General features: G+C 46.9%; 1 protein-coding gene and 1 long non-coding RNA gene across 2 annotated transcripts; both read right to left on the bottom strand.

Moving 5' to 3' along the window:
- Nucleotides 1-20961: 20961 nt before the first annotated feature.
- On the bottom strand, nucleotides 20962-22130 carry LOC124659667. Its single transcript, XR_006989665.1, has 2 exons — nucleotides 22013-22130; nucleotides 20962-21487 (listed from the first exon to the last, which is right to left on the bottom strand). It is a non-coding gene; the product is annotated as an uncharacterized LOC124659667 (long non-coding RNA).
- A 23239-nt stretch (nucleotides 22131-45369) lies between these two features.
- Nucleotides 45370-46692, bottom strand: LOC124665474 (bZIP transcription factor 44-like). The gene has a single exon (XM_047202884.1). It carries the CDS (start codon nucleotides 46042-46044, stop codon nucleotides 45613-45615), a length of 432 nt encoding a protein of 143 aa, XP_047058840.1. The 5' UTR covers nucleotides 46045-46692; the 3' UTR covers nucleotides 45370-45612.
- Between the last annotated feature and the right edge of the window lie 25397 nt (nucleotides 46693-72089).

Genomic DNA, 72089 nt, shown 5'->3' with positions numbered 1-72089 from the left:
TCCCACACAAGGATGAACTTATTGAAACAAAACAAAAACAAACAGACGCTCCAAGTAAAGTACATAAGATGTGACCGAATAAAAATATAGTTTCAAGAGAAGAAACACGATAAATTGTTGATGAAGAAGGGGATGCCTTGGGCATCCCCAAGCTTAGATGCTTGAGTCTTCTTGAAATATGCAGGGATGAACCACAGGGGCATCCCCAAGCTTAGACTCTTCACTCTTCTTGATCATAGTATATCATCCTCCTCTCTTGACCCTTGAAAACTTCCTCCACACCAAACTCGAAACAAACTCATTAGAGGGTTAGTGCATAATCAAAAATTCACATGTTCAGAGGTAAAACAATCATTCTTAACACTTCGGACATTGCCCAAAGCTTACGAAAGTTAATGGAACAAAGAAATCTATTCAACATAGCAAAAGAGGCAATGCAAAATAAAAGGCGGAATCTGTCAAAAGCGAACAATCCGTAAAGACGAATTTTCCAGAGGCACTTAACTTGCTCAGATGAAAAAGCTCAAATTGAATGGAAGTTGCGTACATATCACGTGGATCACGCACGTAAATTGGCAGATTTTTCTGAGTTACCTACGAGAGAACCCTGCCCAAATTCGTGACGGAAGAAATCTGTTTCTGCGCAGTAATCCAAATCTAGTATCAACCTTGCTATCAAAGACTTTACTTGGCACAACAATGCAATAAAATAAAGATAAGGAGAGGTTGCTACAGTAGTAACAACTTCCAAGACTCAAATATAAAACAAAAGTGTTGTAGTAAAATAAAGACATGGGTTATCTTCCAAGAAGTGTTTTCTTTATAGCCATAAAGATGGGCTCGATAATTTTAATGATGCACTCGCAAAAAATAAGAGTTGAAGCAAAAGAGAGCATCAAGAAGCAAATTCAAAGCACATTTAAGCCTAACCCACTTCCTATGAAAAGGAATCTTGTACACAAAAAAATAATGAAGAACAAAGTGACAAGCATAGGAAGATAAAACACGAGTAACTTCAAGATTCTCAACATAAAGAGGGGAAACTTAATATTATTAAGATGCATATTACCATGTTTCCCTCTCTCATAATAATTTTCAGTAGCATCATTGATGAAATCCACAATATACCCATTACTTAAAACATTCTTATCATGGTTCATATGCATAAAAGTATCATTAATTTTGGCATAAGAAGAGTTCTTCTCATTAATAGTAATTGGAGCAAGATTATTATCAAGAATTTGAACATGGTAAACAAGTTGCATACTAAGGGAATTGTTTTTGGCAATCCAATCATAACTATGACAAGTTTCATAAGGATAGTTATAACCTATATCATAGCATTATTTATAATAATCATCAAAGATTGGAGGCACAGTGTCATCATAAGAAATAGAATAGTTATCTTTCACAGTATGTTCATCTGTGACCATACCATCATTGTTACTAGAAGGAGATGTATCAAACATATAATGATCAGTAGCAAAGGATTTTCAAACACCTCATCCCCAAGCTTAGAGCTTTCTATATCATTATGGTAAGAAGCATGGATAGTACTGATACTATGGCAATTATTAACATTATTATTTTCAGAATAAGTTTCCCAGAGATTTGCAATATCAAAAGTAGTGTGCTCTTTCAAATCATGATCACTAATGTAGGTAAAGGGCATAGGAAGATCATTGTACTCAGATTCATTATCATAATAATCATCAGGAGCAACATACTTACGGTTACCTATCGTTATCTCATACACGCGGGGATATGCTGTTACCTCTTTATTTTTATTCCCTTCTTCTTCTTCTTCGTTCCTTCTTCTTCTTCTTCTTCTCCTTCTCCTTCTCCTCGTTCCCTTCTTTAGGAGGGAGAGGCTTGATGAGACGCTTCTCCACATAACCTCGCTTTATTTCCGTAAACAATAGAAGAAACTTGGGAGGATTCCTCCTTTTCATTAATAAGTTTGAAACACACGAATGGTCCTGTCATATTTTGGCAAAGTGTCATCTTCTAAAATATTTTGTATGTAAGTACTTGTATGGCAATTATTAATGCAATAAGAAAGACACCCTTGCAGGACATCATCAATATCAAGATCACTCATATGTAACAAAGAGATTTTTCTTTATAACTCTTCACACCACAAAAATAAAGTAAGTTCATCATGCTGATTAGGAGTAATTTCATCATTACAATACAAATTTGCAGCACTCATGGGGTGCGAATTATCATTGGAGGAGCATTGAAAATTAAAATGACCCGCTCTATGGCAAAGTTCACAAATAAAAGGATAGAGGGCACAAACTTTTTTACCAAGATCATCTAGAGCCCTAGACCACTTTCTAGTTTTTTCATTAATATGATGGATACAATATTCATCTTCGATTTGATTAATTCCACAAGGTCTATGCATTCCACAAAAATTAACATGCTTATAGGAAATAGCATTCTTAGGAGTTTGAGCATGTTTATTGCAATCATTAACAACAATTTCATCCTTCATACAAGCCTCTTTAAAAGGTTCATGATACTTATCAAAATTCTTCCTATGAAATTCAAAATGAGAGGCAAAAGCTTTATAATGATTTGCAGCAACTTGAGAGTCAAGACCATAGGTAGCACTCATATTTCGAAATTTACCAGTATCCATAAAAGTTTCAATGCATTCATAATCATAATTTATACCTGACTCTCTACCTTTGTCGTTTTCCCAATCTTCAGCGTTCTCCTCAATCCGATCAAGAAGGTCCCTTTTAAAATCTTCTTTGTTGCACGTGAATGATCCAGAACAAGTAGTATCCAGCAAGGTTTTATCTTGAAAAGAAAGTCTTGCATAGAAATTATCAAAGATGATATTACCAGGAAGCTCATGAATGGGGCATTTGAGCATTAAAGACTTCAATCTTCCCCATGCTTGGGCAATACTCTCTCCATCATGAGGCCAGAAATTATATATGCGGTTCCGGTCTTTGTGAATTTCACTTGGAGGATAGAATTTAGAGTAAAATAGAGGCACAATATCCTTCCAATCAAGAGAGTTCCCATTCTTCAGCAATTTATACCAATGCGCCGCTTTACCAGACAGCGATATAGAGAATAGTTTCTTCCTAACTTCATCCATAGAGATACCTGCACACTTGAATAACCCGCATAATTCATGCAAAAACAGTAAATGATCTCCAGGATGGATAGTTCCATCCCCTTCATAGCGCTTATCCATAACACGTTCAATAATTTTCATAGGGATTTTATATGGAATACTTTCAGTAGGTGAATTTAAAATATCACAAGCATCATTAGAGTTATCGCATATGGGAGATAAAGTATTATCAGAGCAAAGTTTCTCCCCTAAAGATGGGAAGCTAAAAAGATCACAAAAACTAGCTTCCCCAAGCTTAGACTTCTCCATAGCATTAGCGGTAATTGCATTCATACTAATAACATTGCTACTATCATGCAAATAAGGTTCCATAGGTTTTTTAATTTTCGCATCAAACAATTCTAACTTAGGAAAAAGATTAAAAAGCTCACCAATTTTTTTGTTGTTTTCCATTATGCCTAACTAGTGAAAATAAAAACAAGAAACAGAAAGATGCAATTGCAGAATCTAAAGGAGATAGCTTCGAGCACTCACACACCGGCAACAGTGCTAGAAAATAGCTTAGTAGTCAGAGGATGTGAATACCTTTTACCTTACCTCCCCGGCAATGGCGCCAGAAAATAGCTTGATGTCTACGGGTGCTTCTATTCTTGTAGACAGTGCTGGGCCTCCAAGAGCAGAGGTTTGTAGAACAGCAGCAAGTTTTCCCTTAAGTGGATCACCCAAGGTTTATCGAACTCAGGGAGGAAGAGGTCAAAGATATCCCTCTCAAGCAACCGTGCAATCACGATACAAGAAGTCTCTTGTGTCCCCAACACACCTAATACACTTGTCAGATGTATAGGTGCACTAGTTCGGCGAAGAGATAGTAAAACACAGGTGGTATAGATGGTGGTAATATTGCAGGAAGTAAAGATGTAGTAAAACAGTAAACAAGCGGTGCCAGAAAATAGCTTGCTGGCGTGGGAAGCAATTCTTTGTGGTGGAAACAAGGCCTAGGGATCCTACTTTCACTAGTGGACACTCTCAACATTGATCACATAATAAATAAGTTCTCTTCCTTTGTGCTACATATACTCTTGTTTGATAATGAACACCATTCATTGCGTAGGGCTACAAGAGCACCTCAATGCCGGAGTTAACAAGCTCCACAACATTCGATATTCATGTTTAAGTAACCTTAGAGCATAATAGATCTTTGCAATCTAAACCGAGTACTAACATAGCATACACACTCGTCACCTTTACACTATGAAGGGGGAATAAATCACATCAATACTATCATAGTAATAATTAACTCCATAACCTACAAAAGATTATGATCATAGCCTACGCCAAGAACTACACGATGCACACACTGTCACCATTACACCATGCAGGAGGAATAGACTACTTCAATAACATCACAAGAGTAGCACATAGACTAATAGAGATACAAAGCTCATCATATGGATCTCAATCATGCAAAGCAATTCATGAGATCATTGTATTGGGGTACGAGAGAGAGATTAACCACATAGCTACCGGTAGAGCCCTCAGCCCCGGTGGAGAACTACTCCCTCCTCATCATAGGAGACAGCAGCGGCGATGAAGATGGCGGTGGTGTCGATGGAGATGCCTTCCGGGGCACTTCCCCGTCCCGGCGGCGTGCTGGAACAAGAGACTCCTGTCCCCGAATCTTGGCTTCGCGATGGCGGAGGCTCTGGAACTTTTCTCGTATCGTGGCTTATATGTTTAGGGTTTTCGCGACGGAGGCTTTAAGTAGGCGAAGAGGCGGAGTCGGAGGAGTCCTGGTGCAGCCACACCATAGGGGGGCGCCCCCCCCCTTGGCCGCGCCTCCTTGTGGGGTGGGGCCCCCCTGGCTCCCTTCTGGCGCCTCTCTGGCTCTCTGGAAGCTTCCGCGAAATATAAGACCCTGGGCGTTGATTTCGTCCAATTCCGAGAATATTTCCTTACTAGGATTTCTGAAACCAAAAACAGCAGAAAACAGGAACTGGCACTTCGGCATCTCGTTAATAGGTTAGTTCTGGAAAATGCATCAAAACGATATAAAGTGTGAACAAAACATGTAGTTATTGTCATAAAACTAGCATGGAACATAAGAAATTATGGATACGTTTGAGACGTATTAGGGACGCCCTAGGGCAGCGAGGCGGGCCCGTCGCTGGGGGACGGCTGCCACAACGACCACGGCGGTGGAGGTGGCGAGGCCGGGGGCGGGGCGGGCACGCCCTGGGCGGGGGAAAATGCCGGCGCGGCCGAGTAGGCGTTGAGGGCCGGCGGCAGCGGCGGCGTGGTCATCCCCTGAGTGCCAATTAGGTACAGGCGGATGCCCTGGACCGCCGTGGCGAGGTCGCGGATGGCCGCCGAGACCTCCTGCTGCGAGAGAAGGGGAGCGACGTCGGAGGGCACTGCCATGGACGCCGCGGCTCCCGTGGAGGGCGGCGGCTGCGAGAGCGGCGGAGCGGGAGGCGGCGGGGCGGGCGGCGCGGCGGTGGTGGTGGTGGCCGGCGAAGACGACATGACCGAACGAGGACAATCTGATACCAAATTGGTAGAACCAGCTAGTCTACCCGGTCTAGGGCGGAGATTGTATGGGAAGGAAGGGGCGGTGTGCGTGCGGAGGCGAGGGCGCCGTTGTGCGGCTGGGCAAAAGCGGCGGCGGAAGGCGGAGGCGGCGGCTAGGGTTTGGGACTCCGACTCCTTGAGGAGTCGGCAACAAATATGTTTATTGTTTGATTGATTCTGGTTGATTACAACTTGCTTATATAAGAGAAATCTGCTAATTGGACTAAGCCCCTAATCTGCTAATTGGGCTAAGCCCCTAACTAAGCCTAGCTGGTGGATCCCTCCGGTGGTAGACCAAACCGGTCATAACACAGCAACGGCAAGGTTAGTCACACATCTTGATCTGCATGAATAGCTCGCATCGGCTCAAGCACGTCTGGCAAGGTGCGAATATGGCGCAGCTCCGTTGCTATCATCTGGTGAGTAGAGACGTTGAGCCTTTGGTGAGGAGATGGACGGGGGCTATATACACAACGCAAGGAGAGAGAGGGGGAAATAAATTCATTGATTTTATTTGGAAATTAGTGGAGAAGATGAAGAGGAAGGGAACATAGTTGTTTTCCTATATGCGGTTGTTTATGGCAGAAATAGTGAGGGAGGGGAAGAGATAGCACCATCACGAAGATTGATTGATCGAGAGGATGAAATATTAATGGTTGTCGCCCGTAGGTGCTTGGTGGCCGCAAAATTGAAAATTGTTGTAGAGAAGAAACATAGTGGTGGGCCGGTTTCTTCCATCAGACGAGCATCAAATAGGATTCAGTTATGGGCTGCATGTGGAATCAAGTAGTGGGATGTACTGTTGGCATGCACCGGTCAAAACATACATACGAAGGCTGTAACGGAAACTGAAAATGGGAAACAGAACATGAGGGATTGTTGAACTGGCATACACCTTGAGGTGTCATAGCTGCATGTCAAGAGAAATGGAGGTAGTGGGAATTCCTATTTAGAGATAGAAGATACATATACTCGTAAGAATAGAGTTGTGCTTCACCTCTTGGACATGCCTGTTACTAGATAAGGATTGGCATGATGTACAGCTGTGTTTTGGACATGCCTGTTACTAGAGGGGGATTCCTACGCGCTTTGTTGCGCCCGTTTTGTACAGCTGTGTTTTTGTAGTTTGTGCGTGTCAGGCTTGGTCTAAATCTGTGGCAATGCACTTACAAACTGGTGCGGAGGCCGCACACCTTTGCATCTAATTAGACTCAATAATCACGTTTTCTGTATGATTCGGTGTTGTGTCATTTAGTTTGTTAGAAAGAATCAACAAAAACTTTTCTAGCATGTTGGAGCTCAAAAGGTGATAGTAACACCAACTTTTATTTTTAATTTTGATGATAGCACCATTCACAGGGGTAGGTCAAATGTTCTTTAGACTTCCCTCGCAGATATCCTGAAAAGATCAAATGGCAGATAAAGGCATAATGAGTACACATATATTTCTCTTTGTGGTCTTACAAGAAAACAGTAATTTGTCTGCCAATAATAGAACGAATACTCCAGGAAATATTGGATACAAATCAGATATCTAGTGGCTCCAATACTAAGTAGAGAGTGAATCTAGCCTCCATGTGCGTGTTGCACCCCCGACATCGCGCCATAGACACCTGCGTCCAGATTCGGGGGCAGATCCATTTGAAGTTCCAGTAGTACGTTTACATGGAGTGATTAGGCAAGGCCGATGCAGGCGAGGTACGGGCTTACGCTGCGCACGCTGCCATCCTGTACGAAGGAAACAGTGCATTTATTGGTTCTTTGCAGGCACATCGCAACTTGGTTGCTACTGACTCCACAGATTCATCGGGTTGCGCGTGCGGGCAACTATTCGAATGCATGCGAAAGTGATGCCATGGTGCGGAACTTTCGCTGGATCGCACGTAATTTGTTTCTGGCTATTTCGTGTGACGCATATAACCGGCCCAAACCCCCGGCGGAGAAAGGACCAGACCAGACGTTAATGTTGGGCAGATGATTAGCATTCGTGGGAGATCGGCTTCGGCGTGAGGTACGGTAGAAACCGTAAGAACAACACATACGCCACCACAAGCTCACATTTCAAGACCACAATGGCCATTGGGCTCACAATTTAAGACGACATAGTCGTACCTCTACGGACATGCATATACTTATTAAGCGCTATCATAACATCACAGTCATCACATAAATGTGGTGGCAAGAGGCTTATTGAGCGCTATCATAACATCACAGTCATCACGTAAATGTGGTGGCAGATCTGCTTCGGCCTAGACTGGCACTACGTTGCGGCAGCACAGGCCTGACGACACTCGGTGATGGGTCATTCCGCGGCCTAAACTAATTCCACCGGAACGTGACTCTTGTTGTTTTTGATAGCCATCATCTTGCTCAGATATCTAGCCCTTACGTATCTTCAACGGGGAGACGCCAAAATCGACAGACGGTGTTTATATCTGCCGGTTTGCGGACACGAAAATGGTTATTTTTTTACCGCGCGTCCGTTTGCGTCTGGGTGTGCCTCCAGCCACCCGACGCATATTATTTTTCCAACAATTTTTTCATTCAACTGAAGAGCATAATTTGCATATGAAATAAAGAAAAACAAGAAGGAACAAAGACTAAAATGAAAACGGCTAGGCCCCTAGACTACATGTCGCCCCTCGGGGCGGTTGACGACTCGGCCCCGCCGTTACCTCCCTCCCTCCTCCGCTTCTTCGTCGCCCGCCGTTCCATCCGACGCGCGATCGCCGTAGCTCAGTAGGCTTGGATAACATCGTCGACGCTATCCTCGTTCTCGCCGTCAAACTCCTCGGTGTCGGAGTTGTCAGTCGGGGCAGGTGGAGTCAGAGATGGAGACGGAGGTAGAGGCGGATTAGCGTGTCCGCCGCCCGCGCTGCTCATCGTGAAGGTTGTGCGGTGGCTAGGGTTGAGGAGGGGATGAGGTAGCCGAGCGTACGCCCCTCTTTATATACACTGGAGGAAGCCGATGGGCGTGACACGCTTGGCAACGCCATTAGTTTCCTTGGTAGAGGTGGGCGGCGGCCGCACGCCACGCGAGGTGTCGCCATTAACGTGGCATAGACTGCCGAAGCGATGCATCGTCGCCAGTACTGGCGCACTTGAGAAGACGCATCGACCTAGGTCGCTTCCAGACGGGCCCATGGGAGATACGAGCGGTCATGCGGCGCGATCGCCAAGACGCATCAGAAACGCATATTTGGGCCATGTTTGCGTTTCAGCGGACAGCTCGGTCACTATGCATCGGGCCGCTGTGCCTGGGTGCAGACACATTTTTCGACTGTGTGGTTGTAAACGGTCGCTCGGTCTACGTTGCACAAATATTATGACGAGGTTTTACTTTTGTTTTTTGAGTGGAATGAGGAGGTTTTACTTGATAAATCTAAAGGTATAATTGCTGCACTCCCATGGGGCTTGACAGAGCATCCATGTTACGCACGTCGCTGGCACGGGTTGGGCCGCTGGCCTCGCTAGCCTTCCAGCGATTGGGCCACGCATCGTACAGCGGTTGGACACGAAGTCGTGCGAAGAGAGACATGAGAAAAGTAAGACAAAACGAGTGCCCAGGCCGAACCCTATCCCAAGGACACATTGCATGTCACCGTATGACATGCGGCCTAAATTCAAATTTAAATATTGCGAAAAATATGAAAAAAATCATACATGTTCACAGCACATATTAAGATAACCCCTGAAAATTTCAGATCAAAATTCGAAACATACATCGAGAAACAAAAAAGAGAAACTCAGATGTGAATAGTCTACACAGAAACTCAAATTTAAATTTGGAACTATTCATGACAGATTTCTCTTTTTTGTTTCTCGATGTATGTTTCAAATTTTGATCTAAAATTTTTAGGGGTTATCTTAATATGTGCTGTGAATATGCATGATTTTTTTCAGATTTTTGGCAATGTTTAAATTTGGATTTAGACCGCATGTCACACGGTGACATGCAAAAGGTGCATGTCACCAGATCTGTATCCCTATCCCAATCCGGATAGAGATCAGGTGACATGCACCTTTCGCATATCACCGTGTGACATGCGGTCTAAATCCAAATTTAAACATTGCGAAAAAATTTGAAAAAATCATGCATGTTCACAACACATATTAAGATAACCCCTAAAAATTTCAGATCAAAATTCGAAACATACATCAAGAAACAAAAAAGAGAAATCTGTTCCCAAATTCAAATCTGAGTTTCTCTGTACACTATTCACATCCGAGTTTCTCTTTTTTGTTTCTCGATGTATGTTTCGAATTTTGATCTGAAATTTTGAGGGGTTATCTTAATATGTGCTGTGAACATGTATAATTTTTTTCAAATTTTTTCGCAATGTTTAAATTTGAATTTAGACCGCATGTCACCGTGTGACATGCAAAAGGTGCATGTCACCTGATCTGTGTCCTCCCAATCCTCCCCAATCCCGCAACCGCCGCTTCCCCAGTTCCTGCAGCCGCCTCCTCGCTCCCTGCCACCGCCTCCTCAGCATCAACCGTCGCCTCACTCCCCGCCGCCACCTCCCCAGCCGCAGTCGTCGCCTCGCTCCCCGCCGCCGGTCTCCTCTCCGGCGAGTGTTGTGGGCCGCGTCCTCCCCCTCATCAAGGCCAAGGACGAGCGGTGGGGGTTGGTGCTGAACCACAAGGGCCTCGTCGTGGCGGGCTCGGCTCTGGCACGGCCATGCCGTGTTCATCGGCTCCGGCGAGGCAGGGGACGTGGGCGTCGGCCACGGCCACGGCCGTTCTCGATGGCTTGCTGGCCATGACGGGATCCAAGAGGACATGGCTGGCACGGCCGCCATCTCCTCGGTGTTCATCGGCTCCGTCGATGCAGGGACTTGGGCATCGGCCGTCCTCGGCGGCACGCTGGCCGGCGGCGGTGAACACGTGGAGCCGCTCTTTGAGTTATACCACAAGATTCAGGAGGACATCGAGGCCAACCTCTCTGAACCGCCATCCTCACCATCAAGAATATGTCCACCTACAGGTCTGTAGCACACCCCTCTACGTATCAGCACAATTTTCCTCATGTTTTTTGAAGAGGATTATTGTTTTCTGTTTTTGGTTCCCAAAGTCCTCCTCTGAAAACAGATCCGCACTATGTAAGGTCATGCATCTAGGTAAACCATCATGTTCCTATTTATATGTTTCCATTAATAATCATCATGTCTAAAAAGTTCCCTAGATTTAACCTCGCTGAACATGACATTTTGGTTTGCAGATTCTGTATTGTAAGGACCTCCTCTTCATGTATTATTCAATGTCGAGCTCGACAAAGTGTAGAATTGAACTGTTGCATATGTGTCTATGAAATCTGCAGCTGGTACATCAATTTTACTTGGCATAAAGATTTCAGATTGCTGCAGATTGTTCCCTCTTTATTTTTCTGCCTTTTGCTTTATATACTGAAGCTTTGGGTATTTTTATAATCGTAGGTCGAATTTGTTGACGTTTTGTTTGACCTTTTGCAGGCTATCAGGTAAGTATCCTCCCCACAAAAAGAAACATGTAGCTATTTGATATATGGAAGAAAGCACATTACGAGCTCCCCTTTTTTTACAAACCTTTCTTAATAGAAATAGTTAAGGAAATTGGTTAATCATAGTTTATTAGTTGAACCGATTAAGATGATTTGTTAAAACAATGTCCAAGCATAGATGAATCATCCTCCGTTGATCATGGCCTTTAACCTTGCTTCTGTAATGTGACAAGCTACGATTGTCCATAGTGAGATAGCTGCCTCTTTCTTAGTAGTTGCCTAGATATTTTAATTAATTACATGAAGCCAACTTTGCTTTGTTTCCCCATAAATATAGCTGATGTATCCATCTATTTGATTTTTTGCATTTTTTTAATCTTTTGGTTCAGGAGAGATAGGAAAATATCAGAATTGAGTTGGTTCCTGAAGTAAATTAGCCAGCGGGCCTCACCCCGCGTTCCGGAAGTAGTTGATAGTAGTTTCAAACTTGCTCAGATAGTATTTTCTTGAGATTTAGGATGTACCTTTTGAGTCTCAGTTATCAAATGAATGATTTATTTATTTTACTACTGGTAAGGAATGATAACTTTGGCCTATTAAAATTTTGAAGTGTTCACCATAGATTTCTAAATTCATTCATGCTGGCATAATTTATTATGTTTCTAACTATGAACACTAATTATTCTCTGGTTTCGTCTTTACCCGTGAACGATATAACAAGACATGTTGATTCCTATGTTTTGCATCTATACCACTCTGTTTACAGTAACATTGAAAAATTGTTGGTATCCCTTTCCTATGGAAATTATTGTAGTGGTGGTGGAGTGTCTGCTGCTGCAAAAATTGCAGTTTATTCAAAGGAACTGAAGCAAGTCTTTACAGATGTGGGAGAATCCTTGAGGATTTGATGCACAAGGTCTTCTACGGAACGCAAAGAAGAGTATACAATGACTTACAGGTCTGGATAGCAAGATATAGATAGCCTTTTCTCTTTTTTGCCTCTTTTTTTGCATTACTACATACTATCTTTCATTAATTTGTTTGTGCATTTCACTATTAGCCTATGGTTCATTGAAATTACTTATTTTTGGTTTATTGCTATAGCCTGCAGGTGTATTTTATGGCTACCAACTTGCATCCAGATTCCTGAACTGAATGCAGTAGCCTGTTTGGTTGGTGTCTTGTGTGTGATACGCCTGACCTGTAGACTTCCTGGGAACTGCATGTGTGTTGTTGCTGAATTTTACATGGCCACAACTTGATTGCTCTAATGCTGCATGCTCCCACGTGAGCTTCATTATTATCAAGCTGAGTTAGGATTTCGTCAACCGTAAGTATTAACATTGAAGTGAAGAATTGGCTGTACCAAAGCATGTTTAGAACCCTGCATCATTGTTGTTGTTAACATGAGCGCATATTCTTTTTTGTGTGCATTTATTTGAAGATGTTAAGGTGTGATCCCAACTACTTAGGTTTGAGTGGCAGCAGTTTTTTACACTGTCGGTGACAAGGTTTCAGTGGTTGCCTATGTGGTGCAGGTGCTCACGTGCCTCTGTCTGCACCTCCTCTATGAGCTCACCTCCTCTGCTGTTCTGGCCTGGCCATGGCCTCCCGCAGCGTGGTGCGGTGGTAGGCTATGGTTGTCCGGCCCATGCTACGGGTAGCTTGCTCTCCTTAGACTATGGCCACCGTGAGCTTACTATGAAGTTCGCAACTTTTTTTTCTCACTCCATTGCCTCACCAAGGTAATACAGTAGATTTATCCAGGAGGTGTTCGACGGTAATATAAATTGTTTGCTCTTATCATCTTTACTAATATGCATGTTGTTAGGCTCTCCTTTGTTACTAAAATACAGTTCATAAAATTTAGAAGAATATTGTGCAATTTTTTTTTCTGTATAAGAAATATGGTGACTAAAACATAGGCCTGGATAAATAAATGTGAGGTCTCATCCATTTTCTCTTTATCCTCTGAACTGCTGCAAATTTTTAAAAGATGCTTAGGCTACATGTACTCTAATTCCAGAGAGTGAGTTTTCTCAGTATTTGCTTTTTTAAAAATGATGAGAAGAACTAATATTATTAGGATATCCAACTGCGTTACAATATAGATTCCATCAGGAAATTTAGTTCATAGTGAATCTGATGTTTCACGATTATGCAGTTCCCAAACATTTGGTGTTCTGCTTACTCTGTACTCTTTGCCTCAGATATAAGGAGATTGTGATAGCTGCAGCTGAAGATGAATAAAGGGGTACTGAAAAACTTGAGTAAGCCATATATTTGAAGGTATATTGTTTCCACTTTCTTCTATCCTTTTTGTTCCTGGTCTCATTTGATGGGAGGTTTTTATCGAGCCATTTCCAAATTTCTTTTACTAGATATTATTGGAAGGATCAGTATGGTCTCAGACATCATACTTGTCCACACCATGCATTAGAAAATCCCTTCGAACCCGAGACGGTTATGCTCAAGGATCCTCTGTTTTCTTTTACAGAAGATGATTCTACTGATGATTTATGTACCTTACTGTTTCTGGCTGTGTAAATTTGCAGGGGCAATGCAATGTGGCTGGCTCTTTCAGATGAGTGTGCCGTTCATTTTGATGCAGAATCAGTATGTGCTATATGACATAAAGAGTCAATCATTACTATTTTGTGGGAACATCAGCTAAGACAGCTCATGGCACTCCTGCTCATCGCTTCTTAATAATCTGTATAGTTTGGTGAATTCATATTTCATATTTATTGCACTAAAGCTTCCATTTTCTCCTTGTGTTCGTTTTATTGGTAAGTGCAAGTTACAAAAATTTCAGCTTTGTTGACATTGACAAGGGGCTGTGGACCTGCAGTTCTCCACGAATGATGAGGCCGCGGTGAGAGAGAGGTTTCATGTTTTGGTATCATTATGTCCACTGCTAATTTCTGTGGTGAATTTTGCTTCAATATTTTTTAATTTATCCTACTACCTTATTATCACATAACTATTCTAATAATTGGAAGTCTACTTATGTTTCTAATAGTTTTCGACAGGAAAATCAAGGCTGAGCTTTTAATTACATTTAGGTTCAAGAAAAACGTTCTCCCTCCGATCCTAGTGTACTACATAAGTACAAAGTTTCTGGCACTTATTATTGATCGGAGGGAGTAACTGATTCATTAATATGTGGAAAGGCACCGGAATGTATGCCTTAATATATGCAATCATTGGTATTTGTTTCTATTCTTTTATAACTTAGTAGTTCCTAGCTAGCTTTATATGGCACATGCAATAGTAGTACTGCTAAATATGCAATCATTAATATTTGTTTCTATTCTCTTATATTTTTATCATATAATTGAGAGCATAGTTTTTGGCATATCTCTGAATTCATTAATATTTCATCGAAGGCTTCTTGAGATGGCCTGATCTCTGAATTCTGTAGTGATAAAAAGTCTTCGTATTCTGTGCGTTTAAATATATGCTTTGGGATGGCTAAAGAAATGAATATGCTGGGAACTTATGAAGCTGGAATAATTATACTTACCTGGGCTTCTACCATTTGACCAATTGTCTGCCTAATTTTTGTCCTCATATTTTGTTCAACCGAATCCTGGTGAGTAACATGGTACCCTTCTACAGACCCCTGTTTCTTGATTAGATTGCAGTGAAAGAATTATTATGCAGTTCTTAGAGAATTAATGTATTATTTAAATTCAATGGATGCATTTTAGTAAATTGCACATATCTTGATCGTTGTTGTTGCAAGTGGTTTGGTGAGAAAAGATAGATAATGTAGGGCGGTTATATGCTTGCTGGACGTGGGCACATATGCATGGTGCAGATGACCAAGCAGATGCACGCCAATGTGCCTCTTTCTATTGATTTTTTATAAAATATATTTATCCTGAAAAAGGAACAAATATGTACTTTGTTATGTTTCTTTGTTTCTCTGTATTGTAATAAATTATATATAAAAAATGCAAAAGGTTCAGTTGGCACAAAAACTTGCATTTTATTTTTTTTGAAATTAATTGAATATGAAGCCAACTACTCAGATGCGTCCAGTCTATATTTATTATGGGGGTCTTTCATTTTGCTTCTAATGGCTGCTTGCCAGCTAATAGAAATAATATTTTTGTTGTTTCTTGGCTGAACTTTTCCCATATCATGAAGTTGAGCTTTGTCGAATTGTTTGCGTGCCAAATTTTCTTCTTCAGTTGTACTTATGATTGATCAACGGTTTGCTCATGGTTTCATTTGGTGTATAATTCTACCACAGGTGTTGGGATGCAGAGGCGAGTAGCAAGCTTTTAAAGGTGCGACTCAAAAGTGAATCGCCAACCCCCTGCAACTCATTGAGTAGCCGACAAAAATCATTTTATAGTCATCACAAGTCGTTGTATAGTCGCGAGCAAATATACAATGACTCGGTGGCTGTACAACGACTCAAAGAGAAGTTGATATTTAATGCCCACATATGCTGGCTGTAGCTACCCAGTGTCTAAATTACCATCCGCAGTCAAAGGAAATACGAAGAAAAATTTGTTCAGGGTACATTGTGTTACTACTACGTTATATATCCTTTTTATTATTAGCAGGTGGTATTGTATTGTGCTATAGTTTGTTTGTACTGCTTTGGTTAGATACATTTTACCGATGACTATTCCTTATTTTGTGCATTTAGTCTTTTTGTACATAAATAACAAAGCTTAAGGGTTCTATTTTATAATAGGTAAGTTGAATATAAGGTTCCTGAGTCTATGCTCCATATTGTTTTTGTAGCTATGATCAGCGCGGTGAAGACCATCATTATTTCTGTCTATCTGTGTGTTTCCTTCTAATGTTGTTTCACTCTACGCAGCGGCAAGTTATGATTTACTACACGCAGCGGCAAGATATGGTCTCTATATGCTTAATTTTTACTTTTCTTTAGGCAAGCAGGGTGAACATAACTCACTTTACTTAATAAACTAAAGATAGATCTGAAAGTGCCACGATTTTCCCCCTCTAATTAGCAGAGAGTTTGCTTGGCCAACCAGATAACACGTACGAGAAAGAGGATCATACCGATCAGTTGCTTGCCTACCTTTTCCCTCCGGGTGATCTATAAATTGATGCCCACGGAGCTCCTCATCTTAGTCCGGAGTCCTGGACCAGCTTCGAATCCTGAATCCTGTTGTTCCGGTACGTCTCCAATCTCAACTGGTGCTCATGAGCCGCATCGTTGCTCTTCAAGTTCAAAGCCGCACAACGTCGGTCAGGTATATAGGTAGCTACCCCGACTTGCAGGGTACCGCACCAGCCGCGGTGGCTCCACTTCGCTCGGACCGCGTCAGCTCCACTCCGTTCTCCTTTTTTGGTTGCCTTTTTTTTGTCCATCCGCTCCTTCAGAGCAAGCGATTCTCTCTACTCTGTCGATACTACCGAAATCATCTTGATGGGCTACCCGCATTCTGACAGTAAACTTAGGCCATTCCCAAAGCCGGTTTCTTATCGCAGGTTCTGCCGACATGGCACCGTAATTTATTAAGCTATCTGTTAGCCAAGAAAGTCTTGGGGCTTCTCCCTATGCAACGCAACGCAGCGATCCGTGTGCCTGCAGCCCCACCTTGCTCCATCGATTCATCCCCTCCATACAAGCTGACCTTCCCTGCTTCATGCTGCATGGTGAGAAGGATCCCGTGCCTTTTGAGAATAATGATGAAGGGATATAGTACTAACCAAAATTTTCCTCTAAAAAAATTCTAACCAGAATGTATGGACGTGAGTGTCAGAGCGAGGGATAAGATAAGGACAAAGTGCTTTTACTAGACGGGAGAGGTAAAGGTTTGTGTTGTTGGGTAACTATTGTCAGAAAATCATAAACACAGGGTAAAAAGTAGAATTCACTCTAAATTTTAATTATCAATTTATTCTCCTGCTTGCTGGAAAAAATACGTCATGATAATAAAGAGCAACCTAGGATACCACGCTAATTCGTGTGGTAGACCTTATTGATCAATAGTACCCTCTCCATCCAAAAAAATATCTCAATTTGATAATCCATGGATAAGAAAAGAATGCTAAGTTACTCTACCACACTTTTGAAGCACACTGCCAAGATAGTTAGCACTAACAATATACGAAGAAACTTTGATACCATGGGCACCATAATTACATGAAATTTATTTCGGTGATGTGTCCACTCTGAATTTAGCTTTTGGTGTGTGCTGCTATCAGCTCTTAGTAAATCATGTTTTTGTTGGTTTCAGATTATCTTTTCACTTAAACTTCTTTGTCACTTGTTGTACACCATATACACCAACACATCTATCGAGGAGTCACCACTTATGTTGGACAGATTCATCTACAGCCGGTTGCGGGAGTGTGGACAGAGGGAACGAGGTGGTTGCGGGCGGCGGCAGACAGTCGCTATGCGGCAATGTTGTCCAAGAGTGGGGGATAAATGGGGCGAGTGTGGTCATATACCACTCGATGTTTGCAAGTAGAATTTATTGCTTCAGCTGATTTTGGCAAATCGTTTCTTGATTTTGTTGCTCTCGGCAGAATAACCAATTGTTAATTTCTATAATATATATTCTTCTTGTTTGCCTGGTTGTATATAAATGTTTGTTTTTCTATTTATAATTTACTATGTTTTGTTATAAGGTTTTTTTAAAACCTAAAAAAACCAGTACTCCGTATCATTTTCTTACATATACACGAATCTCAGGGATCGTGCGCCAAGGCGCACATCTAAATCTAGTAACAAAATTATGGCCGCATCTTCAAGCCTGCTCGGTCCGATCCCGGCCAGCTCGGTCAACAAGCTGGCGACCAAATCCAATCGTTTTAATCCGAACAATACTCTCTGTTCTCTGTTCTTTCCTTCTGTGTATATCATTTACTCTTTTTTGAATTCGAACTGGCATTAAATGGCTATGAATCGCCCAAGCTCCAGCGACCGTCCCCTGCCTGTGTCTGACCTTAATCTGAACCTCCAAGTACAATGCCCTGTGATATGCATGACGCATATGTGCAGACGGAGTCACTTATAAGATGCTTAGTTTACAACCGTTCAATACTCTGCACGCTGATCGGACGGCTCCTAGCCCCATGGGTAGGTACCCCATGGGTATCATTCGGAAACTCATTTTGGCTCTGGGGTCTAGGTGCTCCCGTTTGCTGAACCAATCACGTTCCGCATGCTGTTCTATTTGTCAGTGTATTCAACTATGTATCCTCTGTGTATCTCTCTTTTTAAACAGTGCTTGGACCAGAGATATCAGTGCTTGCAGCTCCACTCCGTCCAACGGTACGAATAAAAAGGATGCAGCTATGGCTTGCTTGTGGCTCTTTCTTCTATTGGCTAGTCTCAGGCATGAGAGTTTCAATTTCTTTTGAAAAGCAAGTGCGGCTCAGTCATAAGTGTTAATAATAGAGGACTTTTAAAGTACCCCCAAGTGAATAGGGGCCATTCATTTTAGCCGATCATGCGGCTAACAATCGCCCGTACTCCACAACCAGAACCTAGAGTACCAGGTAAAATTTGATCGGAAACTGGCGGAGTACCTCCATTGGAGGGTCAAAAAATAATTTCTCATACTAGCTTCCTCCGGATAGGGGTATAGACATGTATCTATGTTTTTGTGAGGGTGCTTTTGCATTTTGTATCCATTTCGTCTCAAACAGCTTATCTCCTGCACGAACCCTAGCTGAGTTGTTCCCGGCGGTGTCGGAGCTGGAGCCGATCGGGGAGGGGGACGAGGCACCGCGCGGCCGTCGCGTGCATCCCCCCGACGGATGCGCGCAGGAGGAGGCGACCTGGTAGGGAGACGAGGCGCCGCCTGGGCGTGGCATCCAGGCCCCCCAACAGATGGGCGAGGCGCCGCGCGGCCGTGGCGTCCGACCCTCGGCTCTCTGCGGCGGCGAGATTGGGCAAAGGTAGGAGCGGCGGTGGCGTCAAGGTCTTCGGCTCCCTCGATGGATTTGCGGCGACGGGTGGGCGGAGGGGTGGTTGGCTTGCATCCCGGCGAGGCGGGGGAAAGGTAGCAGCGGCCGTGGCATCTAGGTGGTCGGCTTCCTGCACGGATGAACGTTGCAGCACCACATCGAGCTGAACCGAGATGAGTTCAGATTTCAGAATGTGAGGATCATCCCAATCCCAAATCCCTCTTATTTTTCCATGCGATGTATTGCTACCTGTCAATTTCTTAGCGATGGATTTGTAGTAGCTGTTAGGGCCAGTCTCTGTTTTGCTTTGGTGGGTGACAGTGTCAGTTTTAAAATTGACTAGCTAGCCCGCACGTAGCTGCATCATCAATCATAAATCATGCTCGTTGTCCGCCGGTGTTTCTTTCAGCTCCACGGATGCATCTACAATGCTGATTTTTTTTTTTGTAGAACATAACTTAGATTCTAAGAAGAGTAAAATCGCAGTGAACTTTGTAATGTTTTGAATTAATGGACGAGTTGCAGTTATACACAGAAGACTCAATCCATCTATAATAGACAGTATCACCTGTGTCCTAATATTGCATGAAAGTGGAATCGAGCTCCACAGTTTTGCACTTGATGGCCTACAAACATTCAAACTTTTTGATAATACAAATTCAGATAGATCATGAGTATTGTCCCGTATTTTTAAACCTTAATTATTACTATCCGTTTTTTTTGTTTGATAATTTAACTCAAGTTCTGTAAATTTGAAATTATAAACACTAAGGTAGGCCTTTTGTCGAGTGCATAGAGACGTTTACGGGAAAACTCAGTGCCTGGCCTTGGTGTCCTTTTTTGCCTGGTTAGGCTAGTTTTTTGAGATGGTTTTTTACTTGCTTGGTTCCTATAGACTCCTGGCCTCCTAAGGTACTACGCTCTAATTAATAACATAATGAAGGAAAAAAAGAAAAGTACTATCCAATCCAGTAGTGGAACCAAGCACCACCTATTCCAATTTAATAGTAAAGATGTTCATGTTAGGGATTTAGAATTGCTGTTATCCCAGTGGCGTTACATGAGGTACGATTTGTTTCCGATAAAATAAGCTTGGAAGTTGAATTTTGTTTGTAGATTCAAAGTTGAGATCACGACCATCAAATTGGCTTAATTAACAAAAGACACAATCTACACTTGAATGTCAGTATTAATATGGTTTTGTAGGGCATGGCATGAATTTCTGCCAATACTTTAATCTGTAAGAGCCAACCTGATATGTGTTCATGATTAGTGTAAGAGCCAACCTGACTTAGATGACTGTGACCTGTCAGAGCTTAAGTGTGATTGCAACGAACCGGTAATGCGACGCATCTACTACACTGAAAACTACGAACGTATGTACTATCTAATATGTAATGTGGCAGAAGTGATATTTCTTCTGTAACTCATATACAAAATTCTGCAGTAGCTTTCTGAATTGCATTTCACTAAATTTTCTCTGGTTTGATGCTTGTAATGTGTGCAGGGTTGTAGTTTGTCAATCCGGGAGGACCTGCTCAACAAGTATGCAGAACAGATGGTTAACTACTGCACCACGGCTTCAAACAATAGTCTGGAACTCTGGATGATTTATTGGTTTCACCGGTGAACCTTGTGTGAACAAGAAAGAACACCTTTTACAACTGGAGAACAAACTGGACTATGTATGTTCAGAACTGTCAGAGTACAAAGACAAGAACATATGTCATGATAAACGAATCTAGGAAATGCGGTGAACTTTTCTGGTTCATGCTAATATTGTATGTAGCTAGATTACTGATTCCCACTTTCTAGGGTAAAGATTATATATCATGTAATCTGGTATTTCATTATATAGGTAATGTCAGATTCATCATAGTCTGAAGGTTACACACAGATATTTCATAATCGCAAACCCTTGCTTCACTCTCTGTATCCACTTCGTTGTCAACAGGCATACAGAAATTGAATTACAAATATGATCAAAACCAACAGAGCAACAAGGCCAATTGCACACAAGGCCAATTGCACTCAATATTTTTGAACTAGCCGCAGTAACACACAAGCAATATTGTCTACAGAACAAAGCAATCCTTACAGGAAATAGAACATGTAACCAAACTTCAAGGCCCGGTACAGCAAAACCAAACTTCAGGTCTCCGTACATGCAGGAAATAGAAACTGTAACCACTCTTCATGTCTCTCTCTTTTGCTCAGTTGCTTCAAAATACTTCTGCAAACGGTAACCTTCTTTGGAACAGACAAACCGTCTTTTCTTTCTAGTCCAATCTGACATTGAACCCTTTCTCTTTCACATATTTGTTGTAGTGCTTGTAACCTTGTTCTTCGCTATCAAATATTTGACTGACCATCGTAATATATTCTTCTCTCACCTCAGTTTCGCCAATATCATCCATCGTCCAAACCTGCCATTATCAAACCATCATACTTAGTACATGTACATGTCATGTCTGCCCAAAATATTATAAAACGCAACAACTATCCATTAGATAATCACATAGACTTTCTATCACACAATTTTAATTTGGTTCAGATCTATATACATGAACCAGAGACGTCTGAACATAGTCTAACAGAACTCATAAATTAAAACATCAGGATACATCAACTGATTGGCTCCAAATCCAGTGAAAAAGTCAGTAAAATTTGTAACATCAGTTTGGTTCAAAACTAGATATGATATCAGAGACAATACTATGTGTTTCTATCTTTAGGATATACATGAACCAGAGACGGCTGAACAACAGTCTGACAGAACCCATAAATAAAAACATCAGGATACATCTACTGATTGGCTCCAAAATCCAAATCCAAAATCCAAAATCCAAATCCAAATCGAGGCTATCGGCTATAGCCGGCTATCGGGGAATGTACTGATGTATGCCCACTAGTACCATACTTTTACTGCACAAAGAAAGACAATAACTAACCAGGTCACGTCGCCACAGCAATGAAGAACGCACAGGCGATCGGGACGAAGGTGAAGATAATGGACGGGTCAGCCGCACGTTGGAGAAGAAGGGCCCTATATTCGCAAAAAAGAAGGAGAAGAAGGGCCTTTCGACCAGGACGCGTGAGGCGGCGCCGCCAGACGGCCAACAAGGGCAGAACCGGCCGAGGAAGATGGGACTTCCAACAACGAGGTCCCAGGCAGCGGCGCGACGTAGCCAACAAGGCCCAAATGCGGCGGCGGAGCAGGTGGCGGCGCGAGGCAGCCAAAAAGGCCTAGATGCGGCGGCGGCGCAGTGGGCCCCGGGGCCGCGGAATCGACCGAGACAGCGGGGTGAGGCGAAGCAGCGACGGCGCAGAGGGGTCCGGGGTCGCTGAATCGAGCGAGGCGGCGGTGCAGTGGGGGTGGAGCGCGGTGGCTCAGTTGATCGATCACAGCCTCACAGGTGCTCCTCTATCGGAAAACATGAGGATCGTTAAAGTGCATATTGCCCGTTTGGCACTTTCAGAATGATAATATTAACACTAGTCCTTTATCACGAACGGTCAGATATGCTTGGTACTCCACTGCGTCGTTCTGGAGTACCGGGTACCGTAAATTTTGCCTAATAGCATGAAGTAAGTTGTCGGTTCCAAGAGAGCATAAAAAGATCCGGTCACAAGGAAAGTTTCGTAATCAAAACTTTGTATCAAGTACAAAAAAAGTGAAGGTAATAATAAAAGAGCAAATCCGATAAATGACAGACTTATCTTTCCTGTACCTTCATATTACGAACTTGGACCGCAGCCCATGCAACTACTTTCGTTGTGTCCTATCATCTTAGAGTTTTTTTAGACCATCTCAATTAATCTCCAATTTGCAGGATAAAATCACGGAATTCAAATAGAAGATAGAAAGAGAAGGCAATTGTGGTCAAACATTACGAATGCAACACGGAAAGACTTACAGCCATAAAATGAAACACAAGAGAGCCATGGTCGGTTCCCTAACTACGCTCTTAGGAAGTCTTCATTAGGGCCAGAGAAATACATTTGGCACCATTGCGCTAAAACTTTTATTTCTGAAAATTGAGATTGTATGGGTGAGTACTATCATATCGGAGTTTAATCTGCTCTTCCCGTTACAAGTCCCAAATATATTTTCCAGAATACAAATCCTAACTTGTTGAACTGACGATAACATTTGAAACCGATTTGGCTTGAAGGCCGATGGCCTTTTGGTCACTGAAAATAACCGCGGGCATCCTTTGCGTCGAGCTGCGGATATGAAATTGGCCGTTGGGCCACGCTTGACTCCCAGCAACCCAAGGCATTCTGCCCCACCGCATCACAAATTGATGATCAAATTTTCACAAAATAATGCAATATTTAAAACAAGTTACACATATTAACTACGAATTGATGATCAAATCCAAGGCTGTGCGATCAGCTTGTCACCTCTTCTGACAAGCACGTCGCGTCCGACGAGATTGTGTTTCCCTCTGAAGAGTCACCTTTCGGGTCTTCCTCGTCGTCGGTATGCGCCGCATGCGCCCCCGCCTTCGCTCAGGCTTTCTCCTTCTTCTTCGCCGCCGCCTCCTCCGCCTGCAGCCGTTCCCACATTGCCTCTTCATCCTCTTCCTCCTCCTCTTGGCCATCGGTGATGGCGTCCCCCTCCTCATCCTGGCTGTCGGCGGCGATGGCGTCGTGCGCCTCCTCCTAGCCATCGCTTGGTGGGGAGCTTTAGCTACTCGGCGTGTCAGCTCTTTCCCACCAATGTCGCCATCCCGGCTAATTTCCCTCATTGCTGGAGTCCGATGGCAACGAAAGGTTGCTCATGGGGACGATAGTAATCGCAGAGATGAATGGTGGCGGCCGGTGGGAGATCCGATCGCGCACATGTACAACTTTTATTGAGCCGTGGTAGGAAGCCGAGAAGGCGGCGCATAAATCGAAGAGGGCGGTGGTTGCTCTTCCGTGCCGATTTCTGTGCTTGGGATGGTGAAGGTGTGTTGATCGTCGTGGTTGCCATTCAGGCGATGGATCTTCTGCGGCGCCCCCTTAGATTGGGTTCGGCCTTGGCCCGCGCTGGCACGAAACGCGAACGAAGGCGTGTTTTATTGTCCCTAACGTGCGGGGCCGCCTACAAATACAAGATCGTGCGTTCCATCCGGCGCAGACGCATTCGCGGAGCAAATTTGGGCAGTGTTTGCATCCCGGCGGACAAGCCGGACATTATGCATAGGGTGCGAGGCTGAGGGACCCATTTATCCACCGTGCGGACTCAAACGATCACTTTTCCTTCACTTTACGTCCGCTTAGTCGTGTCGCTGGAGATGCCCTAAGGCCATTCAAATATAATAACATCTACCGCATTGCAACATCTGTACCCAATATTAATGAACTACTACTGTCAGCAGTTTCTGGTCTAGCTCCAGCATTTTTTCTAACCCCCACCTCCCAAATTGGACAAAGTACCAGCTACCACAAGTCCACAATACGAAATCTGTACCAATTTGAATGAACTTGTACTACCAGCAATGCGGACGCCATGAAATCACATAACAAAGCTACTGACGAACAATCGGTGGAGTTAGTCATTCAGCTCACACTGTCCTAATTGCTAAACTGTATCAACTTTGGGCACTAAAGGTTTACCTCTCGGTCCACCCCGGAGCTTTTGGATTCATATTTTAGATGACTAAGCGGACTCAGCTTGTCCTTCAGCTTCTGGTTCATCCGCACCGGCTACTGCTACAACGACCGACAACCGACATGGCCGCACTCACCATATTCTCCCGGGGCTGCACCATTAGCGGTTGTCTCCGTTTCCCCTCGTCGATATTCAAACTGGAAAGGAAGACACAAGACGTCATGTCTCATGTGAAGGCTGGAGAAGAAAGAACTCGCCCGTAGAAGAGCCGATGTGCTTCTAGGGGAATGTGGCATCCTCTGTTTCACCGTTCTGATCCCCAATTTCGTTTCCTGGTGATGATTTTGGAAGCACTACATATTGAGGAATAGCAACTCTTGCAGTACTTCTTCTCTGAATTTCTTTAAAACAAACATGTGGATTCAGTGTTTCGATCTTTTCGACTTGTGGGGCGTGGAGGAGTACCAGAGCTTCTCCACCGACGGCCCCCAAATAGGAGGGGGGGGGGGTATGGAGGACGTCGGCACTGCCCTATGGAGGGCGCCGGCAGAGTATCCTCTATTTGGGGATGCTGTTTCCAGACCGGCACCGGCGCCCCCATACGCACCCCCAATAGAAATTCAAACTTAAAATGACATTTAAAAACTAAATTCAAACTAAATTCATACGAAATTTATACAAAAGTTACTCGAATTTAAACTAAAAAAAATCTAGTGGTGGCGTGCGTCGAAGGCGCTGAAGTCGAGGTTGTTGCCGTCGTCGCCGTCGTCGCTGGATGTCCCCAAGGACCAGTCATCCTCCTCCTCCTTTGGTGCCGGCGGCTCGGAAGGTCCGGCGAGGTCGACGAAGTTGGCGCTGTGGTCCCTGGCGGACCACACTGCCGCCTGCCGCGGGTCCATCGTCATATGCCGGTAGTCCTCCTCGACGGAGCGACCGACGATGAAGTTCTGGCAGTGAAACTCCTCTGGGTCGTCGCCGCCACGGAGGGCCGCCTCCGCCTCCTTCTCCCACCATTGCTTCTTCGCCGACGAAAGTGGTGGCGAGGCCGCGGCGTCCTCCTTCGTGAGGCGGTGGCGTTGGCCCAACCCCGTCGTCCGATGGGCCGGAGCCGAAGACGCGCGCCTCGCCCCGTCGCGGATGACGACGCCTCCCGAAGGAGGCGCGAGCTCGGCGGAGTGCGTGCAGTCGCGGGCTGCTATCGATCCGGTGCGCGAGCTCCCGGACGCCGTAGTTCTTGCCGGCGCGCTCTACAGAGGCGGCACCTCCGGCGCCATGCACTCCGCATGCGCGAAGTACAATGGAACGCACGGCGGGTCGCCGCGGGCGCGCTGGCGGAAGCCATACTGCTGCAACATGGCGTCGACGCCGCGGCCGTGCCACCAGGCACGGCGGCCGACGTTGTTGAAGCGGTTCTTCGCGCGGCCGGCCACCCACGCGAGCTCGATGGCGCGCTTATCTTAGAATCGTCGCGTCCACGCCGGGCTGTTGAGTGTGTTCGCCGCCAGGTTCCTCTCTACGAGCGTCAGACGATTCCGCCGCTCCTTGATGAGGGCACGCATCTCTGGTCCTGCCGGTGGCGGCGGAGGCACGGCGAAACCGACGTTGGAGACGTGCCACCCGTGCGGCGGCTTGTACTGTACTGGCACGGGGATGCGCTGCCAGTACAGTACATCCGCCTCGTCATAGGTAACTTATAGCGAGCGGAGCACGCCGCCGCCGCGGCCACCGGCCTCGTCGTTGTGCGCCATGGCATCGGTGGGGTGTGTGGGAGAGGTGGTTGTTTACGCAGCGTCTGCGACAATGACGGCTAGGGTTGAAAGACAAAAAAAAAAAGAAATACGCGCTGGTAGGGTTTTAAGGGAGAAGACGGACGCGCATTGAAGATGCCTAGGGACTATTGGTACATGTTTGGCAATCGTTACCTTTCTAGTCGTGCTGGTTCACGTTCGCATTTATTAGCACGCGTCTATCTGAACCGTATTTACGTATCAATACGATATCCTCTCATTTACGTGCAGTTTCTGTGCGTCTTCAACCAAAAATTGCCCTGCCATGCATGGATGTCCGGATGACGTGATTGGTCCAGCAAAGCGGGAGCATCTGCACCCCGGTGCCAAAACTGCATCCCCTTATTTCCCTACTAAATAGGCAAGAGATCTCAATCCTTATGTTTGCGGAAATCCATACTGGCTCTCGGGACCAGATGAACTCGTTAGGCGAACCAATCAGTCATGGCCAGATGATGGTAATCCTTGTATTCAATGTCGTATATGGCCCTGTAGACCGAATATTGAACAGTGGATCTCTTTATTGGCCGTGCAGACCACGTCTTTATGGCTTTTTTATGTTTTTTATTAATAAATTATGGCTTCATGAATGGAAAAAAAATATTATGCGTCGTGCCGCTGGAGCCACCCCCGACGCAAAACGCGCGGACAATTTCGACCATTTCGACCGATGCAAACACACGCTGTTCGTTTGGGCGTTCGAAATGCGTCGCGCCGCTGGAGATGCCCTAAGTGGATGCCTACTCTACTGTTTTTCACTCTGTGCTCCGGGAAAATTTCCAAGCGCTTGATCAGAAGACACGCGACGCTGGCCACACATCCTGGACCCGTGGTCTAGGAAGCCGCCTGCGAAATGTACCGCTGGTCTAGATCATGACGGTAACGCAACCATGTAGAAGCGCCGGTTTCCTCTCCGTCGTGGTAGCGTTACTTCCATGGGCCATGTGACCGACCGTATCTGACAGCACCGTTGTATAGTTCATTTACGAGCGCACGTACCCCATTCATTTCTGACCATGTCCTCAATCTCCACGCGGAATACAACGGTCTAGATAAAAGGTTCATCTGAACTCCGGAGCCAAAACTCCACTCCCTGTGGGACTTTTAGTATTACATCTGAGGAAATATGGTGTTGTTTGATGGTGGGCACATAGTCATTTAGAATACTAAATGGAAAGTAGTCTTTCTTTAAGTCAAGAATTGTTATCTTTAGATGTTGTTGTCTTACTCTAAATTTTGATCTGTATTTATTAATTCTAGGTTTTCGTCCGATTAAAAATGTTCCTTTTTCCACAACCGATCACCTTTGCAGCCACAAGCTCCCAATCAGGAAGTTTAGAAAGGAATCTAATCTAAATAATGTTTACCAATTTACTACATATTCTAGTGATGTGATATAATATCCCTTTTCATCAGCCTTCAACTTCTATTAAGATTTATATTTGTGTGCTTCTGATGTGGGCATGCGATATAATAGCTTTGAAATTTTGATCGTACTAGCAAGGACCTGGAGATGATGTTTTGTTTTTTGCATCCTTACTTCAAAAACCGCAATAACATCTTTTCTTCTAGATTGCATCTTGGCTTGGATTGCGTTCTCGCGGTAGGAAATTTTTTGTTTTCTATGCTACGTTATCCTACGGTGGTATCAGAGCCGTCTCACACATCATCTCTGTGTGTGTGTGTGCGTGTGTGTGTGCGTGTGCGTGTGTGTGTGCATGTGCGTGTGTGTGTGTGTGTGTGTGTGTGTGTGTGTGTGTGTGTGTGTGTGACACGGCTCTGATACCACCGTAGGATAACGTAGCATAGAAAACAAAAATTTCCTACCGCGAGAACGCAATCCAAGCCAAGATGCAATCTAGAAGATGGGACCAACGAGGAGATGATCGAGACTCACCCTTGAAGATTTCCAAAGCCTACAAGATGAGGCTCTTGTTGCTGCGGTAGACGATCACTTGCCGCTTGGAAAAGCGCGTAGAATATCTTGATCACGGCGCCACGAACGGGCAGCACCTCCGTACTCGGTCACACGTTCGGTGTTGATGAAGACGACGTCCTTCTCCCCGTTCCAGTGGGCAGCGGAAGTAGTAGCTCCTCCTTGAATCCGGCAGCACGACGGCGTGGTGGCGGTGGCGATGGAGAACTCCGGCGGAGCTTCGCTAAGCGTGCGGGAGAGGTGGAGGAGAGGGGGCGGCTAGGGTTTGGGAGAGGGGCGCCGACCACTATAGGGTGCGGCCACCTTGTGGTGTTGGGGTGGCCGGCCCCCTCCCCTTGTCCCTCATTATATAGGTGGAACACCCAAGAGTTGGTCTACAAGTCTTCGAATAAGACCCCAAACCAAAACCTTCCATATGACATGAAACCTACCCAAGGTGGGATTCCCACTTGAGGTGGGATTCCCACCTTTCCTTGGGAGGGGGTGGCCGGCCAAGACTCCACCAAAGGTGGCCGGCCATGGGTGGTGGAGTCCCTTCGGGACTCCGCCTTCCAAAGTGATTTCTTCCGGACTTTTCTAGAACCTTCTAGAACCTTCCATAAATGCACCGGATCATTTTCAAACACATAAAATGACTTCCTATATATGAATCTTATTCTCCGGACCATTCCGGAACTCCTCGTGATGTCCGGGATCCCATCCGAGACTTCGAACAATACTTCGAACTCCATTCCATATTCAAGTTCTACTATTACAACATCAAACCTTAAGTGTGTCACTCTACGGTTCGCGAACTATGTAGACATGGTTGAGATCTCTCTCCGACCAATAACCAATAGCGGGATCTGGAGATCCATAATGGCTCCCACATATTGAACGATGACTTAGTGATCGAATGAACCATTCACATACGATACCAATTCCCTTTGTCACGGGATATTTTACTTGTCCGAGGATTGATCATCGGTATCACTCTATACCTTGTTCAACCTCGTCTCCTGACAAGTACTCTTTACTCGTACCGTGGTATGTGGTCTCTTATGAACTTATTCATATGCTTGCAAGACATTAGATGACATTCCACCGAGAGGGCCCGGAGTATATCTATCCGTCATCGGGATGGACAAATCCCATTGTTGATCCATATGCCTCAACTCATACTTTCCGGATACTTAATCCCACCTTTATAACCACCCATTTACGCGATGGCGTTTGATGTAATCAAAGTACCTTTCCAACATAAGTGATTTACATGATCTCATGGTCATAAGGACTAGGTAACTATGTATCGAAAGCTTATAGCAAATAACTTAATGACGTGATCTTATGCTACGCTTAATTGGGTGTGTCCATTACATCATTCATATAATGATATAACCTTGTTATTAATAACATCCAATATTCATGATTATGAAACTAATCATCTATTAATCAACAAGCTAGTTAAGAGGCTTACTAGGGACTCATTGTTTGTTTACATAGCACACATGTATCAATGCTTCGGTTAATACAATTATAGCATGGTATATAAACATTTATCATAAACATAAAGATATATAATAACCACTTTTATTATTGCCTCTTGGGCATATCTCCAACAGTCGTGCCATGGGTGGTGAGGAGAGTGCGAACGGCGAGGTTGTCAAACTCCTTCCCGTTGTCGGTTTGCAACACAAGAATTGGACGCCCAAACTGCGTGGCGACATAGGAGTAAAACGCGGCAAGGGTGGCGAGAGTATCGGACTTGCGGCGTAACGGGAAGGTCCACACATAATGTGAAAAATCATCAAGGATGACAAGATAATAAGTATAGCCCGTATTGCTTGCAACTGGAGAGGTCCAAACATCACTATGGATTAACTCAAAAGGGTAGGAGGCGACATGAGAAGAAGCCTGAAACAAAAGCCTAGTATGTTTGCCAAGACGACACGCATGACAAGAATGATCAGCGATCTTATTACACGTGAAGGAAAAACTCCTAAGAATATGACGAAGGGCGACGGGGTTGGGATGACCCAAGCGAGCGTGCCAGAGGTCCACACCGGTGGTGAGGGCGACGGGGGCGGCGGATGTGGAGGGCGAGGAGTGCACTGGGTAGAGGTCGTCGGGACTGTCACATCGGAGGAGCACCATCCAGGTTCGGGAATCCTTGACAGAGAAACCAAACACGTCAAACTCACGTGTAAATTGTTTAACAAAGACAAGATTTTTGATGAGGTTAGGTGAAATTAAGACATTAGACAAAGAAAGTGGTGGGGTGGACGTAGATGGAAAAGATGCATGGCCTATATGAGTGATGGGAAGAGAGGAGCCGTCTCCGACGGTGATGCGAGTGGAAGTGGTGACGGGGCGGGAGGTATGGAGAGTACCGGGGTGGGCAGCCATATGAGCGGAGGCGCCTGTGTCCATGTGCCAGTCGCCGCCTCCAGCATACGCGGACGGTGTTGGAGCAGCGTGCAGCGCGGCTATGAGAGCCGGATCCCAGGGCGCGGGAGGCGTCGGGGGCAGCGGTGGCAGCCCGCCTGGCTGCGACGGCGGCCCGAACGCGTAGGGGCCGTAGGGAGGCACGTACGGCTGCGGCGCGGCGAAGAACGTCTGGTGTGAGGGTGGCCGCGGGCGGAGGACACCAGGGGCGGGCGCGCGGGGGACCGGCATGGAGTATGCATGCACGACGCCGGTCCAAGGGTTCTGCCCGGCGTACCATGGGGCCGGCTGGAAGTACGGCTGCTGCGGACGGGTAGCGCCACCCGTGGACGGCTGCTGTGCTGGGGGTTGCTGCTGCGGACAGGGATTCAGTGACATTACAACAGCATGGCACGCTCTGCCATGATCTCCCATCCACCCTACAATTTCCATCTAACGCCTGCAATCAAGCGATCGATTTTTTTGTGCTAAATTTGATTTTTTTGCTGCGCCTAAAATACAAAGTATTTTCGATTGAAACTTTCCGTACTCACAACATGATTCGTTGGCAATACGTATATTTTTTGTTTTGAATTTTTTGATGATTTTTAATATATATTTTTTAAAAATCATCAAAAAATTCAAAACAAAAAATGTGCACGTTGCCAACGAATCATGTTGTAAGTACGGAAAGTTTCAATCAAAAATACTTTGTATTTTGGACGCATCAAAAAAGACAAATTTAGCAAAATTTTCTGATCGCTTGATTACAACCGTTAGATGGAAAGTGTAGGGTGGATGGGAGGTCATGGCACAGTGTGCCATGCTGTTGTAATGTCACTGAATCACTGTCCTGCTGCTGTTGCTGCTGCTGGCGACCGCGGCGACGACCCCCGCGGCGACGATTGTTGGTGTTGGCGAGTTGAGCCGGTGGCGGCGGCGGCGCCTGCTGGTAGGCCGGCGGGTGGGGGAAGCCGAGCGGAGGGCGAGCGACGGGATGCGCCGGTCCAGCGCGGGTGCCGGTGGTGAGGGCGGTGTGCGTCGCGCGAGACCGCACCATCTGCAACCGGCGCTCCTCGAGCTTGAGGTACGCCACGACCTTGGGGAAGGTGGGGTCCGGGAGGAGGGTGAGGTTGGAGGCGGGGTTCCCATAGTCCTCGTGCAGGCCGGCGGTGAAGGTGGTGATGAGAAGCTCGTCGCCGATGGGCTCGCCGAGATCGCGGAGCTCGTCCGCAATCTTTTTGAGGCGCATGCAGTAGTCGTCGATGGAGGAGTCGAGCTGGTGGCAGCCGTAGAACTTGCCATGAAGGAGAACCTTGCGCTGAAGCTTGTTGTCGGTGAAGAGACCGTTGAGCTTGGTCCATACGGCGCGGGCGTCATCCTCGTCGGCTACCACCGTGTGGAAGAGGTCGGTGGAGATGGTGAGGTAGAACCAACGGATTATGGTGGCGTCGATGATCATCCACTCGTCGTTGACCATGAGACGGGAGTCCACGGAGCCGTCGACGTGGCTGTGAAGAAGAAACTCGCGAAAAACGAGGGAGAAGTACCGCTTCCAAGGAGAGTAGGACGCGGAGGTCTGGCTGAAAGTTACCGGGACGCGATCGGCGATGTTGAGGTCGCGGATGAGGGACATGTCCGGCCCAGCAAAGGGGTTGCTGCCGGAGGAGATGGAGGAGGAAAGGGATTGCATGGCGGCGTGGAGGCGAAGAGGCGCGCGGTGGGGCGGCGACTCGAGGGTAGACGGCGGCGGCAGCGCAGGGGAGAGCGCGGCGACGGCGGCTTGAGGGGGCGGCAGCGGCGGTGCGGGGAAGGCGCGGCGGCGGCGGCTAGGTTAGGAATCGTGGGAGGAATCTGATGCCATGTAGAAGACTAGAGTTTTGGTGCAAGCGGAATACATTGATCGGTGCACCTTGGCACGTATATATGGTTACATGATGCGGGCCTCTACCTCAACTATACAAGGAATTAGGAGGTGAGCCGAGTACACAATATACACGTACACAATATATTCAACGAGATCAAAAGGGGTGGCTCTTGTTTTCGTGTGCTGTGTGACAAGTCCACATTGCCTGCATTAAGCGTATTAATAATTAACAAGGGTGGTGGCCAGCATATGCTGGGAATCTAACGTACGTCAACACATCTGTGTGCTGATTCGAGTAGCCACCTCATTGGAGATGCCAAAGTGGTTAAAATAAGAGGTTAGTTTCATCGGTTGCGTACGAGTATGCATGACAGCAACCCTTTTACATGTATTATTGGTTGTGTGTCACTGTCACGTGGGCTCAGAAATAACAATGCAGATCTCACATTTTGGGATTCCATATGCACCTAAACATCTATGGCTTGAGAATTGAGATCCATGTGTAGTACTATTTACTGCGACGAAGTTGGGATTTTATTGTTTTTGAAAGAATAATCGCTGAGATTAGCATAGACCAGAGAGTGTAGCTTATACCTAGGAGTATTTACCAATTAGAAATGATTCCATCTAGAAATCAAGAATAATTATGTGGATTAGCCATCCATCTACCATGACCACATCATTAGCCTTTTCCGCATTATCAAAAGCTAAGTATGACAGCACGCCGACATCAGCGAGCCTTTAGTGTGTCCACTTAACTTACCATAGCGTCATCAACAGTTTTTCTTAGAGAGGAGACCCACAAGCATCATCAACAGTATGACACCACCCATTTCTAACACGGCCCGCTTTGGAAATGATCCGCAGCTTTCCAATGAACTCGTGATGCCCCACCAACGTTAGAAAAGAATATTTTGCACAATCTATGTGTTTGTCATAGACTCTCAAGGTTTATATAGAGTCCTTGTGAGTAATATCCAACATGTCATGTGGCTTAAGTTTGTTGTGTTACCCATATTTCATCGTTTGGAAAATAAATTTAGAGGTTGCACACTTCGTAGAAAAAGAATGTTGGACAAGCACAATGTTCAGAAATCAGTATTGATCAAATTTGCTAGATCCTTTTGGAGGCTATAGTGGTTGCAAGATATGATATTGCTTCCTAATAGCCTAGTTGTGCCCGTAAGTTTTTTTTTCTTCTAGAACACAACTTTCTTGCTTTTAGTTTGCATTTGGCTTTGCATTAAATTATTGAAGTTTTGTGTCTCTTTGTCACTAAACAGAAGATATATAGATTATCTACGTAGATGTCGCTTGTTTTACCTTTTTTTGCGGGGAACATAGGAACTTTATTAAGTACGTGTGTTACAGGGCAATCGAGTTCCAAGAGCTTCTTCAAATCGAGAACCTAACCAAATTACAGTACGATGTTCTATTCTAAAAGATTTGCTAGATAGTGACTTACCCTAACCTGATTGTTCTCTTTAAAGTTTTTTCTTCTAGAACGCAACTTTTCGTAGCATGCATTTGGAGTTGCACTGAATTATGTATGTTTTACTTGTCTTTGTCCCTAGATAGAAGCTAGATTTCTTCCTAGATATTGCTTGTTTTATTTTGGCTATTTTACGGTACCTTTTACTGCTCACCAGAGGTGAGAGGTATGAATTAAAATCTAGCCATTGATTTATAGGGGCAATGTGGACTTTTTAAGTAGAAAATCATTTATTGAAGCACTATATCCACTAAATATTCCATTCATTTAGCTTTAAATATTTGGCAACAAGATCTCAGTTTTTTATTGCCATGTTATTTTCGGAGGATTACCTTCTAAATTTGTCTCTCCCTACCGATCATGACCACAACATCAGAGCCAGATCGATGGAATTCATGTGAGCATGGCTACCAGCCGGCCACTCCGGACGATGGAAAAAATCATGGGCTCAGGGCATCTCCAACGCGGGGACGCAAAACGCAAAACGGACAGCCCGCGCGTCCGTTTGGGTAAAAACATGACCCAACGCGCGGACCCAAATGCAAAACGGACAGCCCGCGCGGTCCGCCACGACCCAAAGCCGGCCTAAATTTAAGAGCTATTTGCGTGGTGCCGGACGTGTCCGCGCGTCCGTTCTTATCCGCTGTGTCCGCCCCCAACCCCACTTGGCGTGTGTCTCTTTCTCCCACCTACCCATCTCTCCTTCGGAGTGGCATTCCGGCGTCGGCCTCCGGCGAGGCAAGGACAGCCACGCCCCACCGCTGCGAGCACGAGCCGCCGGGCGCCTCCACGCCGCCGCCGCCGCGAGCAGGGGCCGCCGCGAGCACGAGCCGCCGGGCGCCTCCACGCCGCCGCCGCGAGCGGGGTCGCCGGGCGACTCCACGCCGCCGCCGCGAGCAGGGCCGCCGCGAGCACGGGCCGCCGCGAGCCTCGCCGCCGCTGGCCGCGCGAGCGCCTCCACGCCGCCGTGGGCGCCGCCGCCGCGAGCCTCGCCGCCGCCGGCCACGCGAGCGCCTCCAGGCCGCCGCGGGCACCGGCCGCGCGAGTCACGGCACCGCGCGCACCGGCCGCGCCGGCACCCGCACGCCGGTCGCGCCTCTCGCCTCGCCCCGCTGCCCGCCAACGGCGGCCTCGAGCGGTGCACGCACGGGCAGTGGCGGAGCCGGCCGCGCGAGGCACGGGCGGGGAACGCACGAGCCGTGGCGGAGCTGGCCGTGCGCGCCTCGACGCCGGCCGCGTCGGCCACGGGCGGGGCGGAGCTGGCCGTGCGCGCTCGACGCCGGCCGCGTCGGCCACGAGCGGGCACGCGCGGGCACGGGCGGACGGAAAGGGGCGGCGCCGGCCACGTCGGGCATTCGCGGGCTTGGGCAGGGAGGACGCGCGCTGCTGCGGACTGTCCCCGGCCGTGCCCGACCGCCGTGCTCCTCTCCAACTCCAGCGCGAGCTTGGGGTCGTTCCTCTTGCTCGTGCGTGGCCTAGGAGCAGCTGGTCACCACGCCGGGGCTGGAGCTCTGCACGACTAGTACTAGTACTAGTACTATTTGCAAGCAAAAGGAGGACAGCAGGGGCTCGCGCGGGGCTCGCCGGCCGCGCCGCGCCCACGCCGTCGCCGGCTGCGCCACGCCCACGCCGTCGCTGGCCGCGCCGCGCCCACACCGTTGCCCGGCCTCTGCCTCTGTTTGGTCTACTTTTGAGTTTGGGTCGTATGTGCGTTGGGGATTAAAAATGTAGCCGGACGTGTGTGGGTGTCCGGGTGACATCCGCGTGTCCGCGCGACGACCCAAACGACCCGAAAGGGACGTCCGTTTGGGTCAGTGCGTTGGAGATGCCCTCATGGCCAACGGAACTTGCTTGGGCTTGGCCATTCTTCTAAAACAATGGTGATGCACTCGTATTTAGTTCTAGGCTTTATAGCCAACATGGCAAGATCTCATCAGTTTGTAAACGGAAGGCCCTAAGCCCGGCTTTATATATAAAGCCATCACGGCAACCACATAGTAGCGATACAACTCACACCACAAACTGGTACCTCAAAGTGCTGATAACATAGTACAAATACGCCAAGTCTGGTGCCTAATACAAGCACAAAGATACAAGCACAAAGATGCAAGGAGACTAAAGAACGAAGAGCGGCATGAAGACGTCAACGGCGTCCGCGTCCTTCATCCCGAATCCGCGCATGTAGCCTCCTAAGCTCGTCCAGCGCCGCGTCCAACAAGTGGTCGGTCCCTCCGTCCGACCGGCACCCTCCAGCTCCGCATGTAGATAGACATTTTGAAGATGGCGTCGGCCGGGCTGGAGATGAGAGAGCCCTCGATGGCTAGCTTGTTGCGAATGTTCCGAGCGCCCAACATTGCGCAGCGAAAGTAAACCAAGCTATCCTACGGAGTCTACCCGACAGAGCCGTTGGCAATGGCGACAAAGTCCGCAGCCCTCGCCGGGTTCCATGAGCAGGAGAGGAGCTCCCCGATTCCTGCCCACATGAAGACGGCCATGTGGCAAGTGAAGAAAATGTGGTCACAAGTTTCCCATTCACCACATAAGGCACATCGCCCGTTCGATGGCCCGTGCCGCTTGACAAGTTGATCCTCGGAGGGGAGCCTCCCCCGGACTAGCTGCCAGAGGAAGACTCGGATTTTTGGAGGTACCCTAGTGCGCCAAATATCCTTGAAGTGCGTAATCGTCCCGCTCCGGGACAGCTTTGGAGTACATCGAGGAGGTGGAGTACTCTCCGGAAGGCTCCAAGTGCCCATCCGACCACATCCGCGCCTCGGCGGCGGGCGATAGGTCGAAGATCCTACGGAGGTTGTCCCACTCGACCCTCTCAAGCAAGGCCAAAGGTGCGCTCGAAGCGAATCGTCCAGCCATCATTGGACCTAACCCCTTCCACTGGCCGCAAAATGGTTGTCGCAAGCATGCGAAAAGACGAGGGAAGGTAAAGCGAAGGGGCCCCGTGCCCGTCCACCAATCCAGCCGAAGTAGGTCCTCCGCCCACTGCGAACCCGGTGCTTCGCTCCCAACTTGAAGTACCATTTGATCTTCCGGATGGCGTTCCGTAACCGTGATCCTTTGGTGGGAACTGCCGGGGAGAAAAGGTCGTGGTCCCCCGTGTACTTGGCCCGAAGAAGGTCCGCCCATAGGCCTTCCTCGTTTTGATAGATCTTCCAAATCCATTTCAACATGAGGGCGATGTTCATGAACTTGGTGTTGAGGATCCCCAATCCTCCAAACGCCCGAGGTATGCACACCGTGGCCCAGTCCACCATGTGGTACTTCCGCTTGGGACCCGCTCCTTCCCAAAAGAAGCGGGAGCGGTGTTTGTCCATTACAGCGTGGGTCGTGTCATGCAGCAAATAAAGACCCATAGCAAAGAGCGGTAGGCTGGAAAGGCAAGAGTTGGTGAGCTCCAGCCTACCAGCGGCAGCAAGGAAAAGACCTTGCCGTGGCTCTACCCCGTGGCCAACCTTCTCGATAAGGAAGTTCCGGTCAGCCACCGAGAGGGGGCGGTCGCTGACAGGAAGGCCGAGGTAGTGAAACGGCAGGCTCCCCAGCCTGCAGTTAAGAGCGTCAGCCACTCTTTGACGCTCCAGATCGTCGACCCCAGTCACGACGGCTTCGCTCTTAGCGAAGTTGATCTTAAGGCCTGACATGTTCTCAAAGCAGAGCAGCAGGAACTTAAGATTGGCCAACCCGGCATCAGAAGGTTCGATCAGAATCAAGGTGTCATCCGCATATTGAAGATGGGTTATCCCCCCAGGGATTAGGTGAGGCACCACACCCTTGAGATGCCCAGAGCTGGTGGCTCTGGCGATGATAGCCGCCAGGGAATCCACCATGAAGTCGAACAGGATCGGGGAGAGAGGGTCCCCTTGTCTCACACCCCGAGCGTTCCGGAAGTTCTCCCCAATAACCCCATTCACGTTGACCGCAAGTATGGCCACCCGAGACCAGCCGCATAAGCCGATGAACAATCATGGGGGAGAAGCCCTTTCTCAGCGAGAACTTCACGAAGGAAATCCCAGCTGACTCGATCAAAGGCTTTCTCGAAGTCAAGCTTGAGGAGTAGGCCCTTGAGTTTCTTAACCCTCAACTCATGGGCGATCTCGTGGAGGGCGAGCACACCCTCGTGCGGGCACCTCCCTTTGATGAAGGCCGATTGGCTGCGGTCAATGGTCCTATGCGCAAGGGGGCGAGTCGGGTAGCGTAAGCCTTGGCAATGAATTTAAAAATAACGTTGATAAGAGCAATAGGCCTAAACTGCTTGATGGTGTCTGCTCCTTGAACTTTCGGGATAAGAGAGATGACTCCAAAGTTAAGACGAGCAATGTTGACCCTCCCTAGGGCGAAATAATTAAGGATCTGGAGAATGGGGCCTTTCAGTATGTCCCGGAATTTCTTGAAGAAGAGGACCGGCAACCCATCAGGCCCCGGTGCTGAGTCCGGCTTCATGCCCGCGAGCACCTCGTCCAGCCTCATCCGGAGTGAAAGTAAGTTCCAAACTCCTGTTCTCCTCTTCTGAAATCCTCCGGGCGGGAGGCCGGAGGTCCCGGGCTAGGGAGAAAGCCCTTTCCTCCCCGCCGGCGCCCATAAGCCCCTGATAGAATTGGTAGACATGCCTCATTAACTCGGGCTGTTCCGAGATCTCCCCGTCATCGGTCAACAGGCGAGGGATGAGGCACTTCCTGCGCCTACCGTTGGAGAAGGCTTGGAAGAAGGCCGTGCAAGAGTCTCCTTTGAGAGTCCATTGGAGTCTGCTGCGCTGCCTCCAGTATTCTTCCTCTACGCCGTCCAGGTGGACAAGCTGATCCTCAAGGAAATAACGGAGAGCCCAGCCTTCCTCGTCGAGGCCGGAGGAATCAGCCAGACCGTCCAACTCCTTGAGCTGTGAGAGGAGGTTATCCCTTGCCTCCCTCTTCAGTTTGCCCAAATTGGCTCCCCACCCGCGGAGGTGTTGGCGGAGGCACCTCGCGATACACTGCCAGAGGTCAATGCTGCATCTATGAGGGCCCCTCTCCTGAATGCAGAGGATTAGCTTATCCTTGACCATCTGTTCGAAGCCGGCTACCCTCAGCCACCAAGATTGGAAGAAGAACCTCGCCGGCCGACGAATCCCTTCTTCGCCGTCGTCGAGGAGGAGGGGGTTATGGTCGGAACCCACTCGAGTGACCGCCGTCGAGAGCAGCACGAGGGAATAGCGTCTCCCAAGAGGTGGAGACGAAAACCCTGTCCAGGACCGAGCGGATGGGCGAGAGCTGCTTGTTGGTCCAGGTGAACCTGGACCCAGTCCTGTGGAGCTCCCTAAGGCAGAGATTCGCAATGACATCGTTAAATTGGCGCACCCTTGGCCAATTGATATTGTCATTACTCTTGTCCCCTGGCCCACGAATGAGATTGAAATCACCCCCAATTACGAGAGGGAGCCTACAGCTCGCCACCTCGGAAGAAAGCTCCTCCAAGAACTCCCTCGTTCTGGAGTGATCAGCCGGGCCATAGACAAGGATGAAGGTCCACTTGACCTTCCGGCTGCGATGGAAGAGGTCGGCGCTAATGAAGAACCTCCCCTTCCTCCAGGTCCCTACCTCGGCGGACATCTCTCGAACCCTAGGAGCATCCCCCCGGATTGCCCTGTGGCCGGCAGCCAGTTCCAGCAGAATTGACCACCGCATTCCAGGCTCCGAAGTTCCGAGTCCGAGAAATCTTGTCGGACCGTCTCTTGGAGACCTAGAATGTCAATGTTGTCACGTTGCATGTAGTCGCGGAGTTGGGAGCGACGCCCTTGTGCCCCAAACCCCCGAATGTTGTAGATGAGGGCTCTCATTTGGCGGCTCGTTTCTTGTACTGTCTCTTGGAGACAGCAAGAGCAGGGACCTTAACACACGAACGGTTAGGGCGGCTCCGCGGAGGAGGAGACGCGGGATCCACGGAAACGGGAGCCTGGGCCCCGGCTCCAGGGCCGCCCAGCTCACCAGGCGGTCCGACCCCACCCGTGGGTGGCTCCTCGCCCTCGGCGCGCTCCACCCTGGGAAGCTCGTCGCCCTCGACACGCTCCACCCTAGGAGCATTAGCAGCAGCGACGGCAAGCTCCGCCCTAGGAGCTTCAACCGAAGCGCAGGCTGCTGCCACCGCCTTAGCAGCAGCGGCTTCCTGCTCAAGACGGCGAGAGGTCTCCGCCAGAGCAGCTTGAACCTTTTCTTTTGCCCTTATGATGGACAAGGCCTCCCCCGGGCAGCCCAACGTAGGAGAGAAAACTAAGCAGCTATCTCGCACAACCGAGGAAAGATGATCATCAGGGAGCAGGTCTAGGATTGCGAAGTCATTACCTTTGTTCGCGGCGGTGTCGGTGCAGGTCTTGCCCTCCAGATTCTTCTCCGCCGTGAGCCGTTGCGCACGGACGAGGGCCGAAGTGCCGGCCGCCACGCCCTGGGACCGCGCGCTCTTCCTCACCGCCGACGAGGGAGTCGCCCGCTTGGAGTAGACGGCCTTGGAGCGGCGAGCTTGCACCAGCGGGGTAGCTTGAGACATCTCCTGAAGCAGGTTCTTGCGGGCGGCGTCCTCCCCAGGCCGCGGCAGATCGTCATCATCCGAGGCGTCCAGCACCTCCACGTCCTCCCCAGCGGTCATGCCCTTGGCCGGCGAGAGCCTGGCCAGCTTGGCAGGCGGACCCTCTGCCTGCTGGCTGTCATCAACCCACGAGGGCGCCGGGTCGGTGAGCTGCGAGTCGGGGTCGGCGGAGTCCATGGAGATGTCCTCAAGCGGGGTGGACCCTTCCACGCCCGCCTGAACAAGATGCACGAGCAGCTTGCCCCTGGCTGGCTCGAGGAGGGAGAGGGTGGGGGCATCCGGGGCAGCGATCAGGTTGGAGCCATATTGGTTCAGCCCGGGGGCGATGAGGGGCGAGGCGGGGGCGGTAGGCAGCCCCAGCATGCCGAGCGCCGCCACCTGGTGGGAGGAAGAGGAAGGCCCCGAGGCACCTCCCTTGTCCTTGGCCGCGTCCTTGTGCTTATCCTGGCTGCGGCGGTGCTTGTTCCACTCGCTATCCGACGGGATGTCATCGGAGTCTTCATCGTCAAGGGTGTCATTGGGTGGCGGTGGAGGCCCCCCTGAGCCACCACCCGGAGTACCACGAGGAGGAGCTTCCGCTTGGACCCCCACCATGTACCCCTCGCCATTCACGAAAACCTGCACGGAGCCCTTGATGCGATCAGGAAAGCGGCAATGGAAGCGCATACGGATAGGCTCCCTGTCGCGTTTCTGGATAGAAAGTTCGTCAACATCAATCGGCCTCCCAATCATGGTAAACCCTGCCATGAGCCGGTCCTTGGTCATGAGATCCTCCGGGACCCCTGTCAAGCGCACCCAAGTGGAGGGGAGAACCAAGCTCGGTTTAGGTGCAAGGAAGGCCTCGCGGATCTCAGTGTCAGTCTTGCTGAGGGGGAGGTGGAGCTTCCCACTCCCGGTGCTCAAACGCATGGTCTCGCCTAGTAGGGAAAACCACGGAGAACTCGGAGTCGGAGAGCCGCTGCACTTGCCGGTCCCAAAGATCGTCGACAAGATGCTTCGGTTCATCGAAGAGCTGCGTCTCGGTCAGGGGCGTCGAGTTGAACTTGATGATGGCAGCAAAGACTTCCCCATTGCCCAGCCCCGCGCGGAGCGGTTCGACATCAATGTTGTAGAACCCTCCGCCAGTGATGGCATGACCCATGGTCTGGAGACGGAGCCCCTTCCCCCTCGACGGGCAGTTGGCCGAAGAGTGTCCTTCGCCGCTACAAACGACGCAGAGGGGGTCGAAGGTGCAATCCGACTGATAGTGTCCTTCCCTTCCACACTTGAAACATTCCCCCGCCGCCGGAGCCCCCGTCCGGGCGGCGGGTTTTGCTTGGCTTTCCCTTTAGCTTCGTTGCTGGCCGCCCTCGCCCGGGGCTTCTTGGCCTTGTTCTTGTGTTGGGCACGTTGGCCCCGCCCGGCCGCGGTCGCCACGACCAGCAGACACCGGAGCGCTCGCCGCCCCTTGCCGGCGCCCGTCCATGCGACGGTTGGCAAGCGCCTCATCCCTCCGGCGCTGTTCCTCCCACCACGGAGGCGGGGGCCCGTAGTCGAAGCCCCGGCCTCGCTCTTGGTCGCGGTAGGGGAGATCCTCGTCTTGGAACCGGGAGCCGCCGGCATCGAGAGGAGCGCCGTCGTAGGAGCGGAAGGAGCCGCCACCGTCGAGGCGACCGCCCCCGTCGAACCTGCCGCCCCCATCCTGGCGGCCAGCGCCATCTTGGCGACCACCACCATCCTGGCGACCACCGCCGTCGTGGCGGCCGCCACCATCTTGGCGCCCCCCGCCGTCGCGGCGACCAGCGCCGCCACCATCTTGGCGAAAACCATCGTTGCGGCGGCCGCCGCCACCGCCAAACGCCTCACCATCGCGTCGTCCACCCTCCTCGAAGCGCCGCTTCCTTCCATCATCGTAGCCGCCCGCCATGACCGTCGCCGCGTAGGAGCGGATGAGCCGCGGCGGAGCAGGGGTTGGGCGGAGGAGGCGGTGACGCGGCGCGGTTGGGTCGGAGAGGCGTTGTCTAACTTCTGTCGATCTAGCACGAAACCCTAATGCGGGATCTGAGCTGCCTTTGGGCATCCAAAGCCAACGAAAACGGCGCCAGCGGGCTGGGCCGAGGCACTGGGCCGCAAGGCCAGGCCGTGGGCCAGGGGGAAAGGCCGAGGCCACCTCACAGCCCAAGTGGAGGATGGACCCGCCTTCAAGGCCCGTCGGCGTGGAGACGACCCAGTCAGCGTCCCGCGCCTCGGCCGCGGGCCCCTCCCGCACGCCGTCGCCTGGGCCCACCAGATTCGAAAATAGAGGATCTCCCAGATCCAGCCGGCGCGGGCCACCGTCGGTCGTCGGAGGCGTTGCCGGCGGCGAGGCCTCACCATGCGCGGCGACCCCGGATGGATGCAAGGCCGGCGAGGCCCAAACCTGTGCGCCGCCCCCAGGCCGCGGGCCAGGGACAGAGCTGCTGCCGCCATGGACCAGGGGAGGCCAGTCCAGAGGCCCTGACGAGTCCGGCGGGATGGCAGTGCCAACCAGTCCAGAAGATGCGGTGGCAGATCTGCACCGCAGCCTCCGACCCGAGCCTCGGAACCGCGGCGGCGCCGCCGGGCCGAGCCCCGAAAGCGCGATCCTTTGCCGCCCGGGGCGAAGGACGAACGCTGCGCAGACTGCAGGGAGCCCCCGAGCTCCTGAGCCCGCCGGATGAAATCCTCGAGGGTGGCGGCGGCCGGCCGGCCGCAACGGAGAGCTTCTTGGTCGGGATCCGACGCCTCCCCCTCCGAGCCTTCCGAGGCAGGAGCCACCTCACCCTCCTCCACAGCGGAAGCAGAGAGGGACCAGAACTTACCAGTCAGGGGAGCGGAGCCGGGGGCCGCGGACGACACGCCGGGCGGCGCAGCGGGGCCGAGATCCCGACGGTCGACGCCGGGGACGCCCGACCGGCGCGGCGTCCGGCCATCGCCACTCGCGTCGCCTGTCTCTTCGCCCGTTTCCATTCTCTAATGTTTTCCATCTCATCAGTTTGTACCACCAGCGTGCCGGGAAAATGACCAGGCGATGGCAGGCGGCGATGCATGCATGCAATTGTTGCAGGATTTCAGTTCAAAAAAACTGGTTGGAGAATTTACAAGGAATCCCACTTTTAACGGGATTTGTTTCATGCGGTTGTAGACCCTTCCGACTCTGACCATGCATGCATGACTATATTTCGGTTCGAGACACTAGTATAATTCATACCACGCAGGTTTTAGACACTAGTATGAGTTAGTACAACCCGCTGGATCCATAAAAATAAACGGTTTATATTTAGTTGCGGGGACTGTAAATTTGCAGAAAAAATAGGAACTTTATTAGGTGTGGGTTACAGTTCCAGCAAGTGAAAAGCTTTTCCAGACCCAGACCGTAAACAAGTTAGGGCATGTACAATGTACGAAAGACATGTCTTCTCTTGGTAGTCCACGTCATCTAAGAAGACATGTCTTCTCTTAGGGGTGCAATGCATTATCTCTTATTGTCATCCCTTACAACAAATAAAAATTAATTATTTTTAGTAGGAAATTGTATGGCTAAGGAAAGATAAGTCATACAATGAGGAAAATAGCCTTCTCTTATTTCATAAGAGATTATCCCTTTAGGCTAAAGGAAGACAACCTTTTCTTTCTTCATTTTCCCTCCTCCAACTAACCAAAAATTCTATGTGGCAAGAGTAAGGGAAGACTGATATCATCCCATTGTACATGCCTTTACAGCTGTTGTATCACAGCAAAATTTTCTAGATATTGGTAACCCTAACCTAACAACATTCCATTTTGACAGAAAATACACCCTCTGTTCTAATTAAGTATCCAAGTTGTTCATAATTTCAGAAACTTAATGAAGGAGGAGGTTCTATATATTCCTCATTGCAGATCTAGTGACTTCCACGATCGAGCAGAGAACAATCTGTCTCCATGATGATAGGCAAGTGAGAACGATGAAGAGCCAACTCTAAAGAATTCCACAGGAGCTAGAAATTGAGCCTCCATTGTACCCCCGAATTCATTCAGGAAGCTGACATGATGAAAAAGATCGGATCACCAACATCACTACGTAGCACCGTCCCCACCCCAGCAGTGTGATCTTCAGCTCGAATGGAACCATCGACGATCAACTTGACCTATCATACATGAGGCTTGTCAGAGGACTTTTTCTTAGGGCACGGGGTAGGAGAGACTCCCTCATCGGCTACTGATTGCTTCCCTTTAATTAGAGCTTCCACATAGTTGTCCTTTAAGTTGGGGATCAGCCACATGTAGCTGCAAACGAATCGTTTCGATTCTTCAATACATAGGGGAGGTTTATCATGGCTGGCCTCGTTCCAAGCATTTTACATTGTCTAACATTTTTCTATTTCTCTCTCATCCTTTACAACAGATACAAAGTTCAACAAATTTCAGCATCCGTGATGCAGTCAAGCTCCTACTTGTAGGAGAAATGCAAATTTCGATAGGCGTAATCATTGAAGTGTTCGAACCAAATTCCTGTCAATTTTTTGTGAATACGTGGTAGGTGGGCCTACTAGGCCTTGTCAGCCGTATCGCATATATTACACCCTTTGGTGAGGAGCTCTATCACACAACTTGCGGCCGTCCATCCATCATTTTCTCGGAGTTAGTTCTTGTTCTCTATGAGATATGATATGATACGATATGATGCGAGATGTGATAACAGCTTTATAGAAAAAAAAGAGATACACGTACATGGAGTTGCTTGTCCAACAAGGGCATCCAATTAACCACATATGTTGTCGTTGACGTCCATGTCACACTATAAAGTCACACGACACACAGTCCCCACTTTCTTTGCCCACCCAATAACGCTAGGAAAGCACAAGCACATATATACAACATAGAGAGCTAGGAGCCAGCATGATGTGATCGTGATGCGATCATCTTAGTAGTAGAAGTTGCCATACATGGCTGTGTCGAGGAGCGGCGGCTGGGGCAAGACTGCACCGTTGACGCCTGCGAAGGGGTTGAAGGAGGCTGCGGCCGCGTCCATGTACTGGATCAGTTCAGCGAGGGACTCCCAGCGCGCGGTGAGTTCGAGCGTCCGCGCGCGAAGGAGCTCGTTCTCGGCCTCGATGGCCGCGTACCGCCGCGCGGCCTCGTTCGCCGCTGCGGCCATGGCGCCGTTGCGGGCGCGTAGCGCGGCCACCTGAGCCTCCAGCTCGTCCACCTGCTGCTGCTTGCGCGCGCGCGACCGCTGCGCCGAAAGCCGGTTCGACTCCTTGCGCTTCCGCTTCCTCTCCTCCGTGAGCGCCCGTGTCGCCCCCGAGCCGTGCGACGACGAGGTGACGGCAGACACCGCGCCGGGGGAGGCCATATTTCTTACAGCAGCTCAAAGCTTTATGACTTGATTTCTTGGTTTTTTAAGCTAGCAAAATCTTAACAGCAATAATAAGCAGGTGAATTCTCGGTTTAGCTGGAATTATGAGAAGACGTAGAACCAGTAGAGGAAGACGACGGAGAAGGACTGAACGAGGACGGTGGATGTTATCATAAACACCGAGGATAGAACAACATCAGCATAGAGCTGGTCAAGCAAATAAAAATCGGCAGAGTTTCCCCTGAAAATCAAGCTTTTGTACTCGGAAATCGGACAGAGCTTCTCCCCGTCCAACAAGGGTTTTCGACTGGAAAATTCGGCAGAGTGACGCCCTGTATAGCAAGGGTTTTCGACAGAGTGACGCTTGAACTACGAGGTTTCTGACAGGAATTTTAGCAGAGTTTTGGCTGGAAAAGACTAGCTGGTAGAGCTTCTGTAATGAGATGATACTCCCAGACAGAATCTCCAAGGCACAGGGAACTAAAGGTGTTTGGTTGCAAGGCTATGGCAATCAAAGGGTGTTCAAACTAGAAAGGTGGAGCAGGGTAGTTTCGAGGTCAACTGGAACAGGAGCAGAATGGTGTTGCTGGTGCTGCTGCAAGAACGAAGCCAAGTCCTTCTTGAGAGGGGAGATTGGGAGAGAGGGAAAAGGGAATTGGGGCTTGGACGATGGCTGCAATTTATAAGCGGACAAGGGAGGGTTTGCTTAGGAGTTAAGTGGGAAGTGGGGGAGGAACCAAAGCTAAAGGCATTGTGCGGTGGTGGTGGCGAAAGTAACGAGAAAAAGCAGAGCGAGAAAGCGAGGGGCAGAGAGTGGACGAGCCAAAAGGTCGTTGGAATCTCAGGTTACGTGTCTGCTGGGGATTCCAGAAGGGAAGGAACGCCGCCAGGGGCAGGACGGGCATTACACGCTGGGCTGTTGCATATTTGCACTTCCTACCCTTGGGTCACGAGCTTTAAATTCGACGAAGAGAGCCTTGCTTCCACTGGAAAAGTGTGCAAGTTGTGCGAGGAGACGGGATTCCACTACCAGGAAGGATGTTATTATAGGGCCGCTAAGAAGGAAAACAACGTCGAAGACGTCGTCGTCACCAGCATTGGCCGAGGCCTGCACGGCTTTTGCTGGTGTGCCATCCAAAACCTGAAGCCGGCCACCGCCATGAGACCGCAGAGAGGAACATGCGCCAACACCGCCGTCAACAAATCAACGAGTGTTTTCAGCCCAAGGAGACGACATGACCAAGACCCCGAAACAACTGCGTCAACCTGATCGCTGACATCGCATGCACATATCAAGACAACAACTGCTAATGGATCGTGCGCTGGCTTGTCCACGCCGCTCGAGTCCAGCCAAGATCAAAGTGTGCCCCATACCCCAGATTTGGGAAGAAGTTGAACCGCCCGAATCATAGCTCAACGCCCCGCCAAGAGCATGACGAGGCGACGGTCAGAGACGGGTGCTACATCCGCTACCACCGCATCTCTTGCGCAACCACATCAGACATCCGACAAGCACCGACGAACGCTGCCCATCCCTAGAACAATGTCTCCCACACTGCCCAGGACCCCAGCCTCGACAGCCGGGACCCGTTCCCTCAGCAGCACCAAAGCGTCCAACTGCCGGAGGAAGGCCACAAAATTTCCCAAAAGCCCATGCTTGGTCACATCTGCCAGCCAGTATGAGGAGATTCATAATATTTTTTTAAGTTACAAAACTCGGAGGTTTGATAAAGGTAGGCGATGGGTGTCTCCGGGGATCAAAACTCCGAGCCAGGGGTTACCCACTATCAGATTGGATCGATTCAGTCAGTCTAATAGCAACCTTCTTCTCCCTCTCTTCTGGTTTTGCTACATTGAAGCAAAATACCTCTTCCCTGTAGAACTAACGCATGTAAAACCTTGAAGTTTGTTGACACATATTTCCACATATTTGCAACATATATGATGTTATATTCATATTTTATACTGATTTTTTGGGATATATGAATGATCCCTTTTATTTGGGTTATAACTCGGCAGGACAGGAAAACCATGTTTTGTGTATTTTTAAGTTTGAGGGACCTTAACAAAGTCAAATTGAGCTAGTACTTTGGGGATGTTAATATTTCATCAAGAGAAGCATCTGGAGCGCTTGGACCGCACGAGATGGGCCAGGATGACCAAAAGAGGCCTGGTGGCGCACCCATGCAGGGAGGGTGCGCCACCACCCCTCTTTCCCTCCTCGACCGTCCGATTCACTTGATTCTTTCACCCACGGACTTCGTTTGACCTAAAAAAAACCTATATAAAAGACTTCCCGTTGCTTCCTCGAAGTGAGCATGGCGGAAACAGAGAAATACCAAAACAGAGCTAGAACTTGCAAAGATTGGAGGGGGAAACTCCGCCGGAGCCGCCGAGTGGCGACCTTGGAGGTCGGGACTAGACAATCCCATATCTGCATCTGGCATAAGAAACACCTAGATCTCTAGGGCCTACAAGGTGAGAATTGGTAACACAACAGTGACTCTACGACTCAAAGAGTTATACAAGCTCATAACTGAGCAAAAGAACCAAAGTATTACAAGCCCATGTCACTGAGCTGACATTTCATCAATCAACGGAAGCAATGGTATGCTATTCTAAATAGAAATATAGTAAAAGGCCTAAGAGGCTAGGAGCATAACGGCGACATCCCAACCCATATATTCTAGGCTGCCACCTGGGAATCCCAAGCTACTCGTCGATGTCGACCTAGAAACTACCATTTGTTGGAGCGACTTCGTCTGAAACAAAGCATGCAAAGCTGAGTACAGGGACTCAGCAAGACTTAATACAACCTTTTATCAAAGCTGGTATGCGAGGCTTTATGTAGAGCTTATTTTGCGGAAAGCCAATTTTCCTTTGTAAAACAAGGGAGATAAGAATCTCGTCTATACAGATCATTTTAAAAGGGGATAAGAGAGCGATATCACTAGCTCTAGTGATCATCATATTGAATCCACTGAATCTTCATCATCAGCTGAACCTATCCACTAGGATCACCCCCTCGATACCCTGAGAAGGGATCCTTATCACACATTTGTCAAGTTTTACGATTAGGTTCATGTTGTCTATGATCATAGAATCCATCGCCAAGTCGTCCGTAACCGTGGACACGACTTTTCGAAAAGAATTAACCCTGCAGGGGTGTACAACTTTACCCACACGCGCCGACCGACTCTTAGTGCTGTCATGTACACGCTTCCTTGGTGTGCCGGCAGAGGGTGGTCGACCAAAACCTTTCCCTTGCTTCGCCTATTACATGAGTCAATCTAACTGGGGAACTCCATGATCGTAGGTAGCCATTCTCCGAGGTGGTCCCGGTCATTGTGCCCAGGGGATCTAGTTCAATGCCTCCAACATCCTTCACCCTAGCCACGCCCTGTATGATGCACTTTGAAAACCTTTTCCACCTTTTCCCCATGCGTATAGAAAATGGAACTCGCAATATAATTGACTCATGGGTAAGCTAGGCAAGTTCGGGCCAAGGGGTTCCCATGGGCTCCGTGTGGATATACGCTCAGTGTTGGTTCGGAAGGCGAGAACTCAGGTCCTAGTATCGGCTAGAACGAGTCAAATCACCACATCCCAATGTGGCCCAGCCAAGCCTTGAAGCATGTTTAATTATCATCACTGATCTTACCACGTCATCCTGCCATACTAGGTTCAATCGCAGCTCTGATTCATCAACCAGATGGATAAAAATTCGTCAACTAAGCATGGCTAAGCATATTCGATACAACAGCTCTAGTGATGCACACGAGCTCAAACCTAGTCTTGCTGGGAGCAGTATATCAAAGTATTTTAGGCTACAAGGATGGTAAATGCAACACATAGGATAACTATACCTGCCGATAAAACATATTTGAATCGTATGCAATATGTATGAACTAGAAGTAAAAGCATTTCAAAACCATATATGAACCAGGTTAGGGCTTGCCTTTGTCCCTGACAAACCAATATGGATCTTCAGAGATCCCATGCTTGACTTGTTCGTTAGTGGAAAAGTATTGAGTTGCGTCGTTGTCGATCTTCATCGTCTCGGGCACTTGCTCTATCGATCGCGAAGAAGCAAACACCGGAAAGGTAAAAGAACAATCAACACATGGCATCAATGCAATGCACATACAAGAATGATGACATGCCATGATAAAGGTATTGAAGTTAACCCTAAGACATCATCAATTTAACTAGGGTTCGACGAAACTAGGGTTAGCAGTTCCGGAGCCCTCAGAGGGGTACAATTAGTTCTTCTAAAACAACTAGTGTTAAAAGTTGTTTTTATAATGCATGGTTTTGTAACCAAAATTTAGATCTCATTTTTCTGAAAATTTTGATATATTATACATATTTTCTGATTTAAAATGAATAAGTTATGAATTTTACAAGTTTTATTCATTTTAAATCATTTCTGAAAATTCCTGGAAATTGATAAAACACTGACAAGCTGGACCATCTTGTCATGGATTTAATCATCTCCTAAATATATATGAAAATAATAAAATCCTTACAAGGGGCCCCACCTATTAATATATTTCTTATTTACAGAAAATAACAGAAATAAAAAAGAAAAAGAGGGGAGGGCCCCACCGGGGTCAACACTGGTGGTCAACTCCGGCGGACCGCGCCGGTGACCAAGCAGAGGCGGCGCTAGCGCGCTCCCCTGGACACGCGGAGGAGCGCGTTCAATGTGTGCGGCGGCAGAGGGGCACTTATGGACGCCGACCAGCAGCGGCGGGGATCTCAACGCGGCCGATCGATGGGAGCTCGACAACGAGCTACTTCGGTGAACGGATGAAGGAGATGGTCTAGGCAATTTTTCAAATAACCCCCTGGGGGTGGAGTTGGGCCAAGCTGGGCTGCTGGTGGGTTGGCCTGTTGGGCTTGTTGCTGGGTTGCGCAGAGAGAGAAGAAGAGAGGGAAGAGTTGGGTTGTGCCCAACTAGGTAAGAGTGGTTTTCTTCTCCTTTTCCAAAATCTATTTTTATTTTTGTTTCCAAACTCTTCTTTATATTTGAAATTTGTTTGAAGTTTCAAACATTCCGATATTTTTAAATATCACATGGACTTCTTAATAGAGGTTCCTTGTAGTTTGACTTTGGAAGTTTAGGAATACAATGAGCATTTGAAATGAGAGGGAGCTTTACATAACATTAGGGTTTTCCAAATTTAATCCTGTATGAAATTTTCTTAGTAAAATATCATGATTCTCATGATGCACAAACAACCCTAATTAGGTTTAGAGAAACAGGGATGTTACAGGTCTATTCCCCTTAAAATATCATCATCCCGATATTCTAAGGTAGGAATAGAGAAGGAAACAAGGACTACACCGGTCTTCAATGATCTTGTACGACGATCTTCTTTGTTGAAGAAGTTGATTCACGACATCATGAAGAAGTTGATCTACAACACCATGAAGAGCTCTTCATTTTCTTCCTTTGAAGTTGTTGCTAAACAACACCTAAAGGAAAGAGGAAATGACACTGGATGGTGGATCTATAGAATATCGAGCATCTCATGGTCAACTCATGAAAGGAGTGTTGAAAAACAACTCTTGAGTTAACAAACATGAAACACATAAAGGTAGGATGAGACGGAAGAAGTTTCAAATTTTGGTAGGCTATTGCCTCACGCTTGACAAGAACATAAAGGGACAAGGTAGCGAAGAGTTAAACTGCCTTTGATACCGTATCGAGGCACTTGATAACCCACAAGTATAGGGGATCGCAACAGTCTTCGAGGGAAGTAAAACCCAAATTTATTGATTCGACACAAGGGGAGGTAAAGAATACTTATAAGCCTTAACAACTGAGTTGTCAATTCAGCTGCACCTGGAAAAGCACTAGTAACAGGGGTGATGTGAAAGCGACGAGTAATATGAGAGCGAGTAGTAACGAGTAACACAGCGACGAGTAGCAGTAATATGAGAGCAATGGCACCGGAAAATAGTTGATACTACTTCCAATGACATGTAGGAACAAGTATATGATGATGAAAGATGGACCGGGGTTCCCAGCTATCTACACTAGTGGTAACTCTCCAATAACAAGTGTTGGGTGAACAAATTACAGTTGGGCAATTGATAGGATTGAAATAGCATTAAGACAGAACATCAAGATTATTAATCATGTAGGCATGTTTTCCATATATATTCATACGTGCTCGCAATGAGAAACTTGCATAACATGTTTTGTCCTACCAGCCGGTGGCAGCCGGGCCTCTAGGGAATCTACTGGAAATTAAGGTACTCCTTTTAATAGAGCACCGGAGCAAAGCATTAACACTCCGTGAAAACATGTGATCCTCATATCTAAGCCTTCCCCTCCAGTTATCCCGATTGCTTGTCACTCGCGGGGCCTCGGGTTCCGGACATAGACATGTGCAAACAACTTGTAGATACAATCTAAGCAATAAGTATAAAGCTTAAATCTAAGATCATGCCACTCGGGCCCTAGTGACAAGCATTAAACACAACAAGATTGCAGCAACAATAACTTCACAAACTTATATAGATAGACTAATCATAATGTAACAATCCATCGGATCCCAACAAACACAACACCGATTACATCAGATGGATCTCAATCATGTAAGGCAGCTCATGAGATCATTGTATTGAAGTACATGGGGAGAGAGTACCAACTAGCTACAGCTAGAACCCGTAGTCCATGGGGGAACTACTCACGGAGCATGATGGAGGCGGTGGCGTCGATGGAGATGGCTTCCGGGGGCACTTCCCCGTCCCGGCGGCGTGCCGGAACAGAGATTCTGTCCCCCGAATTGGAGTTTCGCGATGGCGGCGGCGCTCCTGGAGTCTTTCTGGAGTTTCGTCAACCGGTGTCGATGTTTGAGGTCAGGACGGCTTAAATAGGCGAAGAGTCGGAGTCGGAGGGGCCACGGGGCCTCCTCACAATAGGGGGGCGCGCCCCCCCTTGGGCTGCGCCGCCACCACGTGTGGGGCCCCCAGGGCACCCCTCAGGCCCCCCTCTGACTTTCTGGAAGGTTCCGGAAAAAATAAGATGTTGGGTCTTCGTTTCGTCGAATTCCGAGAATATTGCCCGAACAGCCTTTGTGGAACCAAAAACAACGAGAAAACGACAAGCGGCCCTTCGGCATCTCGTTAATAGGTTAGTTCCGGAAAATGCATAAAAACATTATAAAGTGCAAGCAAAACATGTAAGTATTGTCATAAAACAAGCATGGAACATCAGAAATTATAGGTACGTTGGAGACGTATCAGCACTCTTAGGCAGGGTGACTCGTAGAATCACAAAGGGTTATCCAACCAGAGCAACTTTTGATTAAAATCATAGTCACTCTTTTGGCATGGGTACATGAAACGATTGGAGTGTATTCAAAAGGCTGGGGCCCTAGATGACTGACGATTCACACAACGTGTGAATTGATTAGAACTTCAGGTATAAACCAAAGGAATGTGAAAGAGCACTGGCTACTGAAGTGCCAAGGTTCATGATATTACTTCATGTTACTTGAACGAATAGATGATAACGCGTGAAGCACACGTCCATTGGGAACCCCAAGAGGAAGGTGTGATGCGTACAGCAGCAAGTTTTCCCTCAGTAAGAAACCAAGGTTATCGAACCAGTAGGAGATGAAGGCCACGTGAAGGTTGTTGGTGAAGGAGTGTAGTGCGGCGCAACACCAGGGATTCCGGCGCCAACGTGGAACCTGCACAACACAATCACAGTACTTTTCCCCAACTTAACAGTGAGGTTGTCAATCTCACCGGCTTGCTGAAAACAAAGGATTAAACGTATGGTGTGGAGAATGATGTTTGCTTGTAGAAAACAACAGAGAACAGAGATTGCCGTAGATAATAGCATGGACCGAGGTCCACAGTTCACTAGTGGTGTCTCCCCAATAAGATAAATAGCATGTTGGGTGAACAAATTACAGTTGGGCAATTGACAAATAGTGATGCACATACATATATCATGATGACTGCTATGAGATTTAATCAGAGCATTACGACAAAGTACATAGACCGCTATCCAGCATGCATCTATGCCTAAAAAGTCCACCTTCGGGTTAGCATCCGCACCCTTCCAGTATTAAGTTGCAAACAACAGACAATTGCATTAAGTATGGTGCGTAATGTAATCAACACAAGTATCCTTAGACAAAGCATTGATGTTTTATCCCTAGTGGCAACAACACATCCACAACCTTAGAACTTTCTGTCACTGTCCCAGATTCAATGGAGGCATGAACCCACTATCGAGCATAAATACTCCCTCTTAGAGTCACAAGTATCAACTTGGCCAGAGCCTCTACTAGCAACGGAGAGCATGCAAGAACATAAATAGCACATATATGATAGATTGGTAATCAACTTGACATAGTATTCAATATTCATCAGATCCCAACAAACACAACATGTAGCATTACAAATAGACGATCTCTATCATGATAGGCAGCTCACAAGATCTAACATGATAGCACAGGAGGAGAAGACAACCATCTAGCTACTGCTATGGACCCATAGTCCAAGGATGAACTACTCACGCATCAGTCCGGAGGCGGGCATGGTGATGTAGAGCCCTCCGGTGATGATTCCCCTCTCCGGCAGGGTGCCGGAGGCGATCTCCTGAATCCCCCGAGATGGGATTTGCGGCGGCGGCATCTCTGGAACTATTTCCGTATCGTGGCTCTCGGTAATAGGGTTTTCGCGACGGAGAGTTTAAGTAGGCGGAAGGGCAGCGCAGGGGGGTGCCCGAGGGGCCCACACCATAGGGCGGCGCGGGCCCCATGCTGGCCGCGCCGCCTTGTGGTGTCACCACCTCCTGGCCCCACTTCGTATCCCCTTCGGTCTTCTGGAAGCTCTGTGGAAAAATAAGAACCTGGGCGTTCGTTTCGTCCAATTCCGAGAATATTTCCTTTGTAGGATTTCTGAAACCAAAAACAACACAAAACAGGAACTGGCGCTTCGGCATCTCGTTAATAGGTTAGTGCCGGAAAATGCATATAAATGATGTAAAGTGTATATAAAACATGTGAGTATTGTCATAAAACTAGCATGGAACATAAGAAATTATGGATACGTTTGAGAGGTATCAAGCATCCCCAAGCTTAGTTCCTACTCGCCCTCGAGTAGGTAAACGATAACAAGGATAATTTCTGAAGTGACATGCTGCTATCATAATCTTGATCAATACTATTGTAAAGCATATGAGATGAATGAAGTGATTCAAAGCAATGGTAAAGACAATGACTAAACAACTGAATCATATAGCAAAGACTTTTCATGAATAGTACTTTCAAGACAAGCATCAAAAAGACTTGCATAGGAGTTAACTCATAAAGCAATAGATTCTTAGTAGAAAGTTTTGAAACAACACAAAGGAAGATACACTACAAGAAAAGTTTCCATGGCCGACGAAGTTGAAGTCGCGCCGTGGTTGCTGCTGTACCATGGCCGACGATTTTGGTCCCTCCGTGGTGCATGTCAAAACTTTTTTTTTCTTGTTTTTGAGGCCACCTAGCCCGACGAAAGCGGCCAAAACGTCGCGTATGGTGGCCCGGGACATGGTGCATCGCGAATTCTCGGGTTCGCCGGCCGAGTCAACGCAAATCCGCACCGCCGAGGGATGTAGGGCCCAGATGGCAGCCTCTCTGGCATTGTTTTTTTTCTCGATCGCGCCATCTCGTTCAACGTTCTCCGATCGAGCCGTTTACGATGCGGGATCATGGGTCCCGCATGTCATCCTCTATGAACCAAAATTCTTTCTATTCTTGGATTTTTTTGACCCCCGATTTCCGGCTACTTCCTTTTTCTTTTGATCCCTTGCCGCCTTGGAAACGTTGAGACCGCTGTTGCTAAATGGGACCCGCATGTCATCCTCTATGTGCAATCAACTTTCTTTTCTTGGAGTTTTTTTTGGCACCTCAAATTTGGTCACTTGCCTTTTTCTTTCGATCCCCTGCCGCCTCTCAAACGGTGATACCGCTGTCGCTAACCGGGACCCGCATGTCATCCTCTATGCACTATAAAACTTTCTTTTCTTGAATTATTTTTGGCACCTCATATTTGGTCACTTACCTTTTTCTTTCGATCCCCTGCCGCCTCTCAAACGGTGATACCGCTGCTGCTAAATGGGACCCGCATGTCATCCTCTATGTACTATAAAACTTTCTTTTCTTGGAGTTTTTTTGGCACCTCAAATTTGGTCACTTGCCTTTTTCTTTCGATCCCCTGCCGCCTCTCAAACGGTGATACCGCTGTCTGCTAAATGGGACCCGCATGTCATCCTCTATGCACTATAAAACTTTCTTTTCTTGAATTATTTTTGGCACCTCATATTTGGTCACTTACCTTTTTCTTTCGATCCCCTGCCGCCTCTCAAACGGTGATACCGCTGCTGCTAAATGGGACCCGCATGTCATCCTCTATGTACTATAAAACTTTCTTTTCTTGGAGTTTTTTTTGGCACCTCAAATTTGGTCACTTGCCTTTTTCTTTCGATCCCCTGCCGCCTCTCAAACGGTGATACCGCTGCTGCTAACTGGGACCCGCATGTCATCCTCTATGTACTATAAAACTTTCTTTTCTTGAATTATTTTTGGCACCTCATATTTGGTCACTTACCTTTTTCTTGCGATCTCATGCCACGTTTGAAACGTTGAGGAACCTGCAGGCTCATGGGACCCGCATGTCATCCTCTATGTACTATAAATTTCATTTTCTTGGTTTTTTTTCACCCTCTGATTTTTGGCAATTTCTTTTTTCTTTTGATCCCTGCCGCCTCTCAAACGGTGATACCGCTGCTGCTAAATCGGACCCGCATGTCATCCTCTATGTACTATAAAACTTTCTTTTCTTGAATTATTTTTGGCTGCTCATATTTTTTCACTTGCCTTTTTCTTTCGATCCCCTGCTGCCTCTCAAACGGTGATACCGCTGCTGCTAAATGGGACCCGCATGTCATCCTCTATGTACTATAAAACTTTCTTTTCTTGAATTATTTTTGGCTCCTGATATTTTTTCACTTGCCTTTTTCTTTCGATCTCATGCCACGTTTGAAACGTTGAGAGACCTGCCGGCTCATGGGACCCGCATGTCATCCTCTATGTGCTATAAAAGTTTCCTTTGTTGGATTTTTTTTCACCCTCCGATTTTTGGCTTGCCTTTTTCTTTTGATCCCTCGCCCCTTTGAAACGTTGAGTAAGCCGTTGGCTCAAGAGACCCGCATGTCATCCTCTATGTCCATCAACTTTCTTTTCTTGGATTTTTTTCACCCCCTAATTACTAGCTACTTTCTTTTTCTTTTGATCTCAAGCCGCATTACAAACATTGAGACCGCTGCTCGCAAAATGGGACCCACATGTCATCCTCTATGTACAATAAATCTTGGATTATTTTTGGCTCCTGATATTTGGTCACTTGCCTTTTTCTTTCGATCTCATGCCACCTTTGAAACGTTGAGTAAGCTGCTGGCTCATGGGTCCCGCATGTCATCCTCTACGGACAATAAAAGTTTCCTTTCTTGGAGTTATTTTTGACCCCTAATTTCTTGCTATTTGCCTTTTTCTTTTGATCCCCTGCCCCCTTTGAAACGATGAGGACGATGTTGGCAGGTCGGTCCCACATGTCATCCTCTATGAACAATAAAAGTTTCCTTCGGTGGATTTATTTTTGACCCCTAATTAATTTCTCGGCTATTTCCTTTTTTCTTTTGATCCCCGCCGCCTTGGAATTGTTGAGAATGCTGCTGCCTCATTTTTCTTTTGGTCCTGTGCCGCCTTGGAAACGTTGAGACCGCTGCTACAAAATGGGACCCGCATGTCATCCTCTATGTACAATAAAGTTTCTTTTCTTGGATTATTTTTGGCTCCCGATATTATGTCACTTGGCTTTTTCTTTCGATCTCATGCCGACTTTGAAACGTTGAGGATGCCGCTGCCTCATGGGTCCCGCATGTCATCCTCTCGTAACGATAAATGTTTTCTTTTCTTGTATTTTTTTACCAACTGATTTTTGGCTTTTTTTTTATTTTCGATCCCCTGCCGCCTTTGAAACGTTGACGACGCTCGCTCGGCTCATGGGTCCCCGATGTCGCCCTCCCCGTACAAGAAACATGTGATATTTTATTTTGCAGACAATAAACGTTGTATTTCGCTCTGAGCTATTGCAAACGGATAAATTAAATCTTTATATCTACATAAACAAACTTATATGTTGAATCTCCTTGTTTTTTGTTTTTGCGAAGCATAGGACTTTCCTGTTTTTTTTTTGAGAAAAATTCGACCTTTCCTGTTTTGGAGTGGGCTGAAATTGTACGAGTCAAAAGGCCCAAGCAGGATAGTTCGAAGGCCCGGATGTCCAGATACTGGCCCAATTGAAATCTTTCTTTTCTTGGATTTTTTTTCACACCCTGATTTCTGGCTACTTCATTTTTCTTTCGGTCCTGTGCCGCCTTGGAAGCGTTGAGACCGCTGCTATAAATTGGGACCCGCATGTCATCCTCTATGTACAATAAAGTTTCTTTCTTGGATTATTTTTGGCTCCTGATATTATGTCACTTGCCTTTTTCTTTCAATCTCATGCCGACTTTGAAACGTTGAGGAAGCTGCAGGCTCATGGGTCCCGCATGTCATCCTCTATGAACAATAAAAGTTTCCTTTGTTGGATTTATTTTTCCCCTAATTTCTGGCTATTTGCCTTTTTCTTCTGATCCCCTGCCCCCTTTGAAACGATGACGACGCAACTGGCAAGTCGGTCCCACATGTCATCCTCTATGAACAATAAAAGTTTCCTTTGATGGATTTATTTTTGACCGTAATTAATTTCTGGCTATTTCCTTGTTTCTTTTGATCCCCTGCCGCCTTGAAATAGTTGAGGATGCTGCTGCCTCATGGGTCCCGCATGTCATCCTCTCGTAAAGGTAAATGTTTCTTTTCTTGAATTTGTTTACCAACTGATTTTTGGCTTATTTTTCTTTCGATCTCCCGCCACCTTTAAAACGTTGATGACGCTCGCTGGCTCATGGGTCCCCAATGTCGGCCTCCCCATACCGCAAATCCTCTTTCTGCAAAGGTTGTATTTCTAGATAGATAAGGTGGATTCAAATCTGCCATGGTTCAGGCAGCTCAGGTAAGCCTTCTTGCACTGATTAATGGCAGTAGTGTATAGCAAGGTCAAGACATGTGGCTCGGTGTAATGAATCTATTTGAATCATGTTGTGGGTTCAATCTGATAGTTCTCTAACAGTCAGCCAAAATAGAAATTAAGTTTTTTTCTAAAACGGAAATGCAAATTAAGATGAACACAAACATTAGTTATCATAATAGCTGATCATACATACATACTTGCTAAGAGCAAAAGCTTGCCGTAGTTTTACCACCCATACAATTAATTAGCAGCTCGGATAAGATAACCTTATATAAGTATAACTACAAATGCATTTGCTAAGGGCTCATGGGGCAACAGAACTAGACAACCGCGAACTTTATGACCAAGCATGTCACGACGGCATCGAAAGATCTTGACCTTCAACTTTGATCCAATGCGAAGTTTGGCACCGTCAATGAACTTTTTCCACCTGGAAGTAACAGCCAAGCGGCCATCTGTGGGACTGACGGAGTACCGTCCCTCCACGGTGAGACCTTCACTCTCCATGACGAGGGAAATCTTGCCCCTTCGGCCAACATTGAGATCCTTGGTGATACTTTTAGGCAATTTCTGATTCAAAGCAAGAGATACCACCAAAAATTAGTCAATGGCACCAATGCACTGAACCATGTGAGACTTTGAGCAGAGAAGACATCAAGATAAGAGCAGTTATGCTGTCATATACTCACGAACATAGCCTTCAGATGCGTCCTGGTCACCACACGGGTGGCCACAACAATGAGCCGAGACCTCGGTGATCCGGGCGGGGCGAGTGCAGGAGCCCGGGCTGGTACACGAGCCGGTGCCGATGCGGGAGACTGCCGGGCAGGTGCGATGAACGGTGCCTCTAGAGGAACCGGTGCCGATGCGGGAGACTCGTTGGGCGGGTGCAGAAACGGTGCAGCTAGAGGAACCAATGCCGATGCGAGAGCCTCGTCGGGCAGGTGTAGTATATGGGGCCTCTACAGGAACCAATGCCGATGTAGGGGACTGCTGGGTAGATGCGATGAACGGAGCTGGTACAGGAACCGGTGCCGATGCGGGAGAGTGGGAAGCCGGTGCCGGTGCTGGTGTGGTTGCCCTTTGTGACATCCGCTCATGTTCCATCGGGGATCTGCAGCTTTGATCATGTTAAACCCAGCAAGCTAGAACGAGAGGGAATGGTTTAGAACAACTGCTCGTAACGGTTATCAAAAGATATGAGTAGAAAAAAGTTACATATTATATATTTGGAAGTGTCTCCAACTCAGTAAGCAGCTACGTATATCTCGCCCGTTTGAGTTTCTGATCCTCAGCTCGTCGCCCTTCTTCAGACCGTAGTCAAAAGCAAACTTTCTCCAATCATGTCCATACAAATATGTGATGGCCTGCGTCTTGTAGACATACACCTCATAGACCGTGTAGGTGTTCATCAATTTTCCATTGCCATGCATAGTGAAAAACCCTTCATGCGGACACATCTGGTTAATCATAGGACGAAGTTCACAAGGTACAGTCTGCATGTGAAAATTGATACAAATGTAAGAAGCGGGAAGACTAAAAACAAGACTTTACTATATGCCAATTCATGCTAAACCACCGAGAATACATACCCGTAACTTCGTGAAGGAGCTACTAGAAAGGTAGATAGAGCCATAGGAGGTGTTATATGCGGGGTATGTACATGGGCCCGCCATATTCCCGCAAGCTCGGCATCGGGATGGTGAAGGAAACATGGGAGGTACTACCGGTGCGTAGCGCTGAATGTAAGTGGAAGAATTAGGTTGTGTAAAGTGCATAGTTCAGAGCAATGCAAATGTTGACAAGCGAGTGCATAACACTATGTTACAAACTGAACAATGAAAAATTAGTGTATGATGAATATAAGCATGCTAATTTGGTGTTTCCGAATTCCAAAAAGCATTAGACAGAGCCGGTGATAATATCAGACATAAATCATGGCATGTATATGTGGCTTAAGAAAATATACCCGAACCCTTGGATGGTTACGGCCCGGCTGGTCCTTGGACTTGAGCTTATATAAGCATCCGGAAGGTGGGGCTGACGAGTAACTTGGTGGCAGCCTCTGCGGATGCCTCATCAGCCAGCAGTTGCAATCCTTTTGACCAATGAAGGGTTAGCAGCTTCAATCGCATATGAAAATTGAAGAGCAACATACATCAGCAGTGATATATAAAATGAATCTATGAGACACTGATGCATATAGTGCTGGATGTAAGTGTAAGAATAGGTGTGTGTGTTTCTGAACTATTGGTAAGCATTAGAAAAAGCCGGCAATAAACAGACAAAAATCAAATCATGTATGAGGATTAAGAAAATATACCTGCTTTCGAAAAGGGTACCACCCAGCTGGCCCGTGGCCTTGTGCTTGAGGAGGTTTTCGAAGATGGTGGCGGCACCATCGTCTTCACAGCAGCCTCATCAGGATCATTTTTTATCCATTTGAGTAGAGGCACAGAAGTTTCATCCTGCATATGAATAGCAACAGAACTCATCATTGATATTTAATAAATCTATGACATAGACTGATGCAAATAGTGCGGGTGTAAGTGGAAGAATAGGGTTGTGCATAGAAAAACAGTTGACAACAATGCAAATGATTACAAAAGAAGCCAATGGAAATCAACAGTTTATATACTGGATGAGACAGACTGAAAAGTGGAAAATTAGTGTATGATGATTGTAAGCAAACGCAGTGTTTCTGAACTTTTGGTAAGCATTAGACAAAGCCAACAGTAATTAAACAGATAATAATGAAATCATGTATGTGGATTAAGAAAATATACCGGATTCATTAAAAGGTCACCACCCAGCTGGCCCATGGCCTCGTGCTTGTAGAGGTTTTCGGAAGATGGTGCCGGCACCATCGTCCTCACAGCAGCCTCATTAGCCTCATTTTGCATCCACTTGAGTAAAGGCGCAGCAGTTTCAGCCTGCATAAGAATGGGAACAGATCTCAGCAGTGATATTGAATGACTCTGAGACAGACTGATGCATATAGTGCTCGGATGTAAGTGGAAGGGTATGGCCGTGTATGGACAACAGTTCACAACAATGCAAGGGTGTGTTCGGTTCTGAAACAGCGTGGAATGGAATGGAATGGTTCCATTTCAGAGGAATGGAATGGTTAAATTTTTGTTCGGTTGGGATAAATGGAGAGCATAAGAGATCGAGGTTAAACTAACCATTTGTCTCAAAATTGTAATTAACAATTGCAAATGACATTTTAATCTCAAAGTCGTAATTAACAGCGCCTAATGGTGCTCTTTTAATCTAAAAATCGTAATTAACATCATTTTTTGTTGGGTTAGGGAACTGGAGTAGATGAACATTACTGTATGATGATTGTAAGCAAACGAATTTGGTGTTTCTAAACTTTTGGCTTCGAGATCTTATGGGTTTCAACTCTAGCCTACCCCAACTTGTTTGGGACCGAAAGGCTTGGTTGTTGTTGTTGTTGTTGTAAACTTTTGGCAAGCATAGAAAAAACCGACAATAAACAGAGAAAAATCAAGGCATGTTTTGTGGATTAAGAAAATATACCATATTCATTAAAAGATCACCACCCAGCTGGCGCGTGGCCTTGTGCTTGTAGAGGCATTTAGAAGATGGGGGCGGCATCAACATACTGGTAGCCTGATCAGCCGCAGTTTTGATCTTCCTTTTGAGTAAAGGCCCTAAAGTTTCAGTCTGCATATGAATAGCAAAACAAAAGGCAGACCTCAGCAGTGATATTGAATTACCGTATGAGATAGACTGATGCATATAGTGGATGCTCTTAGCCTTTTGCAGCGTGAACACTAGCTATGGACAGACAAAAAACTAGTTAACTCAGCTTTGTCTAGATATGAATGTACTACCACCATCCAAAAGCTTAAGCCTTATTTATTTTTGAGAAATCAAAACAAGCAAAGTTTGACCAAAATTTTAGAACATTCTATCAACAAATATAATACAGTGTAGATACCGTAGGAAAATATATTTTATTATCTATTTAATGATATTAATTTTGTATTTTGCATGTTACTGATTTTTGGTAAAAGCTTAGTCAAACATGGTATAGTTTGACTTTCTAAAAATAATATAAGCCGAAAGCTTTGGGATGGAGGCAAGTAGTATCTAGAGCTAAAACACATCTAGATACATCCGTATCTACAGATAGTTGAGTCAATTAATTTGGATCTGAGGGAGTATCGGATTCGGACTACATCATGGTAAGTTGGTTAAAAAAATTACCCTCGGGCGGTCCCCGCCCAGCTCGGTAGTGGCATTTCGCTTCTTGTGCTCGCAGATCGGGCCATGCTCCTGCAGCAGGTGGGGCGCTATTCTCGTTCCCCATAGCCTCAGCACGGAACCTGGAGGTACCAACCTGATACAGAGAATATAGAGCATGGTGTCACAGAGGCTTTACGCACAAACAATTGAAGACATGTGCTACTTTAAGCATATTCCAGAACAGGAACAGATTGAGGATGCAGAGAGACACTTAAAAGGTAAAGAGTGGATAAGCAAACGGAGTACTCGCTCGCGGGGCCGGGGACGCAGCTCGGGCTCAGCCAACCGCCCACATGCGTGGTGGCCTTACGCTCCATTGCCCCCACCGCCGAGGTCTTACCTTTCCGTACAAGCTGACAAAAGATACAGTGAGGATCAGCAGAAACTACAAAGGTTGCAAATGTCGACAAATAAAGGAAGAACACCCCAATCCAAGCAAAGGTAGCCCCCGCCCCCCACCCCCATCAATCACTCCCAGCTCGAGGGTGACCAGAAAGACGCCCCTTCGCCCAGAATAGAAAAGAGATGCGCAAGATATCGAGGAGAGGAAAAAATAACCGATCTCGAGAAAGGAAAGAACATTACTAGTCCTACCTAATCCGCTTGGTCTAGATGCAGCTTGCCCCTCCAAGCTGGATGCCTGGACGGTGGAGGCGACAGGAGGGGATCGAGCTAGCGGCTTGCATCCGTCGGCAATCGGCACTCGATAGGGAGAGAAGGGGTGCTACATAAAGGGGAGGGGTAACATATTTTATTACACGATGAACTTACTGATGTGACTAGTCATTACATGTCTCACTGAAACTAGGGCCCATAGCGTGGCACCCCAAATTCACTTGAAGCTGCCCGGCGGGACGCATTGGCGCGTCAAGAAACCCCCGAATTGTAGCGGGGAAATGAAACATTTCACAAAAAATCGAAATTCAAGCACACCGCCACGCGCCAAGCACGCGGCTGTTCCTTCCTCTTCCTCGGTTCCTCCTCCCCTATCCGAAAAAACCCCAAATCCCAAGCTCAAACCAAAAAAAAAAATCCCCTGGCCGCCATGCATGTCCTCGTTAACCCGCCGGAGATCGTTCCCGACGATGCGGACCCCCGCCCCGAGATCCAGAATTCCGTCCACCTCGAGGCACCGCGTGCTGTCTCGCAGCAGCCGGCTTGAGGGCGCTGAAGAGGAAGTTCCGCCGGAAAGTGCTCATGGCAACCGTGCAAGCTCACCGGCGTGCCGCATCCCGAGAGGAACTGGTCAAAGCTTTGCTATTCGCCACACACAAAAAATTGCGGGCCAAGATCTGGTCAAAGCTTCGTCGATGGCTTGCCGCGAGAGGCTTGGAGTCCCGAGTCAATAAACTAGCTGCTCGAGGACCAGGCGGTGACACGGATTCATATTAACCGACTCAAGTTTGTTAGTCTAGTTAACAAATGCATCTAGATACATCCATATCTAGACAGAATTGAGTCAATTAATATGAATCGAGGGGAGTACCTGAAAGTGTTTCATGCTACCAACTAATGCGCCGGCAGGAATCGCCGTAGAAGTAATTGTGCTACTACTCATACGATGAACCGATTGTGTGGGTGTCAAATTTTGCAACGCGATCATCCACCGAATGCTTAATCTAGCGCCAAAGGCGTACAAATCATAACATACTACAGCACCGAACATAAGAGTACGAATCATAAAGTAGCTCAACATTTTGCATCGTGGCTGGGTGGTCCCGAGACTACCGGGACGCCCTCGATGATCTCCGGTGTGCATCCTCTTCAACGCAAAGCCGTGTACTCGGTCCACGGCCTCCTTCCGTAGGCTGGATAATCTCAGGTGCAGGACCTTCGTCTATGAGAGGCTCGTCATCGCACCATCCACAGTGCATCGGTGGCTGGCTGGTCTTGAGACTACCCGACGCCCCCGATGATCTCCGGGCGTGCATCCACTTCAACGCAAAGCCGTGTACTCGGTCTACGGCCTCCTTCCGTAGGCTGGATAATCTCAGTGCAGGACCTTCGTCTATGAAAGGCTCGTCATCGGCACCATCCACAGGTGCATCAAACTGAGATTCATCTTCAAATCTCCCATCAAACCGAGAGACCTCTTCAACTCTATGCTTCGCAATTAGTACATCAACCGATTAGACAAACATCTAAGGGATGCAACCTCGAACAAATGCCGTTTTACATATTTACCTTCTCATCCGGCACATCACATGTCCCGCAGCTGAAACCCGTTTCCCGAAGCAAGCGCTTTTTCTCTCCTTCCCGTCCATCCATCCGCAACAAGTTAAATTTGAGTACGTAACCTTGCACAAGCAATGCAAACTATTGATTGAAACAAATGGCAGCATCAATATAAATAATTAACTACATATGCCAGCACACATACAGTGTGAGCAAGATCTGCTTCTCCCGCTAAAGGATCATTATATGGTTCACCATGCTAAACCCGCCTAACATATGTGCGGTCCATCCCAAAAATGTGTAAATGATCTGCCACTACAGGGTGAGGCCTCTTCTCACCATTCATACATGTGCATCGCGGGCAATACACGTCCAGGTTGTGACCTTCATGAGCTCTAATAAACCCCATAAAGGGTTGAACACCATTTATATATGAAGGGGAACATAAGTGTCCATGCAGTATCCAAGTTCTGTCCATCTGTTTAATTATGAGATAAAGTGGTTGGTGATTAATTTAAGGCGAAGTAGGAAATGTATATCAATCGAGTACAAAACTATACTACATGATTATGCATTTCAGCAATCATGTCGAGTACAAAACAAAAAATGCCCATCGACATTTTAGCAAACAGATCGTGTACAAAACTCTGCCATGGCATTTCAGCAAATTAACGGATCGAGTGCAGAACTGACTCTATATGCCCACGCAAATGAACAAATTGATCGATGACAAATCGAGCGGAAAACTATAAAGTGCCAATTAGTTCGAGCATACCGACGAATTTTTTAGCAAGCATCAAGAAAATATAAATCGTTAGGCCGTCTTGCCCGATACATGATTGAGCTAGAGATAGCAGCCCTACCGTGGATCAACTTGACCGCCGGTGCGTCTCGAGAAGAACGACGGGGAGGGGAAGCTTCTTCTTCGCACGGACGGGACGGGGAGGGGAAGCTCTTCGCACGGACGGGGATAAGTTGTGTAGGGGTGGGTGGGGGTCATGCGGCCGGGCCGCCGGGGTGATAATTAAATGGCGTTTAATGGAGTTGCGTGTGTAATTTGCCGTGCACAAGGTTGAGGAATAGGCGGTTCCCTTTGCCGCGCGCACAATTCAAACTATCCCGCCCATGTAGTTGAAATTCGCCATATTTTCGTTAAATCGACATAAAGTCATGTGAGTGGGGGAAAATTAGCAAAGTTGCTTGAAAAATAGTAAAACTCTGGAATTATCCTTTAAATATGTTCTACTTCGTGTGGAAATCGGGGTGTGGAAGCATGTTGAGCTGTTTTATTTGTACTTTCTTCATTAAAACTCCCATTTTATGCACTTTGGATGGAAAGAAATCATTTGTACATAAATTTTGACAACGCCATTTGCAAACACTAATTGTTTTACATGCCAAGATGCACCCATCCACCAAATATATATGGGGCAAAAGTTTATCACAATCTAGCAGTATATGCACAATTAGTGAGGGACCCCTTTTGATTTTGTGCAATTTCCACTAATTAGGTAGAGAGAAGGGGTTAATTAATTAGGCCATGTTAGGGGTTATGTGTTTTAGATTAGGTTGTGTGGATTCAAATACAACTTCTTTATTTGTGTGCTATGATTAATCAAAACTAGATTGATCGACCGCGCACACATTATTAGAGGCGCATGCCTTTGCGCACAAAGTGCATGTGTGTGTTGTTGGCCACCAATTAACGAGAGAGAGAGAGAGAGAGAGAGAGACAGAGAGAGAGAGCTAGAGAGAGATCTACATACGAGAGAGCGATTGAAATCGATATAGGCCATGTCGTATATATTAATTGGTGTTAATCTACCGTTTAATTTGCTAGCTAGCCGCTATATATATAGATCGAGCATGTTTTTATTAGATCGGGTTATAGCTAGCTAGTATAGTTTAGGGTTATGTGTTTTAATGAACTAGGGTTTGATTAGCTAGGGGTTAGTTATATATATGGTTTAGGGTTAATGCATGGCACATTTAATTTAACTAGAGGACCACGAGCTAGGCACCCCCGGCCTCGCTTGATGCACAATTAAGTGTCGTTGGCCTATATATAGGGTTTAATTAGGGTTTAGGGTTAGCTAGGGTTTAGGGTTTAGGGTTTAGTGTTTAGGGTGTTTAGCTAGCTAGGGTCTAGGGTTTAGTTTAGGGTGTTTAGGGTCTAGGGTTTAGGGTTTAATTAATTAGTGTTTAGGGTGTTTAGGGTTTAGGGTTTAGGGTTTAGTGTTTACGGTGTTTAGGGTCTAGCTAGGATTTAGGGTTTAGTGTTTAGGGTGTTTAGGGTCTAGGGTTTAGTGTTTAGGGTGTTTAGGGTTTAGGGGAGTTTTAGGGTTGTTTAAGGTTATTTAGGGATCATCGATCGAGTGCGCACACACATTATTAGAGGCACCCCGCGCCTCTGCGCATAAAGTGCATGCGTATATATGTATGTGTGTGTTTTTTGCCACCAACAACGATATATAGATGATCGAGAGAGAGAGAGATTGAAATCCCCTAGAATATGTTCAAATATATATTAAAATTGATATAGGCCATGTATATTTTAATTGGTGTTAATCTACGGTTTGCTAGCTAGCTAGCTGCTATATATAGAGCATGTTTTTATTAGATCGGGTTATAGCTAGCTAGTACAGCTTTAGGGTTATGCGTTTTAATTAAGTAGGGTTGATTATCTAGGGTTAGTTACATATATATGGTTTAGGGTTAATGCGCGCATGGCACATTTAATTTAATTAGAGGACCGCGAGGCACCCCCGGCCTCGCTCGATGCACAATTAAGTGTCGTTGGCCTATACATATATAGGGTTTAATTAGGGTTTTAGGGTTAGCTAGGGTTTAGGGTTAGGGTTAGGGTTAGGGTTTAGGGTCTAGGGTTTAGGGTTTAGGGTTAGCTAGGGTTTAGGGTTAGGGTTAGGGTTAGGGTTAGGGCTAGGGCTAGGGTTTAGGGTTTAGGGTTTAGTGTTTAGAGTGTTTAGGGTTTAGGGATTATGGATTAGGGATTATTAGGGATTAGGGATTTAAGGTTTTAGGGGTTGTTTAAGGTTTAGGGATCATCGATCGAGTGCGCACACACATTATTAGAGGCACCCGCGCGCGCCTTTAATTACGCATAAAGTGCATGCGTATATATGTGTGTTTTTTGGGCCACCAATAACGATATATAGATGATCGAGAGAGAGAGATCGAGATTGAAATCCCCAAGAATATATATGTTCAAATATACATTAAAATATATGCACGAATGCATTGTAGGCCATGCATGCACACTAATTATATATATATATTATGAGGCAACTTAATCAAATGTGTTTTCATTCGAGAGAACTTGTCAAAATTCAAGTTAATTAATTTATCACGATAATTATATAATTAATTAATGAATCTCATGGATATGTTATACAACATGATCGATATAGGCCATGTATATTTTAATTGGTGTTAATCTACGGTTTGCTAGCTAGCTGCTACATATAGAGCATGTTTTTATTAGATCGGGTTATAGCTAGCTAGTATAGTTTAGGGTTATGTGTTTTAATTAAGTAGGGTTGATTAGCTAGCTAGGGTTAGTTACATATATATGGTTTAGGGTTAATGCATGGCACATTTAATTTAATTAGAGGACCGCGAGGCACCCTCTCGCCTGCTCGATGCACAATTAAGTGTCGTTGGCCTATACATAGGGTTTAATTAGGGTTTTAGGGTTAGCTAGGGTTTAGGGTTAGGGTTAGGGTTTATGGTCTAGGGTTTAGGGTCTAGGGTTTAGGGTTTAGGGTTAGCTAAGGTTTAGGGTTAGGGTTAGGGTTAGGGTTAGGGTTAGGGTTGGGGTTAGGGTTAGGGTTAGGGTTAGGGTTTAGGGTTTAGGGTTTAGTGTTTAGGGTGTTTAGGGTTTAGGGATTAGGGATTTAAGGTTTTAGGGGTTGTTTAAGGTTTAGGGATCATCGATCGAGTGCGCACACACATTATTAGAGGCACCCGCGCGCGCCTTTACGCATAAAGTGCATGCGTATATATGTGTGTTTTTTGGGCCACCAACGATATATAGATGATCGAGAGAGAGAAATCGAGATTGAAATCCCCAAGAATATATATGTTCATATATACATTAAAATATATGCACGAATGCATTGTAGTCCATGCATGCACACTAATTATATATATATTATGAGGCAACTTAATCAAATGTGTTTTCATTCGAGAGAACTTGTCAAAATTCAAGTTAAATAATTTATCACGATAATTATATAATTAATTAATGAATCTCGGGGATATGTTATACAACATGATCGATATTGGCCATGTATATTTTAATTGATGGTGTTAATCTACGGTTTGCTAGCTAGCTGTTATATATAGAGCATGTTTTTATTAGATCGGGTTATATCTAGTATAGTTTAGGGTTATGTGTTTTAATTAAGTAGGGTTGATTAGCTAGGGTTAGTTACACATATATGGTTTAGGGTTAATGCATGGCGCATTTAATTAATTTAATTAGAGGACCGCGAGGCACCCCTGGGCTGCTCGATGCACAATTAAGTGTCGTTGGCCTATACATAGGGTTTAATTAGGGTTTAGGGTTAGCTAGGGCAGAGGGTTAGGGTTAGGGTTAGGGTTTAGGGTCTAGGGTATAGGGTTTAGTGTTTAGGGTGTTTAGGGTTTAGGGTTTAGGGATTAGGGATTTAGGGTTTTAGGGTTGTTTAAGGTTTTAGGGATCATCGATCGAGTGCGCACACACATTATTAGATCGAGGCACTCGCGCCTTTACGCATAAAGTGCATGCGTATATATGTGTGTTTTTTGGGCCACCAACGATATATAGATGATCGAGAGAGAGATTGAAATCCCCAAGAACATGTTCAAATATACAATAAAATATATGCACGAATGCATTGTAGGCCATGCATGCACACTAATTATATATATATTATGAGGCAACTTAATCAAATGTGTTTTCATTCGAGAGAACTTGTCAAAATTCAAGTTAATTAATTTATCACGATAATTATATAATTAATGAATGAATCTCGTGGATATGTTATACAACATGATCGATATAGGCCATGTATATTTTAATTGGTGTTAATCTACAGTTTGCTAGCTAGCTGCTACATATAGAGCATGTTTTTATTAGATCGGGTTATAGCTAGCTAGTATAGTTTAGGGTTATGTGTTTTAATTAAGTAGGGTTGATTAGCTAGCTAGGGTTAGTTACATATATATGGTTTAGGGTTAATGCATGGCACATTTAATTTAATTAGAGGACCGCGAGGCACCCCCTCGCCTGCTCGATGCACAATTAAGTGTCGTTGGCCTATACATAGGGTTTAATTAGGGTTTTAGGGTTAGCTAGGGTTTAGGGTTAGGGTTAGGTTAGGGTTAGGGTTTAGGGTCTAGGGTTTAGGGTCTAGGGTTTAGGGTTTAGGGTTAGCTAGGGTTTAGGGTTAGGGTTAGGGTTAGGGGTAGGGTTAGGGTTAGGGTTAGGGTTAGGGTTAGGGTTGGGGTTTTAGGGTTAGGGTTAGGGTTAGGGTTAGGGTTAGGGTTTAGGGTTTAGCGTTTAGGGTGTTTAGGGTTTAGGGATTAGGGATTAGGGACTATTAGGGATTAGGGATTTAAGGTTTAATTTAGGGGTTGTTTAAGGTTTAGGGATCATCGATCGAGTGCGCACACACATTATTAGAGGCACTCGCGCGCGCCTTTACGCATAAAGTGCATGCGTATATATGTGTGTTTTTTGGGCCACCAACGATATATAGATGATCGAGAGAGAGAGATCGAGATTGAAATCCCCAAGAATATATATGTTCATATATACATTAAAATATATGCACGAATGCATTGTAGGCCATGCATGCACACTAATTATATATATATTATGAGGCAACTTAATCAAATGTGTTTTCATTCGAGAGAACTTGTCAAAATTCAAGTTAAATAATTTATCACGATAATTATATAATTAATTAATGAATCTCATGGATATGTTATACAACATGATCGATATAGGCCATGTATATTTTAATTGGTGTTAATCTACTGTTTGCTAGCTAGTCGTTATATATAGAGCATGTTTTTATTAGATCGGGTTATATCTAGTATAGTTTAGGGTTATGTGTTTTAATTAAGTAGGGTTGATTAGCTAGGGTTAGTTACATATATATATGGTTTAGGGTTAATGCATGGCGCATTTAATTAATTTAATTAGAGGACCGCGAGGCACCCCTGGGCCGCTCGATGCACAATTAAGTGTCGTTGGCCTATACATAGGGTTTAATTAGGGTTTAGGGTTAGCTAGGGCAGAGGGTTAGGGTTAGGGTTAGGGTTTAGGGTCTAGGGTATAGGGTTTAGTGTTTAGGGTGTTTAGGGTTTAGGGTTTAGGGATTAGGGATTTAGGGTTTTAGGGTTGTTTAAGGTTTTAGGGATCATCGAGTGCGCAC

The sequence above is a fragment of the Lolium rigidum genome, chromosome 6 (genome assembly GCF_022539505.1).
Source record: "Lolium rigidum isolate FL_2022 chromosome 6, APGP_CSIRO_Lrig_0.1, whole genome shotgun sequence".
In the NCBI taxonomy this organism is placed as follows: domain Eukaryota; kingdom Viridiplantae; phylum Streptophyta; class Magnoliopsida; order Poales; family Poaceae; genus Lolium; species Lolium rigidum.
The sequence above is the reverse complement of the archived record's forward strand: the minus strand, read 5'-3'. Positions and strand labels throughout refer to the sequence as shown.

Excerpts from the sequence above, each read along its gene's own strand:
- LOC124665474 (XM_047202884.1), bottom strand. The coding sequence starts at position 46,044 with ATGGCCTCCCCCGGCGCGGTGTCTGCCGTCACCTCGTCGTCGCACGGC.